Source organism: Corvus hawaiiensis, chromosome 3 (assembly GCF_020740725.1).
Source record: "Corvus hawaiiensis isolate bCorHaw1 chromosome 3, bCorHaw1.pri.cur, whole genome shotgun sequence".
Classification (NCBI taxonomy): Eukaryota; Metazoa; Chordata; class Aves; order Passeriformes; family Corvidae; genus Corvus; species Corvus hawaiiensis.
Window position 1 is genome coordinate 65,285,146 of NC_063215.1, and position 72,089 is coordinate 65,357,234.

Below are 72,089 nucleotides of genomic sequence, written 5' to 3' on the forward strand. Positions count from 1 at the left end.
CTGGTAAAGCAGGGAAAACAAAAATTTGTCAAAGTAAGAAAACTGCAACCTCCTTTCCACCACAGGCAGACTTGAAAGAGCACTCCTAAGGCTTTGTAGATATTTCAGACTTTAAAAAAAAAAATTACTTTAGATGTTGGTAGGCAGTACTGGCCAAAACCCCAGCCCAAATCATATATGGACCCTGATATGCCAGAAGCATATTTGACTGGTATTAAATAATAACAAATAAAACATTATTTTTTCTGACTGGGATCTAAAAACACAAAACAATCCCTAAGGCTTTATGAACTTGCATTTAGCAATTTTTTCAGAAACACATTCAGAAAATAAGAGTGGTATATCCTAAAGGTGAGTGGGGAATGCAGCTTAATTTTTTTCTTCACCTTCACTGCAAGTTAACAGGAAGACTTTACTTTGGTTGATGCTTCAACTTAGTCCAAGGCATTTCTTCATTGTCTTTCACTCCCTGTTTCCCCACATTAGCATTTGGTATGCCACTGGCCTATTAATAGCTTGTATAAGCATGCACTGCAGACATATTCACCAGCACAGTTGCACATATGGCTGTCACTCCATGTTCTGCACTGAAGGATGGATCCTTGTGGAAAACATTTCTGCCCTCAGACTTCCACTAGCCAATTTGACATCTTCCCCAGATCAGAGACCCTTGCTGGCACCTCCAGGGGCATGCTTGGGCCCATGCACATGCTGGCTCCATGAATATTTAACAGAGAAATTGAGAAGAGGCTTGCTAGTGATCCATCTGTTAAGTTGCTGGAGCTGTACCAGGGACCCACGAGTTGGCTGCAGACTTCTTCCATAATAATGCCAAGGTTCAACAGAGAATTTAAGGTATTCAGTTGATCCTCTGCCCAAAGCTGACTACTGGCAGGGAGAGTGGCCACAGTGCATAGCTGGTGACAGCAGATTTACCACTGAATAAAGCCAAAGCTATCTCTGAAATAATCAGCTGTGACTAATAATAAATAGTAACCTTACGCTATCATTTTTTAGGATAAATTTAGGATGTTTCTGCCCTATTTAAAGTAGCTAAGGTATGCTGCTTCACACCTGATTTTAGGAAAGCCTAGTATTACGCTACCATGCCAAATAATGTCCCTTGGACTTTTTGGCTTCCAGAACTCACATCCCTACCCAATGCTGCATAATAATAACTGCATTTTGGGAAGAGAGAATGTGATAAAAGGGAGAATAACACAACAGATAGTCCATTATGCCATCTCATGCTGCCTAATGAAATATGTTTTTTGCTTGGGGAACAACATCAGGATTTCTAATAAATCATTGATGGGTCATAAAAAAGTTGGGTCAGCCTCCTGCAGGGTATATCACTCCTGTGTGAACATGGAAGAGCAGCTAAATTTTCTTTCTCCCTTTCATAAATTTTAGATTTTGGTTTTGTCCTTTAAAAGTCAACTAAGCCACAAATATTACTTTTCAAACAAGTCCAACTATTTTAAAAGAAAGGTTAGAAGAGAAGAGTTGGTCATTTTTTCTCAGCATGAAGCAACAGTTTTGACTTTAGGTTGGATCTGCCTGCATTTTCTTTTTTTCTCTTTGTCACTTCCTCCCAACTCACAATCTCCAGGGGAGTCATTCAAGGCTGGGACAAACCTCTAAAGGTTTGCACCATTAGAAATTTTTTAGCTTGTTTAAGTAAAATTCTTAACAAATGAGTTAGTTGACACCGTATGAACTGGATGTCAGCAAATACAGGGAGAAGCTGTGTTTGATATAATAAGTCTCTAGTCATTCTTTAACCCTGCAAGACAAAAATATAACCTTGTCTACTAGGTTATGGTGCTGAAAAAAGACTTCTATTTCTCCACATTGACAGCAATTGGCAGCATCATAAGAGCTAACTCAGTTGTTAAAACCATGTCTAAACATAGTAAAAATGCCCAAATGCAGTAAAGCCCTTAAGTACCATTAAAAAGACAGAGTATTTAGTAAAACTATGGCTCTGGTTTGATGGCACCATAAATCTGTCTTGAGTTCTCCAACTTAATGGTGTAGCAATACGCAGTCCAGCTCTGGCTGAAACTCATAGGCTTGCAAAAAATTTCCCATTTTTTTCTGACAGGCTGCTTCCATGTAGATATGTTGGTTCATGAACATCTGGTCCATGAAAGAGTTTCTCTGGACTTCCCCATTTGGTCTAGTCCTGCCGTTCTTGCTCTTTATATTCAGAGTACTCTCATGTCACCACTTCTCCAAACATGAACTCAGAACTTTCATTTTTGCTGTATTTCCATTTTTGTTTCTCATTGTGGTTGAACCTTTCTTGATCGTGGACTCCTGTGCCATCTCTAAGCAAGCCCTTGGCACCCAGCAGCTGGTATAAACAATGACTTAGTTTGTCCATTTCATGACTTTGCTTTTGTCTGTTTGGTGGCTTTGCTTATCCTGAAGTTCTGTCATTTGGTATCCAAACAAGAGCTGTTGGCTTGACCAGAACTCTGGCAGTGCACATTAGGAAATTGTCTGCCATTCTCTTCTGCACAGATGCTTCAGTGCAGGCTCCAAAGCAACCTGGAACAAGACAGGCCAAGACTGGGTTCCACAAGAGACTATGAACAAAGCCAAAGAATAGACAATCTGGTGCTACAAGATTAGCATACCTGTAGTAGGAAGCACTCCAGAGCACCTGAGGATGCCCTCTTATGTTAGATCATTTCACCCAATGAAGAGAGACCTCCCAAAAAAACCATGACAGGGCTATCCAGAGAGTGGAACTTTGCCATTACCCATTAACCAGAATCAAGCTTGTCCAGACTAGAAAATGTACACTTTTAGTCTGGTCATTTGGAGAGGAAACCTTAATGTCATTTTCTGGGGATGCAGTTAAGCTCTGGATGCTTGGCCAAAACGCTGACTGCTCTGTGCCGACAGTCACCCACCTGCACCAGCCCCATTCTGTTTGTCTAAGCCTACCTAACACTACGGGTTTTCAACAAAAAGATCCTGCACTTTGGGTCTGGGAGCCACCCCAACTGGAGTCATACTCATTCCACACTCAGTCTCCACACTTGATTGGGCTGTAACAAAAAGACAGAATTTTTTTAGAAATCTCTGAGGACATCTACACATGTACAAAAATCTCAGTGACAGTTCATTATAGACAGGAAAGCATTTGGTGAAGTAAGGCCAGCCTGTATTCACATTTCCCCTCCTGAATAATTACCAATCATATGTTACATCTCAGAAATGTGGTATAAGACTGAACTGTAGTTCAAAACACTGATACAGCATCCACCAGATGGTCCTCAATATATGAAGTCTCTTTCTTGATCCTGTGTGGGTTGCTTTTCCTGACCAAGATTTCAGCATTCGCCTCAGTCACCACGCACGATAGCAGTATCATTCTGTATTTGGCTAGACTTCTATTGATCATGGAGAAAATAAGTTTCATCACTATGTCTCATCACAGCCACTTAAGACACTCGCACAATCCACGGCAGAGAGAATCACCAACACTATCAGTTATTTTACACTCATTGGCTTCAGCTGGATTTATACTATTTTCTAATTTCAGCTGGATTTGGCACAGTAGAGGTAACAGGTAATACACAGGAAACCCTGTGTGTCTTAGGACAGGTGCCTAAGACACACAAGGTAAGTCAGATGCTGGATGTGGGTCAGATGCTTTTTCATTGACTGCAGAATAGCAGACTACATGCCTAGGTTTTAGGTTGCCTCAGTCAAAATAAAGTTAATGCCACTTATTGCACAGGTTTCAGGGTGTATTAAATCCTCCAGACAAGACTGTGGGGGCAAAGAGAACTAGCAGATCCAGGCAAAAAGAAAAGCCAGCATGTCTCTGCTGGTGTGACTCAGTGCTGACAGAGCTCCAGCTCTTTTTCACCACTGCCTGCCTGCCTAACAATTGACTAGGTGATCTTCTGCTAATCCAAGTGACCCTCTGGATGCAGGTATTGGTGTAGGTGACTAGCCTAGGAATTCCAGCCCATTTCACAGTGGAGCTGCTGTACACAACTTGCCTTTGAAAAAAATTCAACCCAGAGCCCACAGTTGGCTACCACTGGTCTTCAAGCACTGCCCCCTTCTCGAGACTGTCCAAGATCACTGGGAGTCACTGTTGATTTGCCCTCATCCCTAAATTCAGTGCCTCTACTAGTAATAATTCCAGCCACAACCCAGAACTCAAAAACTCCTTGAGGGATTTAGCAGGAAGACATCCCTCACCTAGCTAGCAAAATCTGCAAGCTGCAGGAGACCAATGGCAGCTTGAAGAACCATCCCACATCTTCATTGCCAATGTGCAATGAAGCGTGAACAAGAAGCTACAAGTGCCTCAGAAGCCTGTCACTGCATGCAGCAGACACAGTTTTAGCGACACCAGTTATGTGTGTGTTAACTTTTCTGCAGCAATCATCAGACCAGACCATGCTGCTTGACATTTTCTGTGCAGTCTAGGTTGCCAGCGTCCTGCACACACAGTTAGTTGGGGATTCCTAGTGCTTACACATCTGAGCTGAGGCATGGGAGCTGAATCACTCCTCAGAGTGATTCCTTCTCCAAGGCACTGTTCTGCCAGCAACATTTGTTCCTGACACAGACCAGGCTGGGTTCCTCAGACCAGCCAGTAGTCCTCCCAACCACTTTCAGTATAGTTCCCTAACACCCAAAGAAGTAGTCACAGCAATTTTATCTTCAGAGTCTCCCTATGGGACGATTGGAAAATTTTAGTCAACCACAGACATACCCCCCAGAATTTTAAAAGCCAGTTGTAGGAGTTGACTACCATGGGCAACTCACTTGCTGAGCAGCTTATGAAGGACAATTCATTACCACAGTAAATCTCTGATAATGCCTGATGGTCAAGACTTGCAGTGAGGTTTGTCCCAACACTCTGTTGAGCAAAGCTAATTACTAGGCAGGCTCTGTAGACTCATACAAATTTCACCATCTGAAGACCCAATTAGACAAGTAGAATTTGTAAACTACATAAGATATTTAATTGTGGGAGGCAGCTGAAGTCAAGGCTGGAGTTAATATTGACAGTACAGAGATATTCCAGTCACCATTACATAAGTCTGTATGTCTTTGATCCCATAAAAAAGTCAGTTCTTGTAACACTGAATTAGAGGGCAATTAGTTTTACACACACAAAAAATAAGTTTTTGGGAAGAGATATTATTGTTTATATCCTTAGTTAAAAAGAAAGAATTTATGCATTCACATACAAAATGTTTAACATTTCCGCTGGAAATGGAAACAAGCAAGACAATTTTGACCTGTACTGTAGAGTGGTGTAGTGGAATCTGATCCCTGTAATCTAAATATACCCTGCAAGTAGCCATTCCTGTGGGAGAGCTGTGTGCAACAGCAGCAACGATAAACAGGATGATGCATAACACACGATTTTTTGCTTCATTAAAAACATGTTGTTCTTTTCATAAGGAAACTTGAAGTCTGTGTGTCTCTGATTCTCTCTTTTAGTAATTATGGTGCCTTTCATTTCCCCAAAAATTAATCTTTTACATACTGCTCTCCTCATTTCTCCTGCCACACACAAAGCATTATGCAGCTTGTCTCGCTCAGAGCTATGCTGCACTGCTCAGCCAGTCAGTACACACACATTGACTGGCCACTTAGATGCCCCCTCTCAGAATGGGTAGCGGACTGAATCCTAGCAGGGTTTCTCTCCAGAACATTCATTATGATTTCTACCTAGCCATTTCATGCCATCTATCCAGGATGAATTTTTTTATCCTTCTGCTACCAGCATTTCCTAAGCTGATGAATGGGTTTCACACCTACTGGGCATGAAAGGTGTGGGCTGTTGGGAGGAAGCTAAAGGGAAAGTGACAGGCAGAGCACACAACATGATTTGATAAGCTAATTTACTCAGGAAGCTGGGCTAAATATGTACGCCAGTACAAGATCATGTTTCTTCTTCCTAATGAAGATCCTTTTCTAAGGACACAGGCACTTGAAGAAAGCAGATTTCTTTATTACATTTTACAGACATTCTTCAGAAGCTAATGTGGGTGTACACCTATACTGCCAAAGGAAATGGGACTGCTCACTGAGTCAGAGGGGCTAGGTTTGACTGCAGCCACACCACACACAGAGCGGCCCTGTGTCTTTCTTGGCTTGGATATACACCAACTTCTGCTTACCCCAGATTCCAACAGAAATGGCTAGTGTCAGACAGCCTGTCTGAGGAGTCAGCTGGGACCCTGTGGACAAAAACTTTGGATAAAGTACCACTGACAATTTCTACTTCCACTAAAATTAGGATTCCTAGTGGATGGGTCAAGGTCTCTCTTCCATGTGGTCTATAAGACAAAGCTACACCATGATGACAAATGTGTAATTTCTGTGATAGAAAACTCTAAGAAGTGGGGACTTTCAGGTTTTTTGCACAGCATGTAGGAACAATGAGCTCACAAAGCTCCACTGGGAGGACTTTCACCTCCCCCACATCACCACCTCCACACACGTGGACACACACAGAGAACACCTTCCCTCAAAATTCAGCTTTCTGAAGTTACAGGGAATATTTCAGAGCTCTTCAGCAGAATCAGCCCTCAGGAAACAGAGCTCTTTTTGCGAGACTGAACTTCTTTCCTTAGGTTCTGTCAGGTTCCTTTTAACAGCTGGTGTCATACAACCCATACTTTGCCTGACCCATCCCCACAGGCAAATCAGATGTGCTAATTTTCCCTTAGTCTCTTGCTTGTAGTAAACCTATCCCAAATATGTGATCCAGTCACAATACTGTAATATATAACTCCTGTAACTACAAATTTATAATGGAGTTAAATTGATTCTCCATTTCCACCAGCATCTCCAATGGTTCCTGAAATCATAAATAAACTTCTGTTTAAAATTGTGATGTTTTTAGATGGAAGTACTGCAATGAAAGACAAAAAGTTCTGATCTTTGCCCTTGCTTCTTATTTCCTTGTGGTAGCCCGTTAACCCACTGCTTTCATGACGCCATGTTCCCCTTCCTGCTCCCTCCTGCCCTTAGCCTTGGCCACTCCCTTGGTTTCTCCCTATTGGTTCCTGTACCCCAACCCCGCCCAGGGACCGCCCCTGGGCCCCTGACAAAACCCCCCCACGCCCAGATCACGGGTCTCCAGGACAAGCTGTGATTAAAGCCATCTCAAGCCTCATGAGAGACCCTTCTCGCCTCCTCTGTCATCACTGGTTGTAACGCTGATAGCTGACCAGAGCAAGATCGTGGGGCCATCCGAAATGGACTGTGGGATGCGACGGGTCACATTGCCCCAGGTAACCCCCGCTGAGCTCTCAGGGAGCTACACCCTGCTAAGCAAAATCTAGTGGTTACATTTCCTCTTCTTCCAAAGCTTTGTGAAGAAGCACTGAAGTGATGACAAGGAAAATATTTATTCCTCTTGCTGCATTGAGGGGGTGGAGAGGAAGGGACCCTGCAGGAGGAAGACAGGACTGTAAGTGATGGAAGGAGCTTTGTAAGGCAAACTTGTAAGCCAGACATGAGTGGCCGTTGCAGAAATTTATCAACGTTTGACAAATGTTTTCTGTGACAAGCACCACATTTTATGAGCAGCCTAAAAAAGTTGATTGAATACCAGACTAACTGATTTGTAAAACACATTATTTGATGAAAGATGACCATTTACTGACTAATGGTTGGCCTTTGTTAATCAGATCTCAAAGTTCTCAGTCAAGAAAAACTCCCCTGAAGCCAAATCCTGAAATTTTTAATTTGAACAAGAGATTGCTCCACACCAGAGTACACAGCTGTTCACTGCAGTCAAGATGGTGCTATTCACCTAGTAGGAAATGCATAGGAGATGAATCTATGCACTCGAGATTCTGATTTATTTTTTGTCTGAGGAGTGCATTTCAATGGCCATTATTAATAAATAATGTTTTTCTCCCAAATATTGCCACCATTCTCTCTCCCTATCCAATTGCAGATGTTTGTACAAAACATCACTGTTAAACTGCATGAGAGCACCAATCTTGAGAAGAGTCACCGTCATCAAACACTTGGTCTCTACTGGCACACAAGAGCAGCTTACACCAGGAAAAAGACCCAGGAGATCAACAGAGCCACCCAGAACTATAACAGCTGTAGCTAGACTTATCATCAAAACAATTTATCATTTTATATATGCATTTAATCAACAGCATATTACACATCACTAAAATAGACCAGACTCTTCATGTTCCTGGTACTACTATTGACCTTTGCAGATAATCCCACACTAGTTCTGCTCAGCTTTCCATGGCAGTCATGGAGACTTTGCAGCATGAAACAGAAATTTCCTTCTATTGCTGATCTTCATTTGACATGGTCAAGGAAAAGGGTATGAAGGGTGTGTGTGCCCATATGAGTGTAGGAAGGTGGGAACTGAATGGCATGCTGGGAACTGAAATGCCAATGTAATATTTCATAAACTTGAAGGGTAGAACATATTTTATAATTTATTTTGGCTTGTATTTTGCCACTGCACTGCCCCATCCACCCTACTGCCCTCTCTATCCTCATTTTATTTTAATGAGCAATGATAATTTTGGACAGCTCTAAAGAAAATGTGCTGTATGAAAAGCAGGAGGTGTTATCATGTGAAAATATAACCAAATTAGAAATTATTGCAATAGCTGCAACTGCCTAATGATCAGAAGAAATCTTGCTTTGATGTCTAAACTAGAAATAATATAATGTTTTACTGACTACATCTATCTAAACAGAATCGTATACTCTGAATGTGTTTGCATATAGAGTTGAACTCTTTGTCACTCAAATGACTGCAGAGAAACAAGATTAATACCATTTGATTGCATAGGTACACTGGCACTTTAGATTGCTTGCTTCTGTCAGGACTGCATTTCTCCTGTGCGTGAATGACTCCGTTTAGCTTTCCTGTGTGCTACTACTACGTAGTGATATACTGTTACTAGAGAAGCATGCAAGGAGAATAGGCACTCTATACAACTAGATTTTCACTGGAGATCACACTTGAGTTATTTCTCATGTGTGACTGCTTTTTTCCCTGTCTAAACTTTATAACCATTGCCGGAGGTCATATAAAGAAGCCAGAGTTAGAAGAGGACTACTGATGCTAATTGCCCTTGAAAAGAGTTTTCTACATTAAACAACTCCTGCTTTAAAAGACACCATCAGAAACATCTAATTAAATGTAAATCAGAGAATAAGAGCAAAAGAAGTGCCCCCTTGGAGATATTTTGATGACTTGATGGAATCTGGAAGCAGCTCCTTCTAGCTTGAACAGTGTGCCCGAACTGACCAGAGTGAATGTAAGATCTATATGGACTATATTAAAAGTAAGGCCAAGTGAGATCTTAGTGCTTAGGCTAGAACACCCTTTTGTCTCACATTTTCTGTCCCTTCCTCATTCTTTTCTCCTTTCTACGATTCTGTCTTTAAACTCTCCACCATATGACATTTGCAAGAAGGGAACAGAGCAGATCTGGCAGAGTCTCTCTGTGCTGCTGCACTGGTTGATGTCTACTACCTGAGACAAGGTGCAATAAGCACCAGGAACTGCTAGAAACTTCTGGTTCTCATTTCTCTTTTTAGGCTTCCTGCTCAGAGGGGCACCTAACTCACATATCTGCACAGTGATTGATATAATTGTACATTTAAAAAAATTGTACATAAAGCAACCACAAACATTGGTATAAAAATAAGTTATAAGTCAGATTTACTGTAGGTGGCTATGTAGTAATATGAATATGTAAGTAAAACAGATTGGATATAGGTATAGATAGAGATAGAGGTTTTTTTAATAAATAACAGATTTTGCCTTCATGATGAACTTCACTCACTTGTGCAAATGTCCAAACAAAGACATCTAATACAGTAACAGGAACTACCAAAACTTTTCTGATAACCAAATATGTCCAAAATATATCCTGCATTCTCTGGGACTTCTATGCAAATGCCGCACCATTCCAACCATGGACTGAATTTCACTGCGTATGTATTTGTGTCATGTTTTCTTATTTTTATTGTGTTTGAACTAATCCTTCACCAGAAAAAAATATTACATACTTTGACACTGAAATCAGAGTAGATGCAAGGAAGAGAAAAAAATGAATATCAGGAAATAAGACCAAGTTAATAAGACCAATTTTCAAAGTGTGCAATCATGACCAAAATTTTTACTGGAAATTAAGGCATGCTATTAATATGATTCATTATGACAATACAAAAGGAATCTTGCAGTAGGACAATTCAGGTAAAGAAGCTAACTTTAGCAGTTTTCAAGAAGCAGTAAAGCTGTGAAAACAGAATCTGTTTATAAGCATTAAAGCCTTTCCAGGTTTCAAAAGGATTCAATGGGGAAAAAAGAAAAGTAAAATGGGTAGTCCACAAAATTGAGAACATTATAAACTTTGAATATTATCGAATTCAAAAGTATCCATTTTTTAATGCTAAATATAGGCTAAAATACTCATGAGAAACTATTGGCATTACCGACATTTTTCCATTTCAATAAAATCTTGTGTAATTCTTGTGATTCTAATCATAAAGCAGAGATTAAAATTATTATGTGGGTTGTCTTGTTTACCAATACTTTGAAAACCATAATATCGTAACTAGTACATCTTACATTAGAATGCTAATTAAAAATATCATATGCATGGGTTGCCAAGATTTTCTTGAAAGAAAAATTGAGCTCTTTTCCATGGGAACAACTTCGAAATTTTTAAAGGTTTTGCTGAATTGTTTTGTTATTCTGTTAATAGCACAGCAATTATGAAGCAAAAAAGGTATTAAGAATGAACGATTCACTGAACTCATTCTGTTGTAATGAACCATCACATTCTAAGCATTTTTTGCTGTGTAGTATAGTATAGAAGCCTGCAAACTCCATGTTTTAAAACAAGTACTTGAATACCAGGTAAGGTATGTTTTAATGGACACATTATTTTATTACCTTGTATTGGGGCATTTCCACACACCAGAACCTGGTCATTGCTCAAGAAGCCTCAGAGGAGTCAACAGAATTTTTATACTTCTGAACATGCATCCTGTGTCCAGCTGATGTAGCACACAGCAGGAAACGTGCCACAGTCACCTCAGGTTGGTCACTGTTATTCTGCAGTAGTGGTCTGTGTGACCATAACATCTGCTCAATAAAAGTTTGGCCAGCAAATGGGGATGCTGAGCTCCTGCTTTGTTGCAGTGCCCATTAACTTGGGCCCAGATAAACATCCACATCTTCTCTCGTGTGCAAAATGAGAACATCTAACAATTTACACAGTCTCAGTGCTCAGTTTGCTGCACTATATAATCAAGGAGCAAGTAGCTCCTGATTGTTTGCCCTCTCACACTGGCAAGCCCTCCCTAGTCTGCCTGCTCTTTGCAAGTTTGTGCTCACTGATCCTGGACTAGCCCTCCACAAAACGTGGTTTCCAGAGCACTGTGTGCTTTGGGTGACATTTTCAGAAGTACAAGGGGAGCTTTTGTGTTGGGCTGTGTACATATCAGGAGGTCAACACCAAACACAGTAAAGCTGTATTGCCTCCCTGAATAGATAAGCCCCAGCCCCATAATCAAATAAAGAGATCTTGGCTCTGAAGTGCCTAAGTCACTTTTGAGAAAATATGGTCAGATTCTTTTGTAAAATGTAACTTGTTTGACCACTTGGTTCCTGAGAGAAGTCAGCCGCCTCATATACACAGAAACTCGGTAACACTCAGAAAGTACATGTTCAGCCAGCTGCCTCCTTCCTACTGTATTTAAAATGCAGCTTCCTACAGGAGAAGGGAAAGATCAGGAATCTGTATCTCACTTCATTTACCCTCAGACGCAGAAATACAAGGCGATATTTTGAGAAGCAGCATGAAAAAATCCATCACAAATGATAAAAGACTATGGTTTCAAAACCCGCCTGTTTCCTCAGAGAGAAGGGCTTTGTGATGGAAGCTCTCTGTTGTTGAGGAGAAAGCACACACCACGTATGTGTAAACATATCCCACATAGTCTGTGACGCACTGATTCCCTTCTAAACATAGAGCACATTATCAGCACTGCTGTGCATATCAGCAGCTGAGAGGCTGCTCAACACCATGTTTATCTAATGGACCATAATCATAATAGACAGAGCGACCGAGCACAATAGACAGTGAGATGTGTAACTATGTTCTGAGCTAGTACAAGTTCTTTTTTCTCTTCCCCAATCGGGGAAAGGAGGGGGTGAGGGCATTACACAAGACAGATCACACGGCTGTCCGGCAGCCACTGAACCATAGCATAAAGGCCTTGTTTAGATAAATAATGACTGCTTTACTTTATTCTTAGAACTGGAAGTCTCTAGAACTGAAACATAATGTCCCACAACTGCTTCTGGCATCTGTTTTTCAGGGAGAGGATTGGGCCATTTATAAGGGGATCCATTTTCACAAAGGTTTGCACTGTTGCAGAGAGAATTCATCTCTTCCCATCAATAGGTCCCATCCACTTACAAAGGGCAACAAGGCAATGAACTAAGAGCTTCTACACAGTGTTTTGGAAATTAACTAGGCAATCAAATCACGCGCCTTCCTCAAGCCTCTTCCAATCATCCTACAAGTGTCCCAGGAAGAGTATATTAAGCAAAGGGAAAACTAGCATCATCTGAACAGCTTGGATGTTAAGGTATTTCCTTCTCCAGTGTTTGTGGGGGTGGGGGGAGGCGTGTTTATTACTGGTTTTCTGGTTTTAACTTTATAATCAAGAACACTTTCAGAATTCAGCTTCATGGTTTGCTGGGTTCTGGAAATTAGAATGAAGCTGACATACTTCCATGTACATGCAAATGTTTAAAATTGCTTTATAAACTGGGTATCTGAAGGTGTTCACAGAAGACTTCACTTCTCCTAAGACAACCACAGCAGTCTGAAAGGAGATATTTTCCCTCATCTCAGGAAGTGAATACAAGAAAAAAGACCAGAGTAAATAATAAGGTTTACTCCTGAATCCTATCTCAGTTTCCGCTGAGAAACTGCTTTTGTGAAGCACCTGCAGTGTGAATAGTTTGTTCATCAATTTATTCCTTTTTCCCCAACTGTGACTTACTAGAAAATGGCTCATGAACTCTCTTAAATCTGTTACATATTTGACATTTATTCTAGCTCAGAAACCGTGTTAGTCTGTGGTTAGTTCATAACCTGATCATGACAGGTTTTACTATCCATTTTAGTGACCGTGCAAGTGTTGACTCCTTCCCAGAGGCACCTAGCTTCACAACCAAGTGAAGCTCACTTCAGTGTTTGACAAGATCACTCCATTGGCAAGGAGGCAGTGGATCCTACTCAAACACACATGCAACAGATGGCAGGCAGGAAGAGGGAGTGAGAGGGGACGGAAAGGCAGGGAGAGCCTCCATGTGAAGTTACAGCCAAGGAACAACATGCTGTCTGGAGGATTCTTTTGGGCAGAGGAGAAAAAGCCCAGGAAGCATGACTAAAAGCCTGGCTATGTGGGGATATGTCCAAATGAAGAGATAAGAATCAGGTAGGATGACCTATTTTGAGTGCCTGGCTTTTTTGCACTTCTGGGAAATTTATTACTGCAGAAAATATGGAGGCAAAGAGTAGTTTAATTGACAGGCTAACACTGATGGATGCGATATTCCAGGGAGACATCTGCCTAGGCAGGAGAGTGAGCAAATCTTTAAACTGACTGCACAAGTGCTTCTAAAATTTTGGCTTGTTTTTCATCTTTATAACGCTGTAAATTTTAGAATGAACTTTAAAGGGTAACCACTAAGCATTACTTGATCTACCTGCTTCACAGATAGTTTAACTAAGACCCAGGAAAGCAAGGGGGTTTTACTCCTGTCGTGAGAGGAAAGATTGGCAAGAGCATAACAAAGTGAAGGTCATTTAGGCATTCCATTTCAAGTATTTTAGAAATAAAACCACATAGTGACACCAAGCCATTCAGGAAGCTGTAATTATCTACTCTGTTTTGGAGAATACTTGTGACAAACCAGCCAGTGTTGGAAGTGGTGGCCTCAGATAAGAAAAGTCTGTAAAATTCAAGCTTCAGCAGAAATCTAAAGATGAGTCACAACCAGGGTTAAAACTGAAGCAAAAGCCTACATTGCATTAAGATTCTTCATTAAGATAAACGACGAAGACACACACAGACATACACACACACACACACACACACACGCATGCGCACGGTCACAGTCGCTATTGCCTCCTACTAGGAACAGTTCAGTCTTTTCCTGATGATTTTATATACCCACCCTCTGGGGATACAGCTGACTGCTAGCAATTACCCTTGATACACCAGCAGGTATTTCCTGAGGGGAAATGACAATCCTAATAGCTAGTGACTGGTAAGCCTCCAGCTGACTGAGGCAGTTTTAACTCCTGACACACTGGGTCCTGTCCATTCACCTTATCACAAGTACTTTAATGCCTTCTTTGCAGGGAACTCAATGTTTCTAGAAAAATTTTAAATTGGTTTTATGGATACAAAACTTTGCATCTCTCATTTCCATCTGCTTCTGGTTGCCAAGCTGTAGAGCAGAAATCTGGAACAGATCACAGCATGGCTCCGCTCTCCCAGATATCTCCACTACTTAGCAAACATGAGGGGGTGAAGGTCTCTGAGGTTGAAGCATCACAAGTGGTGAGAGAGAAGACTTTCCACAAGAGTGAGAGCAAGTAACAGAATCCACAAACTTTCCCAGGGCTTCATTTTCAAAGGCCAGTGGGACTGTCTTTGCCTCTCTGCCACCCTGAGGTGCATGTAGCTGTCCCACTGCCAGCTTTGCCATGTTCCTGTGGCCTCCTCAGCCCACTCTGTAGACCTGCCTCAGGTCTGCCATGCCCAGGAACACCAGGCAAGATAAGGCTGGCCACCCTGTGTAGCTGTTCTCCTTAGACGTGGCAGCAAGAGACTGATCCCATATTAATTGGGGTTCCCAGCGAAACCCAAGCTTAGCCTCTCACCCAGGAATTTAAGTGACAACATTGATGCTCAGTGAGATAATTATCCACAACTGAAAATTTTAATCAATGGTAACAACAATATTTTAATAAAGGAAGAAGAGAAAATTCCTAACCAAGTAAAACAACTGACTATAATATGCACTACTTAAGCCACGAAGTATGACCATCTCACAGCCAGCTTTGCAAAGCTGCACCAGCCAGTTTCTTCCTCCTTCCTGTGGTAACATTTCCTTCCCATTTTGAGACTTTCAAGTTTTCCCACATAATAAGATCAGTTCAAGCTACTTCTACTCTTCTGTCTTCCTCTTTCCCACCAGCTCCCTGCTAGCTGTGTCAGTTAAGTGCTGCAGTTTCTGGTTTTTTCTCCTCTAAATAAAAATACATCTATCACTAAGAGATCTATAGTTCTTCTTGCCTAAGCAAGACTCTTAAACAGATTCTCATATTTCAAAAATTAGCAGGAGACATTTTAATAGTGTTTTCACTTCTAACTGTCACATACTTACAGAAGAAGCCATTGCCTTACTCTAGTATCCTTACTCTCCCTAGGAATATTGAACAACTGTCTAATACACACTTTCTGACATTATTCCCAGAACAAACTATTTTCCAACTCATAACATGCCTTTCCTTTTCTCCGAAGTGGCTCTCAGGTACAACAAATTACATATATAAAGCTAAAGCAGCCGCCTCTCACATCAGCCCTTCGGATCCTATCTGTTCTCCTTGGCAGACACTGACAGGAAGCTCCTCTACTGGGGTATATTCCTGGTGGGACGGAGAGTTACTGGAGTGCATCACTTTTTAAGTCAGTCTTCCAGTTTTTCCAAGAGGTTGTCTGTGAAACAGTCCGATATAAAACATCACTCATCTTAGTAGGGTATTGATAAATCCCATTGAGTTCAATAAGACTTTTGCTTCTCAAGTGCTTTGGCAGTTCTGGAAACTCCACTGCTAAACCTCTCAGGGTGAAGCTAAAGAGAAGCTTCTCATCAGCTCAAACCCTGCTTTGGCATGTCTGGATCAGCTTTGGAATTTACAAAATTAGATCAGACTCATTAGGATTCTAGAAAAAAACAAAAGAAAAGCTTCTTCCATTTAGTACTCTGTTGATGAGATAAACCCATAAGTCTCCTACTTAAGTATTTTCCCTTGCAATAGCATACATAGACATACATGAGTATATGTATGTATATATATATATATGCATATATAACGCCCACAAACATGCATATGTAATACGAGTATATATAGGAAGCATCAATAAAACAAACCAAATCCAAATATTTTGAAAATTCAAATCCACCTAGATACAGTATGGAAACCTAAGGCATTGTAGATATGGCTTTTGGCACCCATTATTAGATAGCAATAGTAGAATAAATTATTTAACAATACCCAGAAACTAACTATATTTTGTGGGATTTTGTTGGATTTTGCTTTTTACTTTAGATCAACATTAGTCTGCTGCTAGCTGGATTTGTTTACTTAAAAATGCTTCTGAATGCTTTGATAGAGACAAGTGTTCTAATATTATTGCCAAATTTTTGCCAGATTGAAAATGTGCATGGCTTATTTTCCTTCTAAGACTGCACAAGAACACTATGTCTCAGGTCTCAGTTCGCAAATCCTGCAAGTTCTTGCTGATAGCTTTTTTAGAAAATTGTAGTTCCTACATGGACAAAGCACAGACCATGTCCTTACAGTGCAAAATTTCACTAGTTTGCACAACCTCCTCAGTATGTGGTTCTGAATAAATTTGTACTATATCACTGCTTCCAACACACAGTTTAGAATTGCAGTTCTAATAAAGACATAGGCACATACCAGAGTTTCCAAATATTTGCTCAAAAGGGAGCCAGAGAAGCAAAGTCTACAGCTAGGAAGTGCAATGCATTTTACAATTATTCATCCTTTTTTGGGAAAAGACTACCAACTACTAAAAAAAAGCAGTCTTCAATGGACTGCATGACTTGAATGCACTATAAGCTTTCTAGATGGCACAAACTGTCCATGTTTGTGTTTGTGTGTCAGTGTTAGAAGCACAGTTCATCTCTCAGAATCTCACAAACCAGAGCACAGAAGTGACCCAAGGGAGTGCACAAGAGAAAAGGAAACCAAAGAAAGTGGCTGACACCAATAGGCAAAGCTGTGGCAACTTTTTGATTTGCTTTAAGTAGAAGAATATAGATAGGGAAAAGCATTTGGAGAGAGTAGGATGAAGACCAAAGTCCGCTTTGTACTTTCCCAGATCAGCAACCCACACTGGTCATTCCCTTTGGGCAATTTCTTGCTGAAAAGGAGATTCCTGTTACTAGGAAGGGTTTTGAGGAGAACAATTTCAATTTCCAAGTGATATTGCCACTGATTTTTCTTGACAGCAGTGTAGAACTGTTCCCTGGCCACCCAGGAAGAATTTTCCTTCATGATTCCAGGCAATCAGTTTTTTGCTCCCTTCTTGCAGCATCAACCCAGTATTGAGCTGGCAAGCACTGAGCCAGTCTAACATTTTTGTAAAGTTCTGTGCAAAGGTGGTGGGATGCACACCAAGCTTAATAGATTGATTTAACATTAATATTTACAGGATATTTAGATTATACTCAGCTTAATGTCTGGAAGTAGACCCCAGCTGTTTTTTCTGAAAATGCTAGCAAACACTTCCCGTTGGTCTCCAAGAGTAATCTGAAGAGAGAAAAAAAAAAAAAAAAAAGGCCAACAAAAAAACCCCAAACAACAGCTAAGGCAATCTCTGCACTCTTGATGTCGTAATTAAAGTCTTCCTGATCTTAATTCCTGACTGAATTGATGTTGTCCTCCCCTAATACCTGCACTAAAGAAAATCTCTTTGGACTATTGTAGTTTTGATAAAACTTTCGACTTCAGAAAAATTATTCCTTATAGAATTCAATTGTTAGTACCCATGTGGCATGTGTTAGCCTTTTGCATGAAGCTGAGCAGAAATATGGGGATACTTTTACAAAGGGGAGGAATTGCACTCTCGGGAAAAAGCAGCTGATGTGTGACCATGGTAATTTAAACATCGTTCTGGTGTTTTGGGCAACCGTCTATCAAAACACAACTAATATATACCATAATTAGAAACAAGACAGTGAGATAGAGAAGGTGATACTCAATGAAAATGAAAACATTTAATGAAGATTGGTCTGTGGAGAGAGAAGCAAGGAATTTTGAATAATCTGTTTGTGTACACAGAAAACAAAAGAATTAAAAACACAATTACTGGCAGCAGAAAGAGTAAATACCAAAAGATCTGTAACAAACAGGCATGGTCAAAAGAAGAGTGGCTAATGTCCACATGCAGTTGGCATTCAGCAGTGAGTGCAAGTGATACATCTATTATAGTGGGCAGACAACCAAATGAATATAAATTGTGGAGTGGGAGAGGATATGAAGAGGAAAAAGAAGAATGGTGGTTTGCTTTTGTTCCAAGCTATGACATTAGGCAAATTATGGAAAGGGAGGAGAATTTCTTAAGAGACTGAGGGCAAAGACTTGAGAGAAATCTCAGTAACATGAATTAAAAGTTAAAATAGACACAAATTTAAAATGAAGCCTGTACAGTTATTCCTTGAAGAGAAAGGGATTACCATCACCAGAATTCCACAACTACTTTCAACTTTATCCCTCTCCGTGAGGTTACAGTTATTAAGCTGCAGTGCATTTCTTAATGACTGGATCATATTCTAAAGTTCAGAATTACACATAGCACAGGAAATATTTATTTCTCCAGCAGTCTAAGGTTCATTGCCTCTTAGTGAAGACTTTTTATGTCAAATGACACCTTTCAAATCTCCTTCTTAATGAAATGCAAAAACAGCAAAAGGGAAACAAAAGAATGGAATTTTTTTCTGACTTGTTCAGAAATGGCCCATCTTTTATGTTCAAGTTTTAAATAATAACATAAAATCATACTGGGACAGAGACTACACCAGCAGTATTCAAGATAATACCTTTCATTTCAGAAAGGTATGAATATCTTATAGTAGTGGTGAGGCAATAATAAGAAGAACTACAATTGGAGCTAGTTATTACTGACTACTGAGATGGCCACCTAAAAACAGAGACTAGACAACAATAAGGGAATAAAGGTAGGTATTTATTTGAAGGACCTTCAAGGTACACCCTGGGGAGTTAAAAGGCTACACCCAAGATGGACCCCAAGTCATGAGTTCTTCACACTTTTATAAGTTTGATTCATTTGCATATCAGGGTTAATTGGCCAATTATATCTTCAGTTCATGATGTAATTACCCCAAGTTTGCCCCTCTTCAGACATTTTGGGGCCTGGTGTCCTTGATGTGGGAACCTAGAGAGGTTTGTTATGTCTAACCAGCATGAGAGAACAGTAGCTAACAGGTCACAAGAAACTTCAGAGTTACACACTTGGCAGTACAGTATTTAAAAAACATAAAAGCTAAAACCAAAGGCATCACTTTTCCTGAAATAATAAGATTTGAATTTCCTAAATACAGGCAGAGGTAGTATCTACTTCTGGTCATGGCAAAAGATAATAACTTCCCAACACCCATGGGAAAAGAAAGACCAGTAGAGAAGCCATGGTGAATTTAACTTCGATTTGAAAAGAGCCTGGCTCTGATATGGGAGATTGTTAAGAGAAAAGCTCTGCTACCACCTGCCCCCTAGGGTGGAAAACCTCATTTGTTCCTGCCCAAGCATAACTCAGGGAAACGATCCCCAACCAGATCACAGTTAAAGGCTTTGGGCTGATCTGAGTAGTGGTTCCATACTAATTTCTTCCCTCCCACTCCCTCCTCCACCCTCCACCCCAAGGATGAAGGGAACTTCATCCTTCACTTGCTTTCTTCATTGCAGGGAAAACATCAGTTGCTCAGACAGAAAAAGTTTTGCCTCTCCTTTACTTTTCTTCCCTTTTTGCTTTTCCTTCTCTCTTTTTTCTCCCCTTTTTTTCATATCCTTTGTTGCTGTTGTTGCCTTTTGCTAACTGATCTTAAATAAACTTTTGATTCCCATGACCCACTGCATGACCAAAAACGAAAGGAATATCGAAATATTTTCCACAATATAAATAATACATAAATAATACTATCTTTTCATAGGGTCTACCATCACACACACAAAAAAATCTAGAAATTACTATAGGGACTCTAGGGAAAGGACAAAGCTGTTGGTCCAAATTGAAGTGAATGGTCCATAGATCAGACACTTGTATCTAGGCTTTGTCCCTTCCAAACAGTCATCCTAGCTACAATAATCCAAGAATTTCAAGAACCGATTCCTCAGTACTCAGTTCTTCAAAGTCCCAAGGGTCTGGGGGTTCCAGAATGCACTAAGGAATGAACACATAGAGTAATTAGAGGAGGAAAATGTGTTACTCTTCCTCTGTACCAGAATGAAAGAGGTGATTCTTTACAGAGAAAAGATTTACAAAGTAAAACAGCACAAAGCCACATCCAACAACTTAATCTCTCCTTATGAGCAATAGTTGAATGATTTTCTAAACATTTTTCAAATCATCACATTCCTTTTTCAATCGTTATCTTCTATTAATATCATTATCTTCAGCTTCATTCTTTTCTCATTTCTTTTTAAAATTATCTTTCCTTCTTTCTTTTTCTTTTTTTTAAATACATAACCAACCTTTCTGTAAGAACTCAGAGATTTTCATCCCTTAGCCAGTTGAAGCTCTGAAAATACCGTTGAAATATTTCGCTTTCCCAAGAACTAAAATGTTGGGAACGCAATGTTATCGTGATAGACAAATAATTTAAAATTAAAATAATAGTGCACCCAGACATTTTTGTAATGCATAACTGAAGCAGAACCAAGCTTTCACTGTAACTGTGCAGGGAGTAATTCCTTCCTTATACATATTCACATTACCTCTCAACATGCTTAGTGACACAAGACAAATGCTCCATAGGAACATCTGGAGATGAGGGCAGTGTCTTCCCAAGAAAATGGGGTAAAATATGGCAGAATTCTCATAAAATACTTTTGAATTTGTCTCAGGATATTAGTAGCTTTCCATATGAACAGCCAATATTTGGACACATTTCAGTTTAAACCCAAACATTTGTTTAGATAATTCAGTATATCAAATTGGTTTAAGTCCACCCATGACCAAACCAGAATTCTTATTCTACTCAATTTGTAAATCTTGTCCATTATTAGAACACATAAACATGATGCTTCATAAAGCATATCATAAATTTTACATCTGCAATGTCAGAGCAGAGAGAATCACAATGCAATGTTATCACAGCTACACCTGATAAGACACACATAAAAGATGAGGGTTTTTTTAAAAAAATTAGAGACCTCTGGGATAAAAGTAGTGATACAACTGATGCATGAAATCAAATACAACATTTTATCTTTTCTATTAAAGGATATTTCAACTAAGTAAATTTGGTACACTAAGAAATCTGTCACAGTGCCCACTGCTGTTTTTTGAAATTTACATAACTGATGCACAATATGAAAGGAAAAGTGCAAGTGCAATTATGTATGCAGGTAGTATACCTGGTGTAAGCTGTAGTGTATTATAATATATTAATATAATAAAAAATCCAGAACATAATGAATAAAAACAACATTCAGATGGTTGTATTAAGTGTCCAGATCCACCATGTTCCCTGTTCACTCTGCTAAGTCCATTTATGCTCTGACTGCTGAAATTGCAAGTTGTCTTGAAAAACAGTAGAAATGCATTCAGTTGCAAGGATGAATTTTAGAACAAGGAAACTCATAGAGTTGGAAAGAATTGCTGTTGAAATAATTAATAAGACTCTGAGCAATTGAGATTCTCAGCATAAACGTGATGATATTGGAATGTGGTTAATTTTTTTTGTGGGGAGGTTATCTCATTTAATTAGGTCTTGCAGTCCTTGGACAGCTCTTTTAGATATGAAAAGGAGCACTCAGTGTTGGTATTTTCTACAGTTTAGAAAATCTGCCTGCATTGATTGCAATGCAGGCATTTCCACACAGAATCTCCCAAATACCTGGGCCAAACTGGAAACAAGAGCAATTGCATTTTAAAACTGCAAAGGAGCCAAAGGAGTAGTTTCTCTAGTTATGTACTAAAGGGCACAGAGCTAGATGGGGAGCATGTGCCTTCTTATGTGTATCTGTCACTGACACAATTCAATCAAGGAAGCAGTAAACTTGCCCCATGTGTTTTCTCTGTTAATTGCTTTCTTCTATTGTTCAGATTCCAGAGGACACTGGGAGTCCCCAGTAAAGATGTGGTATGTCAGAAGGCTTACCAAAACACGTCTTTTTTTAAATGTTCCTTTCAGCAACTTGTGAAATTCCTCACCTTCATCTTTCATTCCCCAGGGAGCAGGCTCTGAGGAAGTGGACGGCACCAACAAATCGGCTGCTTTGAAATTACAGACCATTTAACCGAGAAAACTTGAAAGACATAATCTTTTCTTCTACTGACCTTGCGGTTCCCCCATATGAGCCTACCACCATTGTATCTGCAGTTACAGATTTTGGCTGTCACTTCCTCCTATATTTTTAACAGATGGGTTCATTTGTTAGTATGCTTTTTCTCATGCCTGCTTTTAATTTTCCTCTTTCCCCATCCTCAAAGCACCAACTTTATATGTAATGCTTCCTCTCTCAGAGACACATCACCCTCCACAGCCCTGCGGAGGCCAAGGAGTCTGAGACCTCACTCTACCACCATGAGGAGCGTGTCAGCTGCTCTGCACCACGGAAGAGCTTTCTGTGAAATACAAAAAATCCTTCCCAGGGGACAGTGACGTGACAAGAACAGCTCATTGTTTTGGGTTTATATTCACAAAAGGGTCAGTTGTTTTTTTAACATTTAAATATCTTTCCAAATGATTGACAAATTAAATGTGCCTCACTGAATAGGAGGTCAACCCTAACATTCAAGGTACAGGATTTTACTTGCAGGTAGAGAAAAAAAAATATTTAGGGTAACAAAATCTTCATTAACTAAGTACTTTCAGTAGAGTCACAGAAGTAAAACTTGGGCAGCTATTAGCAATCTGACAAGATGCTGTTTATTTAGGTCAGGTCTTCAGAGTGTCTGTTAGCCCTGTAATGATTTGTTAATATCTGTAATTTTCCTTAAGGCTAAACAAATGAGGAAGCCATCTTGTTTTCCACATCATTGGACCTAGCATGCTCCAGCAGATTACCATGGCAACCAGAGCAAGTGTGCCCAGTGTGAAGGGAACGGTCTAGGCCTCATTTCCTAAAAGCATGTTCCTACTGAGGTTGACTCACCAATTAAAAGACTTTTCTGTCCTCCAGGGTTTCAGGGATGTAAATAGAGACGTGAAGCCCGGCTGATCAGCTGCTTTACCTGATCTAGCCACTCTTACCAATCGCCTAAATATAGAAAAAATATCCAGCAAGTAGGGAAAGAAGAATTTCTGGAATTTCATCAAGGACTGGGTTAATCCTAAAATAAATAAATAAATAAATAAATTTTTTTTTTAGATAAAGGTTGCTTTGAAAAGTGCATTGAGACAATTCTTGTGATTTTGTGATTACTGAGTAAACAGCTTGAACAGGGGGGTGTTCTCCAAACCTTGGAAGATGCTCATAGTGCATCTTTTACAGCATCAACAATAACATGTTTTGTCATCAGCCCTCTGTCAGCGTGTCTGAGTCACACACATTTGGTATAAGTGAGGATTAATTATAGGTCTAATGAAAAAAAAAATATGTGAGACTGTGGGATGACTGTTCCAACATAGCTTTTAGGCATCATTCATTTTCTTATGATCAGCTGCTCACAAGTTGCTTTTATTAAACAGAACTAAATTTTATAAAGAAAGGACAGCTTTATAGTACCATCAATTAATGAATTGTCTTATCATGATATCAGTTTGCTTAGCACAAAATTGTGGCTGCAGCTGATTCAAACCAAAAATTTTCTGTAATATTTTTTTCCTATTTTGCTAGACTGATTTAGAAAAGAAGATAGAATAAATTGAGAAATGTGACAGAACTGCAAATATTAGCAATAAAATAACATTTTGGTCAAAGTGAAATAATTGATTTAATAGGTAGTCATTGTCAAAATGTAGATCAAGTACTGAAAGAAACAGTAACACTACACATTGGACTCAGTATAAGATCCATCTTAACACATTCACAGTTGATCACGTAAATGTCTCTTATTGGAGAACATCCATTACAAAACTCCAAAAGCCTTCAAAACCTTCAGAAATAAAGGGCTAGAACAGCCACCAGAGACAGAACACTAGTAAAAAACATCTCTGCATACTGCTATCCTGTTTGGAAAAACACTGAACACACAGTAGTTTTCAGTCATGAGTTTCTGAACAGCAGTAAATCCAAAATTGTATCATTCTGTTCCTACTGAGCAAAGAAAAACCCAGCATTATGCTTATTTAGTACATTCAGGGCATGCCCTTATATGTGAGATCAGTATAAGACATAGGGTGAAGTAGACTTAGCGTACAGACCCACATTTTGTACTGTACTCCAAATGAAGGACACAAAGCAGAAAGGTGGATCTGTCTAGAGCACCAAGCCCATATCTCTCCCTTTTAAGATGCATGTAAGTCCCTGTCAAATTTTTTCGAAACATATCTTCTATTAATTTCCTTTAGAATCTCAGGTGGTTTTGAGTCCTATTTAAATACCTAAATACTTTGCTGACTTGCTTCCAAATCATAGTAAGTATACTCAGAATCCCAATTCAGAAAAATAGCTGCTTCTAAACTAATAACATTAACACCACTCTATTACTCTCCATAGACCATCACTCAAAATATAATTCTGCCCATTCCATTGAATAAATGTGATTCCCTGTTATTGAATCTAACTAGCTAAATATATTCTGTTTAAGAGTTATCTTGTAGATAAACTCAGTAACTGCCTGCCTTGGACAATCAACAGCAAATTGTGGCTATGGTTTTAGCTCACTAAATAATCAGCATTTCCTCTAACAGTTTCCTAGACACAGTGCTGTCCAATTTGACAGAGCTCATTAGTTTTCAACTCTTGAGGAAAACAAAGTGTTGCTATAAGAAAATTTCTTGAAAAGACCAGATAAAAATTCTATTTGCATGTACCTCTGTGTGTTGGAACTGCTAAGAAGACTTCTTGCCTTAAAGAAAAATGCCACATTTTAAGAATTACTTTAAAATACTGCATTTTAAAATGGAAAGAAACAATATAGAAAATATATAGCACCATATAAAAATGATCAATTCTGACTTGTAATATTGAGTTCAGTTGTGGTTGACTCACTCTCAAGAAAGATAAAGCAGAGATTGATGAATTTCAGAGTAGAGATAGAGGTAAAGTGGGATTTATATTGGATGACAGATTAACCCAGACAGAACAAGAGTAACAGGAGACTTGATGGAGGTATACAAAATTGCTACTAGTATAGTAATAAACTGATCAATCTCTCCTTTTATTAAACTTGTCCCATCATATAACAACATAGGATTGCAAATTAAAAGGCAATACATTCCAATTAGAAAGAGAAGTATTTACTTATGAGAGACATAGCACTGTGCAAGGTCATTAAGTGAAATACTATGGATAGAGTTGAAAAAGAAAGCTAATGTTACAACCATTAATACCTTTTGTAGACATGAAAGTCATCATAAATTAGTATTAAACCTTATGTTATGGGCTATATAGAAAATGCAATTTTTCCTTATATAGTTCTACTCATCTACTGCCATGGTTCTCTGACAAGGATTTTACCTCCCTCTGTAGCATCTACTGTCAGCTACTGCCAGCTTATTCTTTATAGATTTTAATTTTGTTTCACTGCCTACTGGTTGTAATTATCTCAGATGCATGAAAATAACATTTTATCAACTGCTTTTTATCCTTTTCCATTTGGCAAACATTGGTTTCTTGTGTGTGTTTTGAGCCAAACTGAGATCAACACATCTGTTTCAGTTTAATATCTACGGTTTATATAACAAGACCTATGCAGTAATATGCTGTCTTTACGGTGGTGTTTCCTAACCAGTGAAATCAGGCCAAAACACCTATGGCACTTTAGAATTTTACTGATTATATATAGAAATCAAGGCCTTGATAATATATCTGCGCTAAAAGATACCTTTAGTCATGCCAAACAACCTTTTTGTTTCTGCCAGCATTATCAATTGCTCAGGAAATAGTGTGCTTGGTTAATTATTGCTTTGGAGTAGGCAGATGGGGTACAAATAATCTCAGTTCAAGAGTTGCAGAAGTAATGTGAATTGTTTTCTTTTACAAATTCCCAGTGATGAAGTATGCAACTTAAATAAGAAGGATTGGGTACTGCTTTTGGCATCCTGTGATACCATGAATAGCTGCCACTGAAACCAAGAATCCTTCAAGTGACATCCATTTGCAAACCTGCCTGAGGACACATGGGTTGAATTTGCTTTGAAGAGATGCAACAAAGCACAAAATTCCAGTCTGCTTTCAAATAATCAGCCATAGTGATAAGAGTATTTGGATCCAAATATAAATTGTCATCAGTTTTTAGATGTTTCATCACTGGCTTGAAGTTAAACCCATACCACAATAAATAAAAAAAAGCAAAACTAGTAAGATTTAGACTTATGGCAGCTTTGCTCAGATTATAGTGTCCTTATGTCAGAACCCCAAGGGCATCCACAAGTCTTGTCCTGATGAAGCCTGCCACTATCACCAGCATGATCCTGTTCAGACCTTGTGGGACAGTGCCTAACTGATGAACACCCTGCCTCTGTGAAAGTCACTTTTGATTCCAGACTTGTCCTCCCTCTTGAAGGGAACTTGTTCTTGCTGTTCCCTGACCCAGACATGTCTTTCTAAAAATTTAAACATGGAGTTTATTACAACAGTGATTTTCACTTGAGTGAAAATTTCTCTAACCCTCAGTTCTGTGTATTTAGTTTGAGTTCAAACACCCACTTGATGTCTTCCAGTGTGGTTTTTCTCTGTGCACCAGTTTGTGCTATTCTGAGTAGTGGTACCCACCAACAGAAAGCATTTATGACAGTGGTCAGTTGAAAAATAATCCCCCAGTAAATTTCCAAAGACAGTCCAAAAGTACAGATGTTTTCTACAACCAACCCAAAATGACTCTTTCTGAAAATCCTTTTCAGCTGGTTCCTGAGACTGTGATAGGCAACACAGACAACAAAGTGAGAACCCCTTCCCTTACAATAGATTCTTCGCCCTTCCCCGCAGCTCCAGAGGAGTTTAAATTGTTTGGTCGTCAAACTATTAACTGGATAAAAATATAACTTCTACCCTTTCTGCTCAACCTGTCTCACTGTTAAGGAAAAAACTTCAAAACTCGTTGGTTGGAAGGAAAATACAGAAGAGAAAATGTTTATTCTACAGCTTAGCAACAGATTTCAATCAAACAGTCCTGGCTTTTGGACTATTCTTCAATAATACCTTATGATATCTATCAAGTAACTGCTTAATGCAGAATATACCAATAATATTTGAAAATAGGGCCAGTTTCCTCCTTGTGTCTCTTACAACTCAGACCAAAAATCCTCTTCTAATTATACATTCAGTGGATCACAAACCAGTTAATTTGTTTAGTGGCTTTAGCTCTTATTGTATTTCTTTGTCAGAGATGTGTTAATCTCTCATTGTGGTCACACCACAAAGATGGTACAGCTATAACTTAAGGAGCTTCATAGCAGTGGTAAGGTATCTGCATTTACTTCATAATAACTATACCCTCTGGGCCTGCTCAAAGGCCAAAGGCTACCTCACTGTAACTTAAGGTCTTTACATTTATCAGGCTCAGATCAAAATCTCAGTTGTCCACATAAGTGATCAAGAATAATTCTGATTTCAGTTGTGGAATGTGTAAAGAGAAAACTTAAGACCACTATCTTTCTAAATTCCTAGAGCTGGACTTCTAGACTTAATTGTAACTCAGAGGTCATTCTTCACTTGGATGTTATGTGCTGCGTTCAGTCTGCATAACTTCAGCTGTAGCTTTTCCAGTACTGTATTAGGAGTTTCAAGTTCAAAGGATTCTGAGTCAACAGGATGTTGCCTTCTATTTCACCACAACACTTTGGAAAACTTATCCTTTCATATTCAGTATGAAGATGGTGTTTTCCCATAATCCAATTCCAAAAAAATGGACTTCCAGAGGTAATGCTAGGAACTATAGCAAATTTTGGAGCTATTTAATACTGTCTCTGTAAAGTACAGAAACTTACATTTCCCCCTTTTACCATGTTTCTCATTCTCTACTGAAGCAGCCAGTACTCATGCTTTAGAATTGTGAGAGGTAAAATTGAGCAATAAATCCTCACATGCTGATATCTTATGTTTTAGCAGAGGAACAATTTATATTGAATAATAAGCAAAACAATTTTCAGTTGGATGACTGACAAAAGAAATCATTGTTCATTCTTGCACAATGAACCATGAAAACCAAGTCGAGGTAAGAATGAAAATAGAGTTGGTAATTTCATGCTGCAGGCAAAGCACTGGGGACTTGGAAACTATCTGAGCTCATTGTCACTAGATTTCATTGAAACTCAAGAGGTTGCTCTCATGGGGAGTTTATCTGTACATTTTTTTCTTGATTTGAGTCCACACAGTTTCAACTTTACCCTTTTCAGTCTCACTGGGAGCTTCAGATCCAAATGATTTCAAAACCTCAGAGCAAACTTCAATTGAAATCATTCTTCTCATGGAACTCACCTAGAATTAGGAGTTTTTTCCACCCAAAATCATGAAGAAAATCCTACAGAAAACTGATCTTAAAAGGTACAATATGTTCAAAATGAGGCATGTCTAAACCATCATATATTAATCTAGTTTTATTTCTATAGAAGATAAATGTGGGAACTGGGCAGCTAGCAAGATGTCTTTAGTATTTCATATAGTTAGTACTCCTGACAAAGCAATTCTCATTTAAAACAGGATATGATTCAGAAGCCCCTATGCACTTGCATGATGATGCCCAAGTCCTAGAGGCTGCTCATCGGAAAGATGAAATTGTGATCGATACTGTTTGAGGTTCTACATAAATCATTGATACCTAAGATCTTAGATATAGCTAGTCAAATAATGGCAAGGGAACACTGTCAATTTGCTGATCAGGAGGACTTGTAAAAGTACATTACCTGTTGGATCTACCAAAAAGGACAGCAACCTTATTCCATTGTTATACAAGAACACATGGTGACAGACATCTTGAATGCTGTGTGCCATGTTGGGCCCCCTGTCAAAATACAAGAACTGGAAGATTTCAAGGAAGAGAGATGTGGGAGATCAAATGTGTGGAATACTTTCTGTACAAGGAACAGACAATCAGTCTAAGGCTTTTCAGCTTGAAAAAAAGGAAGCCCAAGGAAGGATGTGACAGAAGTCTATAAAATCAATAGCATAACAGGGTGAATAGGAACTGATCGTAGTTTGTTTTTCCCTCAATGCAAGAACACTTGCTAGTGTAAAGCAAGCCATATAAACAATACAAGCAATTCCACGAAATCCCAGTTCAACTACCTACCTACCTAAATATTCCGCAGTACCAATATTTCTCTTCAAAGGTACACAATTGTCTGAAAATCTATCCAGTAAGTTCAGCTCCACAAATGTTGTCAGATCCTTTCTGAACCTTAGGACAGCTTGAATTAGGTGAATGCCCACATCATGGAAGTGGGAAATGTATACAATTAATTTGGAGTGGGGTTCAGCTTCAGTTCTCAATTATGGAGTTAATTGCATGCATTTCCTACTTCCATGGTGTTTCTGTAGTGTGGAAATGTAAACAGTTTTCCAGACCACAGAAAAATAGGGGTTTTTCCAACATTTCTTTTGATGCACCTCATACCTATCATGACCTTCTGGTAAAATTGGGTACTAAATTAAAAACAAGCATTTTAAGATTTTTGTGTTGACTTGGGATCTGAAATTGATCCATGGCAAATCTACCCTTGTCCTCTGCTGCTCATCAGCAGAATTCTGTCCTGCTGACACTGTCTGATGACAAATAATATGCATTCCTGTATATTTGGTCAAAGACTCTGGAGTCTACTCTATTACCAATACCATGAAAAATATTATGCTGACAACCTCTGCAGTGAAGCCATGTTAATCAAGCTACAGCATAGTTAAAAGTGCATAGCAAAGATACAGCTGGAGGTGATACAACTGCAACAGATATGTCTGGTTAGAATAAGGGAACATCAAATTAAAAGCTATGATGGTATGTTGAAAATTAATGAAATGAGACATTCTTCTCCAAAAGGACAGTTAAATCACTTATTGACACATCACATCATCGATGCCAAAATGGTTTCCCAAAAGTATTTAGTAGAGTAATACAAGGACAAGACATCAATATCTGTTAAGAACAGAGAAAATTTCCATGATTAGGGAAATACATGAGCTGCAGATGGTTAGAAGTTCATTAACTATTACTTTAACTGTGACTTTAACTATAGTATTGTCCAAACCTTATCCAAAAGTGTTACCCATTTTTGGCCACCTTCAGATAGCAGCTTAGGTGGTTTTTTGGTTCAACCCACTGTGGCTATTCTTATGCTCTGCCTTGATACCTTCAACATTAATTTGGGTTGTCTCATGCAGACGTGTCCTCTGCTTCCATCTTTTCTCATCAGTAATTTGTTAACAGAAAAACTGACAAGTGGGTAGCTACTTGCTTGTTGAATACTGTAATAGGTTATGGCTCACAATGTCCCACTATTATTTCCAAATTAGAGAACCTACAGAGCACAATTGAAATTCTATGCTTTGCAATAACTCTGAATCTCTTTGCACACTTGGTCATTACAGACAACTAATCCCCCCAAGTAGACTGGCTTACCTATCTAAGCTTTTGTGATGCTGTGGTTTGTCTTCGCCAATATGCTAACAAGAACATTATTAATAATTCCTATTGTTATTACTATTGTCTAAAGTTTGTGTGGTCCTCTGGCCTCCACGAATATGCTCTGTAATCTGCTCTTTTATTCATCCCTTGACACTTTTACAAATGGTCTGGCTCCCTGCCTGTAATCTTATAGTATTTCCTGTATTAGCCAAGTAGCTTCATTTTGTTTCATTGTCTATCTGATGGCCCATGACCCAGTGCAGGGACAGCAGTTACCTGTCTCTGTTTCCATGGGGACAAGGGAATGCTACTGCAGCATCACTATTTTACCTGGACGCAGGGAATCACTGGGATCACATCTTGCTGCAAGCCCATGCCAAGTTGAACAGCAGAGGTTCATGCAATCAAGGTTTAGAAGTTTTGAACACTATGTTGAAAATAACTTCCAGATTTGGGTTGCATTTACAATATTATGTGAAATATGTACATGCTAGAAATGTTGCTGGGATACAAAGAGGAAAATGGAGAGCAGAGGTGAATAAGCAAACCAATAATATTAATGCAAAGAAATATCACTACAAGCAAGTTCAGAAACTCTTGTAAAAATTGTAGCATCCTGCTTCCATGATAAACGCTGGCTTCCATATTTATTTTGACAATCAATCTTCTCTGGTATCTGCCTTCCATTAATTCCTGTCCAGTGGAAGGTTAGTGGAATGACTTCTTTCAGCACATTATATTCATCTCCTAAGAATCAGCTGCTATATCTTATTCTATGCGGTTTGTCAAAATGTGATGATTCATTACACTAGGTCTATATGTCAATATCTGTATTTGAATAATACAAAGATAAACTTTCAGGCCAGTACAGCTGGCTTACTATTATACATATCTATTATTTGCATTAGTCTGGCGCATCATACTTATGGACAAAAATAGATGCCAGTTATTGTAAAAATACAGAATAAAACAAGATCCCACCAAGAACTGTTTCAGGATACAGGAATTACTGGAACTGGCAGTTAGCTAAAAAGTCAAAGTTTACCAGTGACCCACCAATGGATATTTAGGATGGGAGAGAAGCAGGACTTTAAAAAGCACCTTGAAGGGAAGCTGTGAAGTATTTTGAGTGGTGAGGTGGCAAATGCTGTCTTGCAACTGGAGACGACAGGAGAGAGTCATCGTTCTTAAACCACAAAGCATGTTACTGCTACAAAAATCCTAAGATCTTAATTAGAAAAAAAAATCTATATTTTTCATTCCACTCATTTTGTATTTCAGCTTGGAGAACTTTCCCTCCACCAATAACAGCCTGGCCAAACCACTTTACCATGTCACTGTTAGCGACTGCTGTGGGGAAAGGCCATTTATGTCCTCTGTGGCAATGAGTTAACAATGACTTGATAATCCTCCACCACCTGATGCAATCAGCCTGCTCTCCACACATGGCAAACCTAGCTTGAACTGTGAAATTGCATCCTATAAAATTGTACATGTCCCTGCAGAATAACACTTCATTGAAAGTTTGCAGGTATTTTTTGCTGACTTGGAGCATATTTGTATATTTTCCCCTCTAGAAGAGTTTTCATGCAGTTATTTTTTTCCTCTCAAAGCCCACTTTAGAAAATATAAATGGTAATTATGTAAAACATGTGAGGTTAGTGCTGAATCCCTCATTTTGGTAACTCTGCACAAAGGCACTGTAGCAGAGATTTAAGTGGATCTTGAAAATAAAACAGAACACCTCTCCCCAAAATCAGTTTCACTAAAGACATCCCACATGCAAATTAAATGAGTTCATTAATTTCTCTTAGAACTTCAATTTCCTAGAAAGGATTAAGATATAAAAGATGAATGAGTAAATCTAACGGGTCCTTGTGGCTAAAAGGGGAATGTCCGGCCACTTCACAGAACCACACAATTGTGGAATGGGTCAGGATGCAAGGTACCACTGGAGGCTATCTAGTCCAACATCCTTGCTCAAGCAGAGGCATCCTAGAGCACATGGATTGGATTCCCAATTCGCACAGGATTGCATCCAGATGGTTCTTGAATATCTCCACTGAGGGAGACTCCACAACCTCTCTCTGGGCAATCTGTTCCAGTGTTTGGTCACCCACACAATAAAGTTCTTCCTCATGTTCAAGTGAAACTCCCTGTGTTCCTGTTTCTGCCTATTTCCTCTCGTCTTACTGCTCAGCACCACTGATAAAAGCCTGCCTCCATCCTCTTGACACTCTCCCTTCAGATATACGTCTTCCATACATTCATACATTCACATCATCCACACATTTCCACTCCGGCACCAGCTCTGGTGTTTGTTAGACTCCTATGTAAAACAGCTCTCTCATGGGGAGAGAAAAAAAGAAAAAAAATTTAAAAATCAATTTTTTTTTCTTCTTGGTTAATAAATTGAATTGTCCCAAAAGAGGGTCTAGTGAGTGTCAGAGTCAAATCAGAAGCAAGTGAGAAGTCTGGGAGTGGAAAAGAAGGGACCTCCCCATTCCAGCAGAGATGATTTGAAAGAAGGGGCGAGTGACTTGACTAGGAGAGCCTTTTTGAAGGACCTTTCCAGTGGGTTGTGAATATTTAGAGCAGCTCATCTCATGCAATTTTACCTCAAGAACAACACAGACAATATTCTTCCTCTCAAGGCATAGATGGTACTATCTTCTTTAACTCGAATTTCCCTGCATTTAGCTTCTGCTTGGAAAAAAAAAAATTTAAAACCCTTCTTCCTGATCAATGTAACAGGTTTGCCATGCAGTTATCTAGCTTCCATGAGGTGAGACAGATCTCATAACCAGCCCAGGCAAACCCACTATTGTAACCAATGTCCAGACATAGTTTTGTCACTTTTAATGCTAGAGTTCTTCCACTTTCAAGAATACATCATGTTTTTAAAAAAAGAAGAGATCATCAGGCCTAGCAGGATATCTAGAAAAATTATACTCTTTCAGGTATGTTTTATGTTACTCTTGATAGATGCTGAACTTGAAGCTTTCATCTGGAATTATTATGTAGAGCAGTCCTGATCTTGCGGTTATTCCCTGTAGTCTGTTCAGCTTTTAGCAATCCCAAACCAAAATGGAATATGATTATCTCATTCTACTCTTCCAATATTGTTACAGAAGTACTGAGGACTCCAGCACTGAAGCATGTGGTTTTAAAGGCATGGTGCAAAGCAGAAACAGCAGCAGAAATAATGACAGTCAGAAGTGTTGTAAGCCACTCTAACCCTATGCTCATTTCTTTATTTTTGAGCCATAATCTGAGGCTTGGCTTATGTCTGCAGGGAAGCTTCAATTTCTGACAGCTGGAGTGATGCTGAGAAATACAGTGAAGAAAGCCACTCATCCAGTGGCAAAGTATTCACATACACAAAAGTGGTATTGAAGCTAATGAAGCTGCTATAGTTTTCAACAAGAGGTTACAGCTTGGGGGTCTTGGTCTGCAAGATCTCCATGACATACCCCTCTGGCACTTTCCATAAAGATTTTGCCACAGATACCACAGTTCTGTGCAGCACTGGATCTCATTTGTGAAACAGCCTGGGCTGCAGGGAAAGACCTCTGTCCTCCTCTGTATGTACCCCAATATCACCTATACAGCATTTTTTCTACGCATTTTCAGAGGATGGGGAGCTAATAATGCTGTTTCAAATGTCACCTGATTTGTTACCCTTGTTTTTATTCTCTCATTCCCCAAAGTAATTCAGTAACCAGAGAAGTGAAATTAAAATACTTACAAACGACAGTTCTTCTCACAGTTGGAACAGATTCTACCTGTGTTAAAACTGAGATGGAATCAATGCTCTGGTTGCCTAAAGGGGATGTTAAAAATCCTGTCCCTAATTCTGATTCTCAAATCTTATGCAAACCATCAGAGTACATCTCTGGGGTAAAAGGTAAAGGCGTCTACTCTTCTCTGGAGATTTGCTCATATTGTCTTTCTTATTAGCCCCCTTGGGGGGCTATAATAGCTATCCTACTTTGTACCAACTTTATTTAAATCTGAAAACTTTGCAGTAGTGACAGTGCAGAATGAACACAGAGCCCCAGAAATCTTTGCCCTACATAAATTTTGGAACTTAAAATGTCAGTAAATATCCAGGCATGAGGAAATACTCCCTCCCTGTAATGTTTGCCATAACCTAATTCTTTGAAATACAGGGGAACAAGCAAAGAACTTCCAGGATTTTCTGGACTTAAAGTCATAAATAAAACAGACTGCGTGTATTTGGCAGGAAGCCTCCTTTATGAGGGTAAAATTAATCTCCATACAGAGCATCAACATCAGCCTGAGCAACACTGATGTACCAGTTAAATCCTATTTTAAGAGTTTTGTTAGGACTTCAGAGGGTTTTGTTTTGGCCTCTATGAGTTGGAGAGGTTTTCATTCTCAGTGATTTCTTTCCTTGCTAAGGTTAATTAGATCCAAGCTCTGGCTTGTTTTGTTTTTCTGAGTTGAAAGGTAATTTTCACTTCTTTTCATCTCATTGTAATGTTAAGGTATTCATCTGAAATTTGAATTGTAAAGAAAACCATGAAAAATCATGGGACTTGTAACAGTTTTATGTATTTTGGCAATACTGAGAACAGATTGCTGCCAATAAACGGTTTGAGATAAATAGGAATTAATTGGAGTCATGTGGGTTTAAGCTGATGTTGAGGGGGAAAAAAGGACAGATATTAAAACACAATTCATACAGATATTCTTCATAAAAGGTGCTTCAAATGTGGAATTTTCCATATGTTCCACGTATGTCAACACGTTTCATCATGATCTACAGCACAAATAGCTAATGATGTGGACCAACAAAAGAGAGATTCTGCATGCTTGAGGAGATCAGTGGCATTACGGTGAGCAAATTTGCTGAGAATAAAACAGAAATTATGTTTATAGTGTCACTACCTGAATGGGCTGATTGCTATACTACTCTACATACTAACCAAGTAAAGTGACAATTGCTACAACAGAGATTAGAGTCTTGTTCAGACTCTTGAGGTCTGAAAGGATTACTGTCTGATAGCTGAGGGTGAGCAAGTGTCTTGATGTCTTCAATCTATAGGTCTGTACAGGCCTATAAAAGCCTACATACTCCCAGCCACTGGACATACCTCTTATTGATACCAGCAATCCTAAAATATTTCTTTAAAAATCATAATTGAAGCATAGATACACAATAAATTTATGGCTGCACAAGTTACCTCCCACGAACTGAGCAGTGGTATGCATAGTCAGGTCCTTATCTAAGGAGCTAAGGAATTTATTACTTCACAGATGAGCAGACTCAGAGCATGTGCCCAAATTCTACCAACAGTTAGCACAGTTAAATTGACACCTGACAAGTTGTTAAGCTACCATAGCAAATTCATATGTGTGACCTTTGATTTTTACTAATGCTAGTGTAGAGAGCTATGATTTTGTCAAAACATACTGATATGTTGGTATGAGTGGGACCTAGCCTTAAAGAGAAAGATTTTCTTCCTAAAAGGCTTTCATCAAGTGGATGCACACTTGGGGCTTGTGAATAAAATTTTGTAATAAGACAAATTTAAAACTTTTCCAGAACTGGAAAAAAGGTCCCTATGAGCGGAAGAGATCACTGTTACTTAAACTTACATCTTATTTATTAAAGTCAGGATTACAACCAGTTTGCAACTAAGCTTTCTTACCAAATAAATACCAGATTGCATTTGCAGGGCTTTATAAACAGTGATTAGTTCACATGCCGAAAGCATGCATTACTAACTCACCTACAGGAGCAGAGATCATTCCCTAGTTCAGTCAAAAGAGCAGCTTCCATCAACACAGTATTCATTTTTAAACGACAGGGAATGCAAGAATACATTGTTTGGAGATCAAGAGGAAAAACATGTAATAAATATGCTACTGTATATTTCTTCATCGTGTTATTGAATGTTTATTTTTAAATGTGATTGGTGTTGAATCTTCCTGGAAGATTTTAACTGAATAAAGCTGCCTGGTCTCATAACAGAATTTCTTTTAGACAAAGACAACAATAATTAACAATTAGGACAGGATATTTGATTTGACAACTTCTTCCCCACAGAAAAATCTATTACTAATAATGTTAGACAGCAATAATTTACAATCTTTTATTTATACCACAGTGCCATAGTGTTCTGGCAGAGAGGACACTATTTCCAACACAAGTTCTTTCAAGTACTGGAAAGCCAAATTCAAGGCAGCGTGCGAAACTGTTTGCATTCCACCTAAGACTGTGAATCTGATATTTTCCAAAGAGAAAACTGGTCCAACTTTTAGAAAAGGGCATGTGTGTGTTTGGGTGTGTGAGGGTATGTGTGTGGGTGTGCGGGAGTGTGTGTAGGGGTGTGTGTGTAAAGGACAATGTAACTTTGTCTTCAAAGGAAGAAAATTTAAAAGAAGTCTTCAGTTTTGGCTGCACCAGGTACATTGCTAGAATATGATGGTTGATAGATTCTCTCTTTTTTTCTGGGTGTATGGAAGGCAGCAACATAAAAGGTGGTGAGCTAGTTAAGCTACGCTGCTTAGAGTTTATAGTTCAAACTGCCTACCCCGTTTAAAGACCGACTTTCATTTTCTTTGTGAAATTCTGGAAAGTGTATGCTAGGTTGAATTAAACAACATTGACTTTAACTCTGCATAACGACAAAGCCATGGTGTCTTTAAAAGCCAGTGTGATTGTAAATGTAATAATGGCTCGGGAAATGAAGAATTCTGCCCTGTGGACTAGTAATTGGTGATCCCATACAATAGTGATGGAGCTAGAACTGAAGATAAAGCAAACAGTCTTAAAGGAATAAAAGGATAAATCTGTAAAACCATCTAGCTGTCCATAAAAAGCTAATTCTAAATCCGACTCCTCTGCTGCTTAACCTCGGAGATGCTTCATCCTGGAGATGTGCTTTGCAGAGGTATCTAAACTAGTTCCTAATACCTAGGTGATTAAGGAATTGTTTCAGGAGGGGAGCAATAAGGCTATAAGCCTCATCAGAGGAGGTCTGCTAGCACCTGGTGCTGATGACAGTATTCTGAGAGGGGAAGGAATTTGACATCAGTCTTATTAAGGAAGAAGCAGAGACAAACCTGGATATCCTGCATCCTAGGGAAGTATTGTACTCACTGGAGCATAGGACAAAGACAAAACCTTTCCCACGCCCTACATTCCATCAGTTTGGGCACAGAGCTCTCAGCAAACCCACTTGGAAGAGCTAAGTACCACTTTCTCCAAAGGTGCAGCAGGGAGTGTAGTACTCTCCTAAGCTTTTCCTCAGAGCTATATTTAACAGGTCAGACCTTCAGCCTGTTTGAACCCCGTCCACAGCCAGGCCTATAGGGATAGTTCATGGCATGAAGGCGCAACCGAGGCTGTAGCATCACAGTGAGGTCACAGTGCCTTCCAGATGATGCCTAAGTCATTTTGTGAATCTAACTTGAAATCCACAAATTGGCAGAGGAAGAATGTGAAGAAATTAAACAAAAAGATGTAAAATAGCAAAGAGAAACTGGGAAAGAGAAAGGATGTATCAAGGTCATCTCCCCGTTTTAAAACCATAATTTGGACATGAGTTTTGTGGCAAGGAAGAGTTTTACAGGCAGATAAGTTATATTATTTTTGCTGTGCTTTCTTAGTTTAAATTGGGTACAAGTGAAAAAGAAAGGAGGAATTGCAGTGACAAGCTGAAGACAAAAAAAAAGTAATTTTTCCTTTTGGATCAACAAAAATGAATAAGAGGTAGGTGTCTTTAAATAAAGGAGCATGGAACAAGCAATGTGCAAGCAGAACTCTCAGGTTTGCAAAACTCTAGGTATTAACAAAGTACAGTAAAAGGCTTAGCCCTAGAAAAACACAGTTCTGGAACAATCTATCTCATGGATCCCACATTCAGCTGCACTTTAAAATTCTCTATTTCAGTGAAACCTCCCAACCTCTTCTTTCAGTAGGAAAGTGGCTTCTCCTCTGCATGCAGCCACACAGCTTCTTAATTTAAAATGCCTCTCATTGTGAACTTGTCTTTGGTGCATGACCTCTCAGCAATATCTCTCCAACAGATATTGCACACCAGTTTGTTTCTCCCAGCTGGGAGATGGTCTGGGACCTTGGGTAGGCCACTTCCCCTCTTCATCTGTCACCTATAAAATGAAGATTACGACAGTCTTCCTGTTGAATAGACAAGGCAAGAGTAACGATGTTATTATTCAAACTAATTACCACAGCGATTCCTTGCCATTCTGTTTGCTTTCTGAACCTTCCTTCAAATATTTAAACTCCTCTGGATTGCTCAGTTTGAAATCTAAAACAAACCATAGGAATAAATCTACTTGTACATACACTGTAAGAAGGACATTCCGATTATCCTGAAGTTTTATTATTCCACCTCAAGGAGCGGCACCATTTCCTGCATAGGTGCATGGAAGTGATGGACTTTGTTCACTTAGGGTGTGTGTCACACATTTTTAACCTGGTCTTCTAGTCCAATGAGATGATAGACAGCAAAAAATGGAAATGGTTTACAGATATGGTTGTATGTGAGCATCCATAACTGAGGGGAATGTATCACTTTGTCTCTTCTGGTATCATTAATGCAGAACAGCATTTTGCAGAGACAGGCCTAAGCATATGATATTGTTTCCCAGAGGAAGCTCAAAGCTTGTTAACTGAAATCTGGAGAAGTATGAAAAAAACCCTATTAGATACTGACACACCAGCAGTAGACTGGAGTAGATCTTCTTTGTGACAGGTGCCCTACAGCTGTGGATGACAGTGCCATAGAGGCAGAGAGTGAGCTATTGTCATGTAAGCTATTTAGCTGAGCTAAACTGCAGAGCAGGACACAGGCTCAGATGAATCAGGAGACTGAAAAGTGCAAAGACTCTTCATATGAAATGGGAATATGCGCCACACAAGCCAATGCTGGTAGGGGGTCTCTCTCTGGGGACAAGGCTTGAACTAGATAGATTAAATCAACTAAAAGCTATGACTACAATTTACATTCTCTGTTTTGTATTGCACTGTGCTACTAGTAGTAGCACACAGAGACTTTACACAAAAACAATCCTTTCTTTTGCTGAGGCTTGTCTACACAGAGAAATTCAGTAGTATCTTTATATCAGCATAACTCCCCATGTGGACTCTCTTCCTTCAGAATAATTCCAGGATAATTACAATTATGCTGTATAATTATGCTGCCTAATTATAACAGTGAGTTTCTCGGTGTAAACAAGCCCTTAGTCTTTAGCTGAATCTACTTGAACCTTCAGAATTATGTTGTTGCCTTTGCTGTTTACAGCCTTCTCAAACTTGTCAGTTTTATGCTATGCATTCCCAACCCACTAGCTGTTGTTTATCCAAAGTAAACATATTTGATTGCTCTGATTTGTTCTCAGATCAGTCCCTCCAGCCTCATACCCTTATCTGACATACAGAGCATCACAGCATTTGGTAGGTCTCAACTTCAGAAGCAGGACTTTGAAGCATAGCACATGTGCCCAGATGCCTTTAACTGGCTGTAAATCTGTTTGTAGGACCTATAGAAGGAATTTCCTTCTTGTTGTTCAGGAAGAAGAAATCCAACTTGCTCACACAAGCGGCAGAAAAAATCTCCTTACAATTTCTCAAGGGTCTAACCATCACCTTCACTCACCCAGCTCTGCTGCAGTTAGCTGAGGAAACAGAGGACACATCAAATGAGGTGTTTTAACCTTGTGAGCTGCACTGGAAGATAAAAGCATCCATCACTGCTCCACATTAGCATTCTTGTCTTCATCAGTAAACATCAGCTTCAGTGGGAGAGAAAGATGGGTAATCTTGGCTTGGGTGGCAGTGCAAAGTCACCAGCATTTTCAGTCTTGTTTTCTTAGCAGTCTGAGAAGCAAGGTGTAATGTTAGCCAGGTCATCAGTCCAGCATTTAGGAAATGCTTCTCTACCGCCTTGTTTGGAATTGTGGCATGACACTGAATAACTCTTCATTGATATTAACTGTTTCCTCTAAACATCCTGCAAATTATTTACTGTACAGGATATTCATACCAAATTTACCTCCTGTTCCTAAAACAGACAGTCAATGATATCTCTAATACCAATAGTACTGATATTAATAATAACAAATAGCGCTAATAAACTGTTATTTCTCATTTGCTTGGTCTTGTCATTTTAAAGCATTTCTGGGGCACTTCTTGTGATCCCTGGCACTCCAGTAGCTGTAGGGATGGCCTATTCACCAACCAGAGACACACAGGTTCCCCCTGCACTGGAGTGTAACAGGCTGGTAGGTGCACATCAAAGCTACTCCAGAACTGAAGGAAAGAAGTATAGAAAATTATTCCATTTTGTTAATGGCAGAAGTTTAGGACCTTAATAAGTGATAAGGAGCAGACCATGAAGTTATTTGTATTTCAACTTCAAACTCTTGCTCATTTTCATTTTGCATTAAGAAATGTACTGCTGAATTCCTTTTTTTTCTTCCCTACAGCCACTTTGTTTTCCACCCAAGCAGAGGAAAACTTATTTCTTCTCTTGATTACAAGGAGCATACTAAAGCTGCTTTTTGCTGGTGCAGTCAGAGGTTGAACTGTGTCAGTTGGAAAAGAGCATGATAGGGCAAGTCACAGGGGAGTTCTGCTGCGTCCCTAATTAGCTGAGCTACCCAAATAATGTAGAAGGTCATCAGAAGCCATTTTCACTCTGTTTCTCAGATAGGGAGAGAGGCTGTGTTCATCTGAGTACTCTGATCTCATTTTAAAGAGAACAGAAGGAAAGGAAGATTTTTATCCATTCTGATAATTTATCACATGCAGCAGTGCAGCTGTTTATATCAGAAGGCGGAAGTGGAAGAAAAGCCTTTGTTTCTCTTTGGCAAATTTTCCATGACACTCTCAGTAGAAGAGAACTATTTTATTCTGGAGGGTGCAACCCTCGCATGGGAACACAACAGCAACAAAAAAAAAGGTTGGTTAGCTGATTATTTGGCAGCAGCTTAGTATTCTTGATTCAGTTATTTAACTTTAGCATTCCTCTAGCTTTTTCCAGTGGCAGGAATAAAACTTGGAAATTATAGAGTCTCCTACTCTTCCTTTGTTCAAGTGTGAGAACAGGTCATATAGACATTTTACAGTCTCATGCATTTAACTATGTGTAAAAAATATTAGTACCCTCTTGTATTCAAACGCCTACTCTTGGAATTGATATGGATGCAAAGACCCTTTATATTACTGTTGCTTAACTGAGCTATAACTGTACAGTAGGAAAAGCCAGAGCAGGTGGAAAACACTGTGATTCACAAGGTGCTTGGGCTGGTTCTGTCCCTCGGATGGGATTGCAGAGCAGCCACTGCAGGCACAACATAGTCAGGGCACGGGCAGCATTCACACAGGGGAACTAAAGAAAGATGGCTTTTTAGACATTGTAAAACAGAACAGAAAGAAACAGGGGAAAAAATAATGGAAGGAGTTCTTTCCACCAAACATGCTTGTAGATTTCAATTGGTGAGAATATAGTTCATGAACACACATATCTTTTATTTTAAAAAATACTGGAATTTTTCAAAAGTTCAGGTTAGGATAATACAACAAGCGTAGCCATTTTTGCCTTAACAAGCATCTATATACCATGTTCAGAAGAGTACACTAAGAACTTCACCTCTAATTGGACTTGGTAAAGGAGCTTTGTTCAATTAGCCTCAAGGGTCTGTTAACACAAAAATCCACTAATATTAGGAAAATTATATATATGAAAAGCTAGTTGTGATCATGTCACCAACTATTTCATGCACTGAATTGTGTTGGGGAAATAAGATAATAAAAACTTGCCAAGTGGGACTAAATAATTAAATTTTAAATAAACTATAATTTTCAGTTGTGTTGTAACTCTAATAGCTGAAGGAAAACATTGAGAAGCAGGGAAGCACACGTTAATATAGAAATTTAAGGATAATAACAGAAAGCACTAATACTGATTAGGATGATTATGATGATTATAACTTCCAGTATGTAACATCATAATGAAAATGATCCAGCCTAGTATGCTCTCAGAAGTTATACATTTAGTTAGGCACTAGGAAAAATTTTTTCATGCTCAGATGGTTTATGCAGTTACAGTAGAACTTATAAAGAAATACGAAAAGGAGTAAAGTAAGCTGATCAGAATAATGATAGTCTATGCAGAGAAAAGGTTTCCTCATTCAAAAAGACCCTCCAACACCATCAAATAGGAACGCAGGAAAGTAAAATATATACTGAGGGGAGTGGAAAATATATTGATATAAATCCTTCAGAGGTAACACTGGGAAGCATGGTGACTTCAGCTGCAGTCAATATTGAGATTTATTGATCTGAGAGATAAATATTGACCAAGGTGATGCCAAAGTCAATATTTAACTTCAGGGACCATAAATCTTAACAGCAACTGTAAAGAGTAGTCAGTATCATCTATGTTTGATATATATTTTATTGCCTTTTACAAGGATATAAAAGGTTTCTTAAAAGAGAAGCTGTTTTCTTCATTTCGAGAAGCCTTTGCCTTGCCAGAGCAATCCAGATGTATATGCTTGTCTTTTCAAAGATCATCTAATGATTGGTGTGGGCTCAAAATTGTGAGAATTACTTGCATGATGAATAAGTTGCCTATTAAACAAAATACACAACCAAAAAAACCAAAAACAAACAAAAAACAACCCCAAACAGTTGGCAGCAGCATCTTTTGAGATTTAAGTTAGCTGTGAAATGCTCTCATACATGCAACATTTTGCTAGATAAAGCTATTTAACAACTTAGGGGGAAAGCAGTTATAAATTATGTAAGCTATCTGCAATTCTCCTGAGGTTTCTTAATTTTTTACTGCTGCACCTCAACACATCAACTGGATCCATAAAGTGTTCATGTACATAACAGTTCCTATTACATTTACATACTATTACAGTATATGTACTACTGTGCTCTCTTGCACATTGTACTTTTCTGATTTTGTTATTAAAATTTCTATCAGATCTGCTTCTAATATGTGAAGCATTCTTTAACCCAGTGTCTAGGGTTCACAGTATTAAATAGAAAGACCTTTTTCTCACTTGCTGTCTCCTTCCTCTTTGCTTATGTTAAAGAGATGACACTAACAACCATACCTAAGATAAATGCAAGGAAAAAATACTCATGAGGTAGCAATTGATAATTTAGTTAACACTCTTGGAACATTCCTAACTGTCCCAGTGTTTTCCCTGATGTTCAGAGGAGATTTCTCTTATTACATTAGAAGATATTGCTTTTCAAAAGCCACTGCATATTTGACTTTCACTTTTCTGACACACGAAAAAACACATTTATAATAAAAGATTACTTGGACACTACTGCAGTGAATGAGTCCAACTCTTCCTGAAAACCAAGCTTTTTAGACCAGTTTATATGATCTAACCCAGCACAAGGGAATGTTTTGACACAATTTTAGGTAATAAGGCTTTAATTCTATGAAAAGAAGGCTTTATGACATTAAGGAGCAAGACAGTTAACCTCAAATGGTTTATTCATGTCAGCACAGTCCAAATATGTAATTAGTTGTAATGTCCTTACACTCAGAGTCAGGGGTTTAGAGAGGGAAGAGACATCAATGGCATTTCCCAGATCCTGCTACTCACTCCCCAGGGGTCTGGGCTCTCTAATTTTACATCTCAAGAATCCTGACAGACTATGGTCTTCCTTTCAAAAAATGTCAGTACATTGCCAAGACAACTTACAGGGAGACTTTTCATGCCTGAGAAACAGTGAACATACACAGGTATATCTAAACCAATACTGAGCTTGGTGCTTAGGCTTTAGCAGTGCCACATTTTAGACACTTGTTAGCAAGCCCTTGTTTGGGGTAGTAGATATTTGGAAGTTTTAGTCTGATCATTTGCATGACTCATTAAATTTTTGACTGTCAGAAGAAAACAGTTGTCTGGAGAGGGATTCCCTTGTCAGGCTGTTTCTCAAGACTTTCCCAGTCTTCAGAACTCTGCAATTAAGTGATTGAGTTTTACTGATATTAATTCTCTTGTTTTAGGAGGTGGCAAGGCTAGAAAATATGGTAATTAGCTAACACAGTAAAAAACCATACCCACTTCCCCCATTACCAGAGCTAGCAACTGAGCAAACACTGATACTGGAAGCACTCACAAAGTTTACACTTGCCTGAGGAGTACCTTCCAAACCTCACTATAAGGGTAAGTCAAGTATTTTGCTCATTTTAAGTATCTGCAATTGTAAGCAGTGGTGATAATACTGGGAAAGAATGCAGTTTAGAAAAGAGATTACTCTAGACATTATAACACCCTGAGATAACATTTTAAGAGAAGCAAACTGGGAGGAGGGAGTCCTTTATCTGTTACATCACAGCAATCTGGCTTTTGAAATGTTCTGTAGGTAGCTGTATTTGCAAACTGTAACTTGTGATGACTCCAGTGACAAAGGGAGGGAGAGTCATCCCAGTCTGTGGGGGGGAGGGGGGGAGGGTCGGGGGGGTGGAAATCACTCCATAGTTCGTGTTTCCACTACGTGTAGTCATCATCTGGCATTTGGCTTGGGTGTAATAACTTGGTGTCTCTTTGTTCCCCCATACAGGATGAAGGCTCTAATCAGTTTTGTCAGAACGTTTGCTCAGTTAATCTCCTAGCAATGTGTGATGAATAATCTGCCTATTGACTGTCTCAGCAGTTGGTGGGTTCTCCACCCTCACCCCATGGTGAGACGCATCTAGTTTCTGCTGGCTGCTCATTTTCCTTTAAAAGAGGAGCACTGTCTCTCTTCCCAGCCCCCAGCAGGCACATCCCACCCATCCCACCCCTTTTAGCTTCACACCCCTTTTCTCCCCTTCCCCTCTGGAATCTGGAAAATGCTGCCCATCCACTCAGGGTTTGTCCTTGGATAACTACCTTCCTGCCAGTCACCTTGAGCTCTCATACCACAGAGTGTTCCCTCTCTGCTGAGCTTCAGATCTTTATTTTCATACCAAGAAAAACAGATTTAGGGTGAACAGGAAAGTTTTGGCAACAACTGTCATCACATTATCAACACAGTGTTAGTGATGAATAGCTCTGGAGGAAAGAAAATACCATAGAAAGCTCTACTTCACTGGGACAAAAACACAAGGGTGGATCTGAGATCTTCCTTCATCATTGACTCAGAAGAAGAAAAATAAGAAAAAACTCTAATCAAAATATCAAATCTCAATTGCCTGCAACTGTGAATTGACTTGACAAGAAAAATCCAGGCCTCTATTCTGCATGTGACTGCACACAACTATGGGGTCTGCCTGTGCCAGCCCTTTGCAGAGCAGAGAACTCTAGGGAAGTTTTTTGCAAGCATCCCTGATTTCAGTATGGTTGGTAAAAAAAAGCCTGACAGAACATCTATGTAAGGTAAAGGTTTTCAGCTCCTGTGCCAGGGCAATATTTCTGTAAGTCCCTAAATTAGGCCAGAAATAAAACCCATTATACAAAAAGCAGTGTAGATTTTTTGGGACAGCAATATACTTTTGGTTATAAAGGCTGACAGAGGTACATTGTGTATTGGGAAGAATACAGAAAACATTACATGAAACATGGGTTTGAGGAAATATGAATTAAAAGCTTCATGACTGCCAGCTGTGAGGTCTTTTCAGACCTATCTGAAATGCACAACTGTACTACTTTGAATAAGCAGAGATGTACTGTTAATGTAATATTGCACTTGTTACAGAACTTCCTTCATGGACAGGTAAATATGCCTTAGATCAAGCTCCAACTCTGACAGCCAGATTTCACAAGAGCGACATACATGAATTGTTAGCTAGGATTCAGTATCTCTCCTTTTAAGGATGTTCTATTTTTCAAATTGATCATTCCCACCTAAATAAAAGTGGTTACAGCTCCTCTTTGTATGTTTCTGGTTTATTGTCCGCATTGTCCCACAATGACACAGATAGATATAGATATAGATATAGATAGATAGATAGATAGATAGTTTTTGTCTCAGATGACTGGTACCAAAAGCCATCTGCTATCTGTGTGTTCCTGAACCCCACTGGCTCCTTCAGGCAACCTAAACTAAGTCAGATTTTGTATTGTCTACATTTCACACCCAACCTTGCTGTTGGGTGGTCCTGCCACTCCAGCTTTGGTGATGGATCTCAGAGCCATTTTGGCTGCACAACCAGGAGGGCTCACAGTATAGCTGGAGCCAGGCACAGCATGTCAGGTCCCAGCACACAGGAGCTAGTGTATCCCCAAATGTGTCCTTTCACATTTACATGCAGGTCTTACCCAATGCTTTCCCCAAAGGCATAGCAACTGAATCATTTCAGAGCTCACAGGAAGCAAACAGATGGTCAGCAAGAATATGATACGTGATTATATCTGTGCATAAAAGTATGCATATTTGAAAGCGTGTACAAGCCTCCTTGGAGTGAGTATATAGAATTTCACTGCTTTTTCTAGGGTTCTGGGAAGTTGTTTTCAGCTTGAACTTAGTGTCAAATTAATCTGGTTTATAGGTCACTTGTGATAGTTTGCAACCAAGTTGCATAGCACTGTGAAGCAGATACCATCACATATTATATCATCAAGAATTCCTGATGCAAAAATAAGGAAAACATTTTAGATCTCTTGCTTTTGTGTTTTGAAGCTTCTCTTGCAACTGAGAAACTTGCTAAAATAAATTAAATGAATTAAATGCTGCATAAAGCACCTGACAAAAGTGAATTATGCTAATAGAATGGGTGTGTGTAGTTCAACATAGATGTATATCTCATGGTCCCTGTTCACACCTCAGCATCTCATTCACACATTCTTGAGAGAAGGATCAATCAAAAGCGAGGTGCTAAATAGCATGCCTTTAGTTAACTAGATTTCAGAAGTTTCTAGGAGTTTCCATGAGTCCAAGAAACAGGGGAGATGCACATTTTATGGATTTTCCATTTAAACATGAAAAAGGTCCTGCCCACAGAGTCTCTGTTCTCTTTCCTCAGCCCTCACATGTATTTTCCGAATCTCCCACTGTCTCCTTTCAATGAACACCATGCATTCAAGCATCTTACCCACCCGGTGACTCGCCATTTCATCTGCTCCTCCACAACAGTCTTCTCAGAGAGGTTTTGAAGAGCTCTGTACAATCTACTTGTTGAATTTTCATGTCAGAAAGCCTCACCTTGCTACCTAAACATGAACAGAAAGGTTTTGGCATGGGAAAGTGATGCAAGAGGATGGGGATAAAGAAGAAGCAGCAAGATGCTGTTTTCAGCAGAACACCTGTGACAATCTAACAGCCCCCTGTCTCCAGAAGTGTCCTGTCTTCACAATCTGAGTCTTTCCCCTGTATTGCAGACCAGGTATCACACTCAGGCTCACAGGCCCCTCTCAGAGGTCCCCCCACAGGCTGGGCCAAGCAAATAGATGCAGAGAAAGGGAAATTCTGGAGGGCTGCAAAACATATGCCTAAGGCCCTACTTTTTGCCTCAACTTCCTAATGCCTAAATCTGACCTTCCCTGCCTTTTCACACTATAGCTTGTTCACCAAAGCCTGGTGAAATGAACCAGAGCTTTTGCTGAAGTCTTTATGTGTGTAGACAGGACTCATTTTCAGGGACATGTGACAATGTTTTCCAAACAGATCGTAATTTAACATTTTAGGATCTGCCACCTGAATTCTAAAAGCAAAGCTTCTGTACTATTCTGACCAAACTGCCATGAGTCCAATTCTCCCACTATATTCTGCATCAGAGACCTCAGTGGCAGTTCTGCAGTTAAGATGTTATCCCCCTGTACTTGGCACTGGTGAGGCCACACCCTGAATACTGAATCCAGCTCTGGACCACTCACTTCAAGAAGGACATTGAGGTGCTGGAGCAAGCCCAGAGAAGGGCAACAGAGCTGGTGAAGGGTCTGGAGTACAAGTCCTACAAGGAGTGGCAGAAGGAGCTGGGGGGCTTTGCCTGGAGTAAAGGAGGCTCGGGGGAGACCTTATCACTCTCAACAACTGCCTGAAAGGAGGGTGTAGCCAGGTGGGGGTTGGCCTCTTCTCACAGGGAACTAGCAATAGGATGAGAGGACATAGTCTTAGGCTGCACCAGGGGATGTTCAAGTTGGATATTAGGAGGAATTTCTTCACAAAAAGGGTGGACTAGAAATGACAGGATGTGGCACTGAGTGCCATGGTCTAGTTGACATGGTGGTGTTTGGTCATAGGTTGGACTCAATCATCTAGGACGTCTTTTCCAACCTAATTGATTTTGTGATTCATATCTTCTGCCTTTTTTTGTAAGTTAACAACATCAATGACTAGACATCAGTTATCCTTATATCTCAAAGTAATACCCTCTTAAAGCAACAATTTCACATGAATCATTCAATGCTGACTCCAGTGTGCCAATATTAACAACAATCCCCCATTTCAAGGATTTCAAGGAGCAAGTAGAAAACTTGCTCCTCCAGTCTTAAAGGATCACTGTTCTATAGCATATAAGCAAATTGTCATATAGGAAAAAAAAATAAAATGGCATATATGTTCTCTGTATTTTCTGCAGATTCTCATGCAGTGTCTCTGGACTCATCTTCTGTTTTTCTGTTTTCATTTTACAGGCTTCTCCAGACTTTTATCTGAGGTAAGTGATTGTCAGTTTATTCAAGCCACTTACCATATTTGCAAGAACGAGCACAGACCTCTCACATATTTGGTCTAGGTGTGATAAGAACATTTGCTCTTTATACATTAGCCTCACTTAAAACCTGTCAAAGACACCAAGTGGTCCTGCAATATATCATCTGTTCTGCGGTGCAAGTGAAGCTGGGTGGTTGGCTTCATCAGCCCTTTAAGACCAGATGTCACTACTGCTGCCTCAAAACAGCCACAGCCCAGAGAGGCTGGCAAGATGCGTATGTTGTGTGACACGATCTAACCTGCAGGAAAGCAGCTTTGTACTCTTCCAGCAGGGGAAGGTGCCCTGAACACAACAAAGGTAAGTGCTCTAGGTGAGGCTACAGCCCCTCAAGCTACATCTGTACTGGTAAAATAAACAGTGCTGGGCAGGCTTTGGCACTGAGCCTCAATCATCTCTGCTGTTAAATTTCTAGAACGATTTTGACTCGGGGCCAACTTGCACTCATCCAAGCAATCTGGAGGAAGACTTCCTGAGCTAGCACAGGCCAGGGATTCTCCCCACTAGCGCACCCTTGCTCCCAAGGGTTAAAGTGTTTAATTGTGTGGATGCAGGCAATCCAGTCCCAGGTGACTTCAGTAGCAAAGAGATGGACATGTTTGATTTACTAATAGAGGTGTGGCCTCACTGTCTAACAACTTCCTGTGAAGCTGAAAGTGGAAGCTTCTGAAGGAGCCCCATGGGTTCCCATGCCCTGGATTGCCCCTCTGCTAGCTCTGAAAAGCCAGATCCTGAATTCTCTGCTAAAGTCTTCAACAGTATTGAATGAAAAAGGGGTTGAGAAACTATAAAGCAGACACAATTCTCCAACCTCCAGATAATAATCCCCAGGTCCATATGCAGAAGGAAAAATGTATATGCCTGGGTTTCTTTAATAGATTATGCAGTCTACTAGCTCACATTTATCACATGGGCTAATGTAAGATTTACTGTCCGTAATTAATCAACCTTAGGCAAGAATATTTAGCACTTCTACTCCATTTTTCATTTTCAAAGTGCTTTTCAAACACTACCTAATTAAACATCAGGACCAATTATTTCCAAGGTACTTTACAGACACTTTTAAAAAATGAAATAAGCACATTTTAGCATGTACATGAGGAATCTTTTTAAGTCAAAACAGCTCTATTTGCAACCTGCTGAAGGAATGAAAGCAGTAATAGGGCTGATATTTCCAAACAGACCACAGCAGCAGCCAGTTAGGTCTGTTCCTATGCACACAAAAGCCTGTAATCCAGCCTCCTTCTTGAAACTTCTGTCTCACACTTTCATTTTGCCTGTGAGAGGATACTTTATTATAGAATGCAGAACTGGGATGAGAAAGAATTGCTTCTTTGCAAGGGACATATGCCACCACTGGGCTGAGGCTCTGATTCATCTGCTCAGCAGTAACTCACGAGGTCACACCTGTAAGTCTCACCTCATTTCTTTCACAGGAGTAGCAGAACAAGCTGTGTGTTCACACAGCAGTAGTGTCTTCATCAGCAAGGTCAATCCAAGGCACGGTATTTACTCACTGAAAAGTTCCAGTATCCTTCCCTCATGACCAGAAATACAGGCAGCATTGGCATTTTTTTTACCACCTCTGAGGAGAAAGCTGGGTGTTGTGGGACATGCCTGTCATCCAAGCTTCTCCAGAGGTGGGTGGATCTCCATGAGCCTGGAGCTTCAGCGTGCTCAGCCAGTTTTCCACATCATGTTTGGCATCAGTCTGATGATCCCTGAGCTCAGGTCAGCAGGTTGCCTAAGGAAGGAGAACCCACCTGGAACAGAAACAGAGCATTTCAGCTTCTGGCAGCACAGTCCAGTTTACTGAGGGGCATGTACTAAGACTGTGATGATTTAAATCCATAGGCCAGCTGATGGTAGATTTTGATTGAGAGTGGACACACAGCCCCTCCTGTGCTCTCTGCTACAGAGACAAAGCAGAGGTAAGGCACAGACTGCAGTGAGCCAGGGTTGTCAGGGCTTAACAGCAAGTTCTTATTCGTGCCAGAATCCTTCTCACCTCAACAGTGAAGAAAGGATTAATATTGCATAAACAGACAAACAAGGGCAGAAAGCATGACATTTCCCTGACACGATAAATAAAATCAAGAAGAAAATATTCTTCATTACACATTAAGAGTTTATGGATCTGCCAACATGGCCCAATGGAGTTCTGGTCAGATACCTAAGGGAGCACTATATAAGCCATCTCCTTTCCTGGAAGCAGCCTAGCCTGGCAAACATGGCATTCTGCGCCAGGTCATTAAGCCCTGCTGCGAAGTCAGCTATATTGACTCAGCACATCACATTAATGTTCCTCCACTTCTTCTGGGGCCAGGACAGGTTCATGCAGCACAGGTAACTCAGTGCAGCACTTAGATGAGCTCCCCAGGTACACATCAAGGCAGGGGACAGCAAACTTTCAAGGATGGTGTGTGCCAGATGGTATTTTTCTTTCCCAGATTAGAGGTTAAACATGCTGGTAAGAACGCTGTGGGATCCATGAGAGACTGCCTCTTACAGAAACAATATGCTACCATTTTCTATCATCATTAAATTGCATCTGTACAAGGCAGAAGCTCCTGCTGCTCTCAGAATGAGCCAGAAGGTGGGAGCCACCAACATCTCTCTGCAGATGGCACAGCCCCAAAACCAGCTCTGTGCTAGCCCTACTGGTGTTTTTAGAAATTGACCTCCATGATACTAGTGGTTTCAGTGCCCCAGACTGTGAATAGATTGAAGAGTCACAGGGATGCAACAAAAAAGTTCTGCAGAACTGAAATTTATGGCTAAAGCTTTTCTGCCTTATCCTTGAGTGCTATGCTTGGGCATAGCTGCCTTACAAACGAATTACAGAATTATATTCTGGCTTAGATGTAAGCAAACCTACCTTCACAATGAAATAAACCAAGTGGATTTTCATAAGAGTACTAAAAATTGGGCTTTGGGTTGGGTTGTTGACCTACATGCCTCAGCTCCCTGGCTGTGAAATGGGAACAGTCTTTCCGGCAGGGACATTGCCGAAAGAATTTCATTCCTGCTTATAAAACACTACCATAGTGAAGTGATAATAAGAGATTTAGATGTGTTACTTTTACAAAACTATTTAAAATATCCAGAGTAGTAAAAATGGTCCCAGCCTTCCTTTTGCTTGTGCTAGTGTAAATGGAAGCAATTGTATTGAACACAGCTCACTGTATATGAAACTTAATTGAAATCAGTCCTTACATCTTTCTATGCAATTAAAATGGATAACAGGAATTTTCGTGATCCCACTCGTAGCTAAGTTACATCAGCTTTTTATCTGAGGACTCGTTTATTAAACTTTATTTTGTTTTAAACTTTAGCTGGTTTCAAGGCTTACACAAAGGCCTCGGATGTTTTAATTTATTTATTTCAGTATTCTCCCTTGGGAAGAGCAATTTGGAGGATACACAAGCCTGAGTTTGAAAAGAATGCCATAAAATAATTTCTGAAACTGTATGAGAAGCCAAAGCATCAGATCTTTTAACAGTCATAATTATGCAGAAACTAGGGAAAAATGAATTGCATCTACCTGTGTGCAGGGAAGGTTTCTGATTTAAGTTTTGCCATATATCCCCAACTGCATTTTTACCTTCCTTACTAACCTAACTGTTCCAGGAACACTGCATTGTGTAGACACAGCTAAAGGTTACACTTCATTGATCACAGCTGATTCTGTTACGAAGCCTTTCCCTCTAAGGTGGAAGCTGCTCAGTTCAGCACCACTGGGAGTGGACATGATGGCTGACAGAGTCTGTTCCCAGTCCACTGCAAACATCAAGTGTCACGTGTTAGTTAAGCCACCAGACTACATCAGGCCTCAGTGATGACTGAATCCCAGCTTTGAAAGCAATATTATTTCAGACAGAAATGAAAAAAAGAAAAAGCAGAATGGACAAGAGATTCTAACTTTCCCACTCCTAACACCTTCTTTTCCAAGAATGATATTTTGGCAAAATAATTTTCCTGGATTTGTTTATAAATGAGCCTGAGGAACAGAAGGGCTCTTTCATGCCACTGTGTGAAAGCTGGATGAAGAGGGCGTGAGCAAGAATGCTCCAGTATCAGCCCAGTAGCTATGCCCCTAATCACTCCAGAAATCTGTTTCCCCACAAGTAAACCTGTCAGCATCCCTCCATCTATGGGTCTATGTCAAAAAACATACAGTAGTACAGGGAGACCTCAGGCTGGATCCCTATGGCAGCTGTTATGTCCTCATTTTAAGTGGTCAGAAAGGTCAAATTTCCTTTTTCTTCCAATTTGATGAGTTAGATGATACCTGAGGCACAAAACAAGACTGAACTGATATTTTTTTCTACACTGACTTCCAGTGCATCATGGGTTTTACAGGCAATACTGTTACAGGTAAGCCAGTCAGACATAAACACTTTGTACAGTGTGGCTTTCCAAACAAGCTTCAGATCTAACATTGTGTAATCCTGATCCTAGCCCTCGTAGCTCCAGCTCACAGTGTGACCAAAAGAGACTACAATAAGCAGATGTGAATGAAATGGAAAACTGGTAACTGTGATGGTACCATTCCCAATTAGATGCCTGATGAAGCACCGAAGGCAGTGGGCCAAACAATGCCATACATTGCTAAGTAACCCCCCAGGCTTACCCATGAATCACAGCACAAGTTTTTATTTCTGGTAATTTACAGGATATGATAGTATAGATGGCCACTAGTTAAAAGTCCAAAATACAATCCCCACATCAAGACTAGGATAGTTTTCAACTGCCACAAATTGTGGACTAGTCAGTATTTGCTTTGGAGCTACTTAATAGCTGTGCATTATTCCATGTCACATTTTGTTACTCTGTACCTAAAGAATCGATGATACTGTGATTAAGAAAGATAGGAAAATAAGTTGTTATTATGAGATCCAAAGGAACCTGGGTTTTTAAGTTATTTTTATTTTATGACTCTGTTTATTTCTTTTCCAAATGCCAAGACAAAATCTCAGGAAAATTATAAATACTAAACCACTAACACTTACAGAAATGCAGCCAACTTCCCAAATTCACAGAAGTTTCTTAGTCTACGGTTTTGAGTGGGTTCCTGTAGGCCAATTGTTGGGAAGGGGTGGTGGGAAGGGGGAGAGGGACGGAAAAAAGGGGGAGGTGGAAAGAAGAAAGGGAAAGGAAAGAACAAGGAGAGATACATAAACTTTAAAAAACCCCTCTAGCAGAGGCTGCTGCAGTAGTATGGCATGGAAAGACTAATAGAGACAGCTGAACCAATGCCTGAGATTGTTCTGAAATTAAAAACAAAGTGTATTTTGTTTAACACATTCTATGTTATTTAAAGAAAAGTAAGAAGAAGAATTCCAGCTGGGATGGAACCTACAGAGCCCCTTGAGCAATTTGAATAATTATAACTTGGATAAATTGCAGTTAAACCATTTGTTTCAAATGTGCTACAACCAATAACTAAACCAGCAACAGCTTTTCAGTGTAAGAGATCTGTTGCTGGCTTCAAGATAAAGTACAGTGAGCTGCAGATAGTTACTGGCCAGCCATACTCTATGTAATGAAAAAAAACTTTTCCTCCATAAAGGCTATGATTTCCGAACTTCAGATACCAGCAAAAATAGCTGTGTGCATTTGCTTGCCATATGTACTCAGAAAACAGTAAAGGTATTTTTCTGGAATAACAAAGGCAGATTTGGGGTTTCTCTGTTACATTCTATAATTTCCAGAATAAGAGTTTTTCAGTAAGAAACTAATCCTCCTTCTTAAGAGACCATAAAAACAGAGGCAGAAAGAAATTTTATTTTCATGTTAATAATGGCCAGAACATACTTCACATTCTTGCTTGAAAATTTGCCTCCCACCCTGTTCATACTGAATTTGCAGCCATTGGGGATGGCAGGTACCAGCTACCATGCCAGTGTTAGAGCCTTGCCCTATTTCACAGATGTGAGCGTTGATATAAGGCACAGATTCATGTTGAGAGTACCATGGGAATTACTATGAAACTTGTTTTATCATTCTTATATGGACAGAAGTCCTGTATAAATCCATGATTTTGCTCTGAGCTCAGTGCCGTGAGACTTCTCTGTCCAGTTGGGTCCTACAGGGCTCAATGCAGCTCAGTTTTACCACAGGGTCTGCCAATTATGCCTCTTAAGGAAAGATGGGGAAAGAAGACACGAGGATTTGATGCACTTGAGGACAGGAAAGAGGCTTGCATTTGCCAAATGTGCTAAGAACACCAAATCACTTAAATCTATTGAGTTTAAGGAGCCTGGGGCGAAACAGTGGTACTTCAGTCCAGCTTGTACACCGTGAAATGGCTCCATGTGGTACAAACACAGGCATGTTGTAGAAATCACATTGCCACAGTTGCAAGATGAGCCACAAGTGTTCTTCCAACAGTAGCCCCACTTACCCTTGCCACTCACAAGGACAGCCATTTATTTTCTTTCTGCAACTCGTCTGCATACACAAACTTAAATATGCACACAGCTAAAGCACCTCACCAGCATGTTCAACCCTTTCTCCCTGCACATGGAGTTGATTCAGTATTCGCCTGTGGCTGCCAGGATCATCACTGAAGTTTGGCTGCCCTCCCTGAAGTCCTGCTGCTTTGGATGCCTCCAGTGTAGTATTTAAGACAGTTGGGGCAAGGGAACAGATGCTTCTGCAAGGTCCTTTTATCTAGTGAAATGGAAGTGCTGCACTAGGAAATAGGTACCTGTGAGAGCACACTGAAAAGGGTGTGAAGGTAGATGCAATTATTTTACATTTCACAATGAAATTTCTTCTTCTTTGGGAAGAAAAAGAAATTGTTTAAAAACTAAAAAGGAAGTAATAAAATTTAGAAACCAGGAAGCGTGATGGAGGATCTAGTCCAACAAAAGTAGAGTATGCCAGTGCAGGAAAAATTTAAACTTTATGTATAGGTTGATGGCTTCTACTGTCACCTCAAATTGGCAATTTTTTTTAACCAACTCAGTGACGAAGTCTGTGTATTCAGCAGGGATCACAAGAGCAAAATCAACTGCTTGGACTTCTAGACTGTAAAAGGTAGGTGCTGGAGAAGTCTTGTGAGACTACAGAAAAGCAGTATGGCCCCAGTTCTGGGGCTAGGGAGAAGGAGTCTGACATTCCTGAGCATTCCTATTAGGTGCACCAGACAGGATGAAGCAGAATAATACTGACAAAAATCATGTACCATAGGGCCCTCAGAAATCTCTTTGGGAAGGGAGAAAAAAGTAACAACTGAGACACCACTGATTACGAACTCAGTCTTGGGCATCAAACCAGTACACATTTCTCAGCAAGAAATGGACAGTAGAGGCAGAAAAGAAAATAGAAATTAGAGTTAGTGAAATAAGAAAAAGGTGGACCACAATCACATTCCTGTGTGAATGAAATAGTGTTCTCTAAAAGGAGCATCATCATGGTAATGAATGAGATATTAGGATAGAGATTTGATTGTTTTCCAATGTTTTGTCCAATACACTTTTGATTGTTAACCTACTTTTACTTTTGTGAGCCTGTTCTTCTATATCATTATAGATCATTTCTACTCATACCCAGTCAGTATCATCTGCTGCTTACTTTCATCCTGATTTTCCCAGTGATAAGTATCTAAAAACCCCTAAACAATGTGTCTATCTTTGCCATTCACAGTCTTAGTGTTTATTCATCATTTGATATTTAATTGGACAAGCTAGATAAATTTGATTCTTTTCATCTTTTGTCATAAACCAATTCTTCTTGTCTCTTCATGATGTTCCACCTTTGATTTATCTGCATTTTCACTGACATTATGAGGTTTCCAGAAAACAATCCATGATTCTATGTATGCCCTTATCCATGCCAAAAGTTTTACAGGATATCTGAATAAAGCTCAACACCACCAAAGAACACTGCTTTTCAACAGGGGGCTATTTCTCCTCCAAAAGTCAAAATTTCAACTATTTCACGTTTCCATAGTATAAAAAATATTTCAAGCCAATCTAATAATTTATGAGACTTTTGAGCTTCACTGGTGGCACTGACTTGTTTCCCAAGTGTTGGATTTGATACCTGCTATCCTGATACCACCCACCATCCTGCAGGTGGCTGCCGTATAAGGACAGCTTAGTAATTAAGGGTAAGTCTTCACAAAATCACCACAGTCTTGCTAGAAACTGAGCCACTTCCTCAATGAGGCCACTGAGTTTTTGGGCAGAGCAGTAAGTAGGACTTTCTAATTTTCAGTAAATGGAAGGAGACTGGGGCAGAATCTCCTGCTTCCTTTGTAGACAGTTCTGACTCTTTTTTGAAAATCTTTCTCTGTTATCATCTACCTAGAAATAATTCTCTAACACCTGCTTGGCTTTAAATATGTGAATAGAGTAGTGACTTTGATGGGAAAACCCAGATGCTTATATTTGAGTATGCTTTAAAGTGGTTTGCTAAATTAAAGCCTGAGGACAAAGGAAACAGTTTAGAAAGTGCATCAGCAATAGAAAGTCATTGCCTATAACCTGAAATGAACTCAAAACTTTTTAGCTTGGCTATTTATTTACTTTAGTATTCACACATAATTGTAATTCCTGCAGTGAGAATTACTGCAATGATGTGATATGCAAGAAGAGTCTCGTGATATTTTCTGCACATATAAAAGTGGAAATCTCACAAGGGAATTTGATCTTGAACGATTTTTACTCTGATTTCTAAAAGAAAATGCATTGTTGTACTTTTGGATTAGCTACAAAAGATTTTGATACCTCCTTCTGAGGTTCACCAACCAGCGCTAATGCAATGATCACAGTTTCATTTTTAAGCATTTACTAAGAAGAAAAAGAAGACTTTCCTTGGGGGGAGGGGGAACAAATCCACTGATTCACCAGGATCCATTCGTTTGCACCAAAAAACCTAAATATTGTTCATGATGCCCTTAATTTCTCAGCCACCAATGCCATTTCCCTACCACTCCCCATCAGTTTCACACTGAGGATGTGTTATGAGTGGGGACATGCAAATCATGCACACATCCCTGGAAAAATGCTTGGCAAATCTGGCTTTTCAGTTTTGCATTCACTTGCCAAAAAATATTCCCTCATCCCCCAAGCCCTCCCTCTGCCATGTCTAATTTAATTTCAAAAGTCAGAAGCTTAACAGGGACATAAGCTTCCTAAACATGCTGTCATCTAACAAGGAATGTGAATTCAAAGCTTATAATTATGATTTTCTTTAGGTGCAGAAAAGACAGTGCAATCTTTTAGATATTGTTGTCCGCAAGTACTAATACAATGACAGTGTTCACATGGCTGGTGGAGATTTTATCCCCCCTCCCTGCTCTTAAAAAAAATCAAAACACCAGATATAAGAGTTTTTTTGTCAATCCTGCCTTGCCAACAAGACATGAGGCTTTTGTTGCTGATGCCAGAGGTTCTGAGTTGTATAAATATTCCACATTTTGTTGTAACAAGAAGCTGAATGACTCTGTAGAGAGCTCAGGGCAAATGAGACTTACTGACCTGCTATTTCTATAACTCTGTCATTTTATCTTTTCAAAGGGACTTATATACACTGAATGTTCAGTTTTTAAGTAAAAATAAGTCACTTATTTTCAAAGACATCCCCTCTGCACCTTCCTTTTCTTCAAGTCCCTAGGACCTTAAGGACACACATTTTATGAGTATGAATACATCTGTGCATGTTTGGGAGTGAAAAAGGGAAATCATAGAGATATCACTCATTTTAATCACTAATTTTGAAACAGCTGGTGAGCCTGGACTCTCTTGTTCAAGCACAATAATTTTGTGCCTTTTTTTATCTGTAGTGAGGAATTCTTGCTTAAAGTGAGACTTAAGTATTTGCCAATAGCCCAAAGTAAATACTTTTTTTGTCTTTTTGTACTTCTATGATGACTGGCCTTCTTTCCCCTTCAGTAATCACTGCCTAAAAAAAGAAAACCTCCAGGCGCACTTCACTTTTGTCCCTTCCCCCTGGCAGAATGCCCAGCCTCAGTATGATGCTTTTAAACCCTTCCCCCCACAGACACAAGGTTTCCACCACATTATTATCCTGTACAGCAGAGGGGGGGAGGCACGGCTGTGGGATATGATACCATTCAGGCAGAGATGCACGGAGATAGAGCTCTTTAGAGCGCCGAACGTTTTGCATTCTATATGTACGCACGTATCCTCTCACACACACACAAGAGAAACCTTTTGTTGTAATGTATTTCATAGTTGTCTTGGTTAAGAGGACTGCCACAAGGAAAATATGATGAATGTACAATGAGTTCAGATTTCCAGGCAGTCTAAAATGCATGTGTATGTGTCATGTGCACATGCAAGTGTGCTGGTTTAATGAAAATTCAGCAGTAGTTTCACCAGGCTGAGAATAACAGCCAAAAAAAGAAACAATAAAGAGCCTTTCTATTGTTGTGCAGTGGGCAAGTTCTCAGATAACCACTCTAGATGTGATGCAACACTTCACACAAGGAAGCTCCTGGGAATTGTGATGGTGCAGGACAATTCAGGATCCTATCCTGGATAAACAGTGCTATCATCATCTTAAACAGCACTGCAGGCAGGTGACCAGCAGATGAAGGCTGCATTATTCAAGGCATTTGAATGGAAAAATTAAACTCGGATTTACCGCAAAGAATCCTTTCAGTGCTGTAGCTTTATCAGTCATCCAGAGAATCAATATGTTTTTCTGTATCACTTTTACTGCTGCAGTAAGGCAAAGATCTTTTGTGATAAACTCCAGTTTATTTTTTCATTCTTGTTCCCAAGCGAGCAGTCCACTCAGGTCATTCAAAGCTAAGTGTCTTGCTTGCTTCCTTGCAGTTCTAGTTTTCTGGGTATTAGCTCAAAGAAATTTCCCAGAAAAGCTAAAAAAGACTGTTCTCCTTGAGCTGATGGTAATACCATAAAAAAATTGAGTCTGATATCTTTATTTTAACTTGCTCATACCACAGTTTCAATAGACAAGAAAATAAATACAGAGGCAAGTGTATCTAACTAGAATTAAGATAACCTGTGAAATGTCACTAGATGAGAAGATACCGTGCTACTGTTTATCCAGGGAAATGCTGCAGCTGTGGTCAGTGACAGCAAACGTCAGCTTAAGCTGTCCCCCCTCCCTGCTCCCACCTGCTTGTTCCTGTTTCCATCACCACAACCATTTGCAGGGTTGCACCAAATCAGGAAACTGATTCAATTTAAAAAAAACAAAACAAAACAACAACAACAACAACAACAACAAACCACACCACACAAACCAGAAATCAAATGAAACAATAGAGAATGGGGAGACAAAATCAACTGCTGAGGTCAAAACTGCCATTATTTATTTTTTATCATCAAATCATGGTCTTAGGCTACATTTTCAGATTTTTTGATGCTGTGTAAGATACTGTCATGCTACACAATGTGCTTCCCGCCATAAACATCTAAACCTCTCCACTTGTGCCACCTTATTTGTTTTGTACCATAAGCTGCATCCAAGACAGGATCATCACTGAAAGGTTGTTTTGTTTTATTTTGTTTTCCTGGAAAGAAGGCAAGGGGTTTTTTTAAGTAGATGATTTGGGAGAACTGGCTACGTGCAGCTACACCAGTGCAAGGAGTACCTGCTAACAGCAGCGAAGGAAAGCAAAAGCAAGCAGGACACCGGGGACAGGGTGGGAGGAAGAGCTGCCACCAGTGGAAGCTTCTTGAGCAGCTTTAGGCCCAACATGTGGTTTGCACACACAAATTCAGCTGTAGGCACTGTACTCACCCTGAAGTTCAACGCTACCATTTCACTGCTCAGGCAAGATAAGCCCTAACAAAGACCCTTCACACAGGCAAATCTACTGCTGAATTCAATTCCCATCTATATTAAGAAAAGATCAATAGCAAAACTAAGGTTTGAACTTCAGCAGAGCTGGGATACTGCTTGATAAAGGATAAGGATGGTGCTTCCCAAATCATCCACCACAGCCTTGGGCTGAGCCAGTTCACAAACCAAGTGAAAAACCTGACCACACCTTTTGCATTTGGAGCCCCCTGTTTTCAGATGATTAGCTTGTGTGAAGTGAGGATAGAAAGCTAAATGTTGACACTGCACTCAGTCAATCAAATCTTGCTGCTAAATAAGAAGGATGCCTTGGGCAAGACCTAGTCGACCCAGATTTCAAGACCATGTAAATACTCTAATCCTGTTTATCTGCTACCTCTCCCAGGGAAAAGCAAATCCTCAGTAGCTTCTCAAAGCCCTCTCCTGTATGTTAGTTGTGTTCGGCCACTGAAGGAATAGACACAGAGTCAATTCTGTGGCTGGTTATCAACAGCTTGAGTTCCAAATATCAAGCCCTCACAGCATGCTGCTTGCAAAAGGGGCATGAGAGGAAAGTGTGGTAGGTCATTTTAATAACGAATGCATTTGGGGGACCAAAATAACTAAACGAGAGAGTCTGCTCTCACATATCCTGGGCACAAAGGAAATAACCAAGTTCCCTCTGTCAGTAACCAATGACAATCTCAAAAAGCATTTAACATTAGTTGGGGAAATCCCATTCTCTCTAAGGCAGATGTAAAACAAAAATTACAATTACAGGGACTCAGATGTCCACAAGCAGCATCCATGACACTCACTGTAAATATAATTGCATTTATTTATTTATTTATTTAAACATTAAGTATTTCATTGTAATTACTACTGCTATTGCAGATCCTAAGAAACTGTGTGGAGCAGCATTTACTTCAGAGAGAAAGGAAAGTCTGTGAAAATGAGACTAACAACAAAAAGACCTATATATTATTAAAATGCAAAAGGCAGAATCCTTTTGTAAGAAAATTGCATTTAGAATGTGAAATAAAGGTTGTCTCTCATCTGCAATAAAATGTCCCTCCTGTAGCCTGGGTGTATCCACTCCCCTCCAGTGGGAAGGAGGGCTGGCTTAGTGTCCTTCAGGCAAGGAAGGAGGGGAGACAGGAGGCCCAAAAATCCAGGCTAGGTCGTTTCAGTACAAAATCCTGAGCATTGTCCCTCTCCCTCTCTTCCATAACAGACAGTGCTTGTAGCTACTCCAGTACAATGCAGATGTCAAATATCCTCTTTTTTTTTTCCCCTTTTCCCTTTCAGGGCTCTCAAAAGGTCCAGCAAAGCAGTGTAACACTACCCTGGTTTAGATTGTGCAAAGTATGTTTACCAAGGCTGAAAGGAATTTAGTACATACTCCCTCCCCCAGGATCTGCAGGACTCGAGAGGGACTGAACCAGGCAAGGAAAGAACTGGAGAGTTAAGAAAAAGAACTACAAAGCAGGCAATTTTGTTTAACTCACATCCTCTTATTTTATTCTTTAATGCCTGGACAAAAGCACATAAAACAAAAGCACATTTTTTAATTTAAATTAGTTCCCTGGACAGATTGCCATTGCTGTTCTAAAAATACTTGATTTTCATAAAATTCTACACCAACACACAATAAGGTACAGGCAGGGAATAGATTTCCTTTTAACTGGTAGTATGGGGAGGAGTGCTTGGTTTCTAGTTTTTGCTTTGGTTTGGTTTTTTTTCACCCAAACAATTTAAGCTACTTGATGAATGCCACAGACACAAAGAGCAGTATCAGTGCAAATGAAAGGTGCCACAAAGTGCATCAGTGGTGCCAAGAAATAACCAGGGGCAAGAGATAGGCGACGTGGTGATTCATAGTCTCCATAGAGCAGATGAATCTCCCCTCAGAAGTGCTTGTCTCCATCAATTATAGATAGAGCTAGGCCAATCAGCCAAGTTTAGACACCTGACTCATTCTCTCTGGCATCTGGAAGCAGTAATGGAGGGTAAGTGATAGTTTTACGGGGCATTTCAAAATGTTACACATCTAAGGAGCACAGCAGTTCAGATACAGGCATTCCACATGGTGCGAGGACTTGATCTCATGCGGCACTGTGTCCTTCTCTTCAAAGTAATCAGGGAACTGTGCATCCAGAAAATGCTCTGCATCTTTGCAAAATCAAATCCAAATCCAACTCAGTTATTTGGGGGAAAAATATCTGAATTTACAGCCTCAGCAGAATTGTTCTTGCTTAATACAAACTTCACAAATGCAAACTGAAACTTTTCTGCATGATGGTTATTCCCTGAGAGTGTGGAGCACTGTGTTCTGTGTTGTGTAAATTTGACTACACATTTGAGCACAATTGTGACTGATTCATCAGATGAGCTACTTCTGCTGCAGCTGAAAAAGAATTTGTTATATAGACAGGCACTATCACTTTGTGTTTGACTGTACTGGTGGCAGGGTGCTACGACATGGACTGTGTTTGCCTGCAGGAGGTCATATTGCTTTAACCAGTGGGCCTGCTTGTTAGAATGCAATGCAGACTAAAAGTTCTTCTGTGGAGAGAGATAGACTGTTCCATCTGCCTTATTTTAGATGTCTAAAACTGAGATAAATAACTTCCTCAAAGTGTCTGTATCCCTCCATGGAGTGTACAGAGTGTCTTGGACAACAGTTACATACATAAGTGAGACAGAAAAAAATCCTTTCTCTACCATTGCTTTTTCCTATTGTGGCAAACTACTGTGAACACTCCATCTAAATATTTGTATTTATGCAATAACTACAAATTGATATAACTCATATTACAAATCCCTCACAGTTCCCCCAAGTGAATCATCATCATCATCACAAGATTAACTTCTGCACCCAAGTCTAGTGGTAATTTGTGCTTCAGCCAAGCAAGACCTTTATCATATTCTCACCAGATTTCTTTCTGCAGGTGCACATTTACCTGCCGTAGTTGATGAGCATCATATATTTAACCATGGAGGAATAACTAATGCATGAAAAACCTTTTTGTGAATACTCATGCCACATTCTCAACAGATTTACATAAAGTCACATTCACTCTGTCCTTCTTTCTTCAGTTTCAATGTAACCTGCATGAAATACTCATGGGAAGCAGAATTGGAGGTTATACATTGAAATTCCCTCAGATCTTAATTTTGCTGCCTGCTGCAGTTATAGGAATAACATTGTTGTGAGTTATCGCCATCCAACCTAGAAAAGAGAAACAATACCATATATATGAGGAAGTACAATTGACAGACCCAAATGAAACACAACACAATTCAAAGACCTTAAAATATTATTATATATTATTAAAATACTATTATATTAAAATATAGTTTGAGCTGTTTCAGGCCAGTAGGCCCATAAATTACAAAAAGTACTTAGCACAGCAGAAAAATCTTATTAGTTGGTATTCTAAGATTGTCTCACTATCTACAAAATACAAACAACAGTGATATCCAGAAGGATGGAAAATATTGCTTTCAGGTATTCTGTTAATGAAACCAAAGTATATTATCCATGCAAATTATTTTCTCAGTGGTATTTATAGAGTAACACTTTGAGGACTTCCAAAGCTCCCTCATTTTTGACAATAATAGTAGTTTGTTTCCTTTCAGGTAGTGACTGTTTTCTGGCTCTCTATTTTGACTTTTAATCTGAAAACTTTTTCCCCCCACTCGTCACAGCCTAAATGTGCAAAGACAGAAAATAAGTGACTCTCTTGCACTCCTCTTAGAACAACAAACAAAAAGAGTGAACCAGGGGAGGTTGGCACCTCAGTAATAACCATGTGCAACCTTTTGTTCTGCTAATAATAGTCGAACATGCAAAACCTGTCAAAAAGACCTGAAGATCTCTTCTCTGACACACTCTGAGGTCTTGGAGGTTTGTACTCTATCTGTTTCAGCATGACATGCATTGTCTTTTTGGCACTGTGATTGTCTTCACCTCATTCTCTGCCTCAGGAAAAGATACCATTTATGGTGCCACATTTGTGTCTGTTTAGGTTTCAGACAACCTACTTAGTGCTGGCTCTCCAGGTGTTGAGAAATGTGGACTTCACTGCCATGTGGGACCTTTGTGGCAATTCATCCTCTATCAGAAAGGATTTTTGTTTTCCTTTCCTCTCTCATAGTACATAAGCTTTACAGAAAAACAAGACAGTAAGACATGAGGCAGGCAAAAGTAGCACAACCCCTACTGCACTGTTACTGTTCTTTTTTCCTCTCCCTATCTCCAGAGATCCCCTGTCTTAGTTTTTCTCCATCATTGCACTGATGTATTGCTTCAGTAAATTTCTGGAAAAGGAGAAAAAGAAGGCACTAGAAGACCCTAGGGACTACCAGCATGGATCCCCTGACCACTCAGTTCTGTGTAGCAACAAAAGCATTCCAGAGGGTTCAGTTTTTTCACCAGTGCTAAACCAGAGCAACTGGGATGAGCAATGAAGGGGGTGGGGTCAGATGGGAAGGAAGAGGATGCCTGTTTGGAAGACCAAGATGGAAGAAATGTCTGGAAAGACAGGGGAAGAAAGGCTGGGCATATTCATGACCCCAAGGTACAGGTGGGTAACAGGAGGAGGAGCAAAGGAGGAGTGAGGTAAAGGCTCACCATTCATGTAATTAACAGTGTGCCCGTAAGAGGCCTGGCTATCTTTGGGAATGAAATGGTGTTGCCCTGTCTGTTACACTTTTTATCTGACTTTGAATTCACATGAAACATTATTTCTTTTCAGATAATTTTTAACTTGGCTGTTTGCTGTACTAGAATGCTGTATGTGACTGTTTCACCTCTTTCTCTACAATAATTTGCACACTGAGAGAAGAAGAGGTGTAGAGAGCCTGCAAGATGGGCCATGGAAATGTCATACCATGCTTAAAACTTTAGTTAGCACCACTGTGTGCTTCATTTAAAATCTGACAATCCCCATTCTCGCATCGCACTTCATTTAAATCTGACATTCCAGTTACCTGGAGCAAGTGCTTTGATGAAGAGAAACTTGGAGGATAATCCACTAGGACACATTAAACTGTTACAAGTCATAAAACATCTGCACCCAATGGCAAGCTATAAAGCTGAATGGATAAAGCTATTAAATGCATAGCATTGCTGGGCTGAATTCTTCCCCCTGTGAGCACACTCAGCTGGTTCACACACAAACGGTTTTCTCATGATTGTACCATGAGCAGCTCATATGCTTATGATTTTCAGTACAGAAGTTTGCTAGCAGGAGCTGAGTTAGGACAAATTTGCATGCTTCTAGTGAGCACAAAACAGAGAGCATATAAGATTCCTCCAGTATTTACTCAGCATATGATTTGTCTTTTCCCATCACATCTGCTGTACAACTTTATAAAATGATGAAAACACCAAGAATTAGCTAAAATGAAATAATACTCAAGTAGAATGGAAAAAGCCACCACTGCAAGAAAATTGTATATTTTAGAAAGCTGCAGTACTTCTGCTCATCAACCCTGTTTATTCCATTTCTACTTCTGGGCAGGGAAATGAACAGGGGAGAAGTAGTGATACCCAGTTCCAGCTCTGCTCTGAAGTTCAGCAGAGCTACTAGAAACCTGCATGGGCTCAAGAAAAGCTCCTACACATACCCTGGTTAGCAAAGAACAGGTAGAACACAGCATGAAAGGGCCCTGCCCTCTTTATATCCAAACACTGTTACTGCCTTTGCTGGCTGAGATTAAATAGAGGTTGGCATAGGTTTCATGAAGTCACCCACCCAGGTATGATTCCATGGGACCATACTTAGTTTTTTAAGGGGCAGCTGAAAGCAGGACTGATAGGGAATGAAGCAGTGGCATGGTCTGTATGGTCTCACAAAGTCCTACTGATTTTGTCCAAGAGAGATGACCTTATTTTCAATCCACTCATCTCTTCCTGACACCCAACAGAGAACCCATTCAGTGAGAATCACTCAGTAAAATCTATAATAATCTCTTCCTTGTCCAACAACCACCACTTTTTCCGTATTTTCCATGTAAGGACTGACATTTTCAACACAGGAAACAGCTTCATGTTGCCACAGCGTCCACAGAGTCCAGCCTAGATAAGAACCAAGATTTCTGCATCACTAAGATCTTCACCATATTTTTTCCACTCAGAAGTAGAGTAGCAAAAAAGTATATTTCTTGCCAGATATCTCCAAACATAATCCTGGTAACTCAACTGAAGTTCTGTTTTCCTAAGTCAAAATTCCTGTAATCTTTACCAGTCAAATTCTTGACACTGAAGAATAATTTCCTCTACAAAACGTTGCGCTTCATACAAGGTAGCATTTTCCAAAATTAAAATGTTAAACTGGAAAATGGCCATCCTACTACGCCTACCATATTTCTGGGTAATCTCCTCTGCAAACATTAACTCAGCTACCACCTATAGCCTGGGTAATCACTTAAGCAAACATTCTTTCAGTTGCTATCTCTGAGCAAGCACCTCACAAAGCTGTCTTTTTGCTATATGTCTATCTTCTTTAGATCAAACAGAAGTCCCAGGTTGATTCTCTGTTCACTCACGCACAGTTTCCTTCATGCATACTGGACCACTATTTTGCCTGTGCAGGGTATCTACAACTCATATCACTCCCTAGGTCTTCATTTGCAGGGTGTATTTAAATTTTTCAGACTCTAGCATCTCCAGAGCCAGTCTTACACAGAGAAAGCAAGTCCATGAGATTGCATGACAGTATTTCTACACTGAAAGCAGTATAGGAATTCAGACAGTATAACACTGTCTAAAGACAGTATTCCTGTATCAATGTCTTTTACTCCTTCCCATTCCACCAATACTGCCCTTATTCATTCACTAAAATCTTCGTGTTTTCTCCCATGTTTTTCTGTTTGTGAGAAGTTTCTCACTAACAAATACATTTCGTTATACAGTTTTAATTCTTTCTTATTAATCTCTCTTGCCAGTTAGTTTCCAGAAAGAATTGTCAAGGGTTTAGGTACCAGTAAGATGAAGCCACTGTCTGTTGTATAGGTCTGCCTTAATGCTTCTGTAAATTCCTCTCTTTATCTCTAGCAATTTGCTTTCACTTACTTATAGTGTAGGCTCTTTACAGCAGATCTTCCCTTGGAGTCTTAGGCACACTGTAAGGCAACTGCTACTGCTTCTGAAATAGAATTATTATCATAATTCGAATAAAGAGAATTATTTGAATCACAGCCATTGTATCTGTATATTCCAACAGAGCATCACTTTTAATAAAGACCTGTGATCCCAAGCAGTATTTCACACACTCCTGTAGTTCCATGCAAGCATGATGAAACATTTGTCCTTTGAGCATGGCACAAACTAACTACTCACTTACGAAAACCCACTCTTTTGGAATAAACATGTTTTGGAGAGTCACAGATAATGTCATTCACTGTTAACTCTCCAAGAAAGGAATGCATAGTATGTGTTGCAATGAAAACAGGCACTTCAGTTACTCTGGGAGCCACAGCAAGCAAAATTCTTCAAATAAAAATAACTTCAATATGCACACCATAAATCTAAGCAAGACTTTGCATCATGTCTGTGAAAAATACCTGCATTTTTTCTAAGAGAAAAAAAATACCATATTATTAAAAATGTAAGGACTTTTGTTATTGCCATGTCCATCTGAATTCTAGACTAGATAGATATAATTTGGTATGTTACAGTTATCCAGACCTAAAGGAGAACATTGCACATGAATCACTCATCAAAAATCAAAACCTAAGGAACCTGCAGCAAAAAAAATGTTGGCATTTGGAATACTTCCTTAATGGTAACATTGTTTTCCTAAGACTTCCCTGTTCTATGTACGCCTGTCAGACATTTGGCTTTTTGTCTAAGGTTTATTCTTTTGCACAAACAGGGTGGCATCTCTGCAAGAGATCTCACTGTAACTTCTGTAGTTTAAATTTCCTCAACTGGTTGGAATAATGTATCCTTTATAGCATCATGCCTAAAAATTGCCTATGTGTACCATATCATTTTAAGGAATAGCATGATTCTAGCAATCTGGAAATAACTGCAAATATTTCTATTTGAATGTTGGCCAGCCAGGGCTAATTTTGTTATAGCATAATCCAGAAAGATGCATTACACTCTATTTTACTTGTCTCAGAAGCCATTGTATAGTTTAAAGGTATGTTATAAGAAGCATTTCTGTACTTTTTCTATCTTTTTCTGTAGAAAAAAGTAGTCCGCCTTGTAAAACCATCTCATAAAGTTATTTTCATTAATTCATGTACCCAGACAGAATAATGGCTTTACTGGCAAAACGTGGGGAATAAAAGCATGATCTGCCACTCTATTAAATGAAACAGGATCCATTTTTGTGTTTTAGAACCAATGGGATTTTAGTTCCAGCAGTAGAAGGAGAGAAGGTAAACCATCCATTGTAGCAGCTGTAATAAATGCCAATCATGTCCGGGGGTCCACCAGGCCTGGCCAAGGGAGGTGATTGTCCTGCTCCACTCTGCACTATTGTGGCCTCACCTCAAGTCCTGTGCATGGTTTTGGACACCACAATATAGGAAAGACTTTAAACAAATAGAGAGTGTTCAAAGGAGGGTGACAAAGATGGTGAAGGGCTTTGACGGGAAGCCGTATGTGTAGTGTCTGAAGTTCCAGAAGAGATGACTCAGACCACCTCTAACTCAGTTTTAAGACCTTGATATTAGCTTAAAAATGCAGCGTTATTTTTTGTGGCTAATAGTAAATTTTTGAATCAATATAACTTGTTTTTTTTCTTGGACTAACATTGGTCAGATAATTAAGAAAGCTAATTCCTAATACAGAGTCTAAATAGCTTACTTTTCTTCTATGACTTTAGGAAGTAAACAAATTCCAGTACAGGCTTCTAAACAAAAGGCCTAATTTTCAGGTGTTCTGAGCATAAGTAGCTTCTCTGGTTAAGAGAGTCACTGAGCTGGGAAGGGACCTCTGGAGATCACCTACTCAATGCCCCTGCTCAGACTACGGTCAACGAGAACAGGTTGCCCAAGACCATGTCAAGCTGGATTTTTAATATCTCGAAGGATAGCCTCTCTTCCTGGGTTTCTTCCAGTGTTTGACCACCCTCACAATAAAAATATTTCCTTATTTCTTGGAATTTCCTGTATTTCAGTTTATGCCAATTGCCAACCCTGTCAATGGGCACTATTTGGACTTGGAACTGCTGAACACAAACCTTACCAGTAAAGACCACTTGCTTTACTTGTGGCATCCCTCCTTGTGGCCCTTGACATTGCTTGCCAGATTCAGCTTCAGATGGATTTGGTTTCCCTAACCCCACCTCTGAATGCTTGGACAGTGTCTCTGTATCTCTCCTGGGTAACCTACCCTGCTCCCACCTCTGGTACCCTTCCTTTCTATGGCTGAGTTTGGTCAGAAGCAACTTGTACCTTCTTCAAGTTTTCTTGACACCTTTGCTCTCCAGCCCTGGGGTGGGCACAGCCCTGACAGCCACAGCCATGTTCCAGCATCCCAGTCAGGAGGAGGACAGCTAGGGGGCACGAGGGTGGCCCCAGCCCCTTGAACCAGGCACCTCCCTGGGGACAAGGATGGGATGAAGCTGAGATGGGAAATGAACATTGGGTTCAGGATCATGCCCACTGCAGGAAACCAGGGACAGACAGTGTTTCAGAAGTAAAAATTCTCCATTTTTAACACTTTTTCTTTTTTATACTTTTTTTTCAGACAAAGTAACTTTACAAATTTAGCAAAACGTGAATAGTTTGTCAACCATATCTATATTATATGCCAAAAAAATTCACCCACCTAAACAAAGTAGATTGAGGAAATATTTTTATGTATTACATGTTTGACACTAACTTGATGCATCTTACCCTTTTCAACCCTGATTCTGATATTGCCAAAATAAATTTGCCTGTTCCAGAGTGGAAATTTACTCTCTTTTTAATTCTAAATTGTAAAGTACTTTTTAAAAACATCCAAGGTATTAATAACAGTACTTTGATATGGATTTTTCAAAATATATGATCCTGGCAAGGCCCATGGAATCCCTTTAAAATAAGCTCAAATACTAATCAGTGTATACAGTCTGTAAATCTCATGAACCTTGACTTTAAATTGTGTAAATCTTTTTGTTTTCCAAGGTACATTTTACAAAAAGGTAATACATCAAGGACCAACTCTTTTTTTAAAAAAAGATTGGCCAAATACATACCTGAAACTGAGTCAAACCTGGATTCCTTCAATTCTGTCAAAGCCATGGATTTCAGAGAGGCTTTGTCAGAAATAAAATGGGGATTGAGAATGTGGATAAAGGAGCTTTCAGATGAAGGGCCATATACTTACCTTCATTTTTAGCTTTACTTTAACTTAGCTTTATATGTATCTCTGATCTCTCCCTGTGAAAAAAAAAAAGGTCCTGCGTGTATTTCATCACACAATCAGCAACAGAATTATTACTTCTGTTAAAATATAGGTACAGTTGAATGGTAATTGCAATCCTTATGAGGATTTCCTATTCAAATTAATATAATGGAGTTAGCCTGAAAGTTCTGTGGAGAGGACCAGTTGCAGTTTCTGGATTACAAATGGATGAATGTGACAAAATAGAAATTACCCAAATGATCTCATCCTGACATCAAATCTTTGTGTAGGTTATCTTTTTTACCTAGCCCTATTTTGCATGAGATAGCCGAGAATACAGAGTGAAAAAACTAAAAGCTCATATAGATAAGAGGAAGATCTCAGTGAAAAGGATATTACTCAGATTTATGGGCTTCTATTTCCAGACCAGAGGTGAAAATAGTGGTCTTTGTTTTCCCATTTAGCACAATGGAGTTTGTGATACA

General features: G+C 39.5%; 1 long non-coding RNA gene across 2 annotated transcripts; it reads left to right on the forward strand.

Annotated features, from left to right (window-relative positions):
• Positions 1-12,477: 12,477 nt before the first annotated feature.
• Positions 12,478-26,535, forward strand: LOC125323981. 2 transcript variants are annotated; one of them, XR_007202738.1, is made up of 3 exons: positions 12,478-12,654; positions 22,311-22,786; positions 26,237-26,535. It is a non-coding gene; the product is annotated as an uncharacterized LOC125323981 (long non-coding RNA). The 2 variants fall into 2 exon arrangements; XR_007202737.1 differs by having other exon boundaries at positions 22,603-22,786.
• The last annotated feature ends 45,554 nt before the right edge of the window (positions 26,536-72,089 follow it).